At 42.3% G+C, this 72,089-nt stretch overlaps 1 protein-coding gene across 1 annotated transcript; it reads left to right on the top strand.

Annotated features, from left to right (window-relative positions):
- The first annotated feature begins 13,038 nt into the window (after positions 1–13,038).
- On the top strand, positions 13,039–62,430 carry TNFSF15 (TNF superfamily member 15). Its single transcript, XM_030206822.1, has 4 exons — positions 13,039–13,254; positions 42,637–42,700; positions 44,573–44,620; positions 61,822–62,430. The coding sequence occupies exons 1-4, from the start codon at positions 13,039–13,041 to the stop codon at positions 62,253–62,255; spliced, it is 762 nt and encodes a 253-aa protein (XP_030062682.1). The 3' UTR covers positions 62,256–62,430.
- Positions 62,431–72,089: the final 9,659 nt, after the last annotated feature.

The raw sequence follows: 72,089 nt of genomic DNA, 5'->3' as shown, positions 1-72,089 counted from the left end.
ATAAGAGCAAAAAAGGCTTTGTTCAAGAAATACAAAAGAATGCAACGAGAGGATCACGGAAAAGATTATCGGATTAAACTCAAAGAAGCGAAGAGGGAAATAAGGCTAGCTAAAGATGTAAAGAGAGGTGACAAGACCTTTTTCAGATATATTGGAGAAAGGAGAAAAGATAGGAATGGAATTGAGAGACTGAAAGATAATGAGAATGGCTATGTGGAGAGTGAGGAGGATAAAGCGCATGTGCTCAACAATTACTTCTCTTCGGTGTTCACGGAGGAAAATCCTGGTGAAGCACTGAGGTTGGCTGCCAAGGGAATATCTGGGAATGCAGTGGATATTGTGCTGTTTACAGAAGAAAGAGTTTATAAACAGCTGGGTATCTGAACATGGACAAAGCTATGGGGCCGGATGGGGTACATCCCAGCATACTGAGGGAGCTCAGGGAGGTCCTTGCGGGACCTCTTAAAGATTTATTTATTAGATCTTTAGAGATGGGAGAGGTTCGGCGAGATTGGAGAACAGTGGATGTGGTCCCTCTTCACAAAAGTGGAGACAGGGAAGAAGTGGGAAACTACAGACCGGTAAGTCTCACGTCGATGGTAGAAAAAATAATGGAGTTGCTGCTGAAAGAAAGGATAGTTAACTTTCTTGAAGCCAATGGGTTACAGGACCCAAGGCAACATGACTTTCCCAAAGGAAAATCCTGCCAAACGAATCTTATTGACTTCTTTGACTGGATGACCAAAGAACTGGATGAAGGATGTGCACTAGGTGTAATCTACTTCAATTTCAGCAAAGCCTTTGATTTGGTCCCCCACAGAAGACTTGTGAATAAGCTGAAAGGGCTGAACTTAGGACCGAAAGTGATGAACTGGATAGGAAATTGGTTGATCAACAGGTGGCAGAGGGTGGTGGTGGTAAATGGAATCCGCTCGGAGGAAAGGATGATGAGCAGTGGAGTTCTTCAGGGGTTGGTGCTGGGACCTATTCTGTTTAATATATTTATGAGAGATATTGCTGAAGGGTTGGAATGAAAGGTTTGCCTTTTTGTGGATGATATGAAGATAGCCAAAAGAGTGGATACCCTAGAGGGAGTAGAAACAAAGAGAAGGGATGTCCAAAAGTTAGCAGAATGGTTGAGGGTCTGGCAGTTAAAATATAATAGTAATTCACTTCCTGGGGTACAATTATCCATTCGGTTTTTTATTTTTATTGTTAGATACTACATGAAAAAACCTCTATGTCATATTATACCTAAAAAAAACCCCTTCTGGTGCTAAGCGTACTTTTTTCTTTTTTGTTTGCTATTGTGCTCAGTGATGGGGAAAACCGGCTGAACCTTCTCACAGTAGTTATTCCCGTTGTGACATCATCGCACCCCTACTTCCTCCTTATCTTAATTATTGTCTAGAATTTTTAAAGCTGTTTTCCAAATTACTGCTGTTAATTGGATATACCATATAGCACTTATCTCAATGAGGGGTGATCACGATACCAGCAAATTAATGGAGTGGTGCGCTCAGAGTCCCGACTCCAACTAGTGCTGATTTGACTGCAGTTTACAAATTCTGTGCAAGAGGGAATCAGATAGATGGAGAATTGATTCTTCATGCCAGAGCCGAGAGCCACACACCACGCACGCACCAGTAGATCAGGTGACCATGACCTCATTGGTGCATACGTGTGTGTCTGCTCTGCAGTCATGTGGCTTTCCTTGCCTGGAAAAAGATGAACTCGCAACATAAAAAACCCGGCTGAACGCCAAACAGTGCCCTCGATAGGAGGACATATCCAAGAAAACCCGGTCATATAGTAACCCTATTGCTGATAGAGAGGTTGGTACAAATAGAGTCAGTAACAACCTCAACCATGACAAAATTTGGAAATACTCAAGACAGTGAGAGGGCATAGTAGTTAGAGACAGCTGGAAGATAAGGACATGCCTGGGAACATTAAGGAGGGTCGTGGTGGGCATAGGGTTGAGGGATCATATGCATTTATGTTCATTTGTAATCCAGTTTCAACTTCAGAATGAAAATCAGAAAAGTAAAGTAAGCAAGGTATGGGATGGGGGAAGCAGATGTTGATTTGGAGAATGGCAAAGTAACATACTGGGAGATAAAGGGATGCACTCAATGGCACATGGATAGTTCAGATTAGCACTAAGTTTTAACATGAATAGTGTCACAAATTCTGCCGATTACTATTCTAAGCATTAGCTCTTAGAAATGGAAGTTTGTGTGCAAATCTGCCCAACATAACAGCTAGCCAGGGAGAAGGAGGCTGAGAACTAAAACGTGGCCAAATACCTGAATGTAAATGTAGGCACAGATACCCTTATTCTCTAACTACATGTGTAACTTAAATTAACGTCCCTGATACACCCATGACCTGCCCCTGACCCTCCCATTTCCAATCTCCTGTTGACTTGCACCTAAATTTATGCACGTATAATTCAATTAAATACTACTACTACTATTTAGCATTTTTATAGCGCTACAAGGCGTACGCAGCGCTGCACAAACATAGAAGAAAGACAGTCCCTGCTCAAAGAGCTTACAATCTAATAGACAAAAAAATAAAGAAAGTAAGCAAATCAAATCAATTAATGTGAACGGGAAGGAAGAGAGGAGGGTAGGTGGAGGCGAGTGGTTACAAGTGGTTACGAGTCAAAAGCAATGTTAAAGAGGTGGGCTTTCAGTCTAGATTTAAAGGTGGCCAAGGATGGGGCAAGACGTAGGGGCTCAGGAAGTTTATCCAGGCGTAGGGCGCAGCGAGACAGAAGGCGCGAAGTCTGGAGTTGGCAGTAGTGGAGAAGGGAACAGACAAGAAGGATTATCCATGGAGCGGAGTGCACGGGAATGGGTGTAGGGAAGGACGAGTGTGGAGAGATACTGGGGAGCAGCAGAGTGAATACATTTAAGGTTAGGTAGAAGAAGTTTGAACAGGATGTGAAAACGGATAGGAGCCAGTGAAGCGACTTGAGGAGAGGGGTAGTAGGAGTAAAGCGACCCTGGCGGAAGACGAGACAGGCAGCAGAGGTTTGAAACCGACTGGAGGGGGGAGAGGTGACTAAGTGGGAGGCCAGCAAGAAGCAGATTGCAGTAGTCTAAACGAGAGGTGACAAGGGTGTGGATGAGGGTTTTGGTAGAGTGCTCGGAAGAAAGGGGCGGATTTTATGGATGTTGTAAAGAAAGAAACGACAGGTCTTGGCAATCTGCTGGATATGAGCAGAGAAGGAGAGAGAAGAGTCAAAGATGACCCCAAGGTTCGAGCTGAGGAGACAGGGAGAATGAGAGAGCCATCAACAGAAATAGAAAACGGGGGAGCGGGGAGGTGGGTTTGGGGGGGAAAATGAGAAGCTCGGTTTTGGTCATATTTAATTTCAGGTGGCGTTGAGACATCCAGACAGCAATGTCAGACAAGCACGCTGAATATAATTAGTGCCAATAATTGCTTATTAAAAGCCAAATATTGGCATTAATTAGCTCATTATTCAATTAAGTTGCACATGCCCAAATTTGCATGTAAAATTTTTTTGCAATTTTTATAGAATTCGGGGGGGGGGGGAATGCTTCTGTATTTACGAGCTACATGTGGCTAGGGCAACTACTGTAGCAATTGGTTTCTGTTTTGCATTAGTTCTTCTTTGGATGAAGCAATGTGTCTTCTGTGTGAGGTTTTTGTATAAATTACCGTACCTTGCTGGCTACTTTATAACAAACTTGCATTGAATGTACTGAAAACAGAAATATTGCTTGTAAGTCATGACTCTTTCCCACTGGAGCCCAATTCAGGACTAGTCTATTACTGTTTCCCATCAGTTTGATGCCTTAGCATTGTGCTGGATTCTGCACTTTCTCTGAAGCCTCATATCCAGACAGTAGCAAAGAATTGGGGTTTTCTAGATTATATTTGTTAAGAAAATTGAAGATGATTGTTATCAAAAACAGATTTTAGATCTGTGTTACAAAGTCTTGTGCTAACAAAGCTTGATTAAGATGATCAAAAAAAGAAAAAAATGGTAATTATACATAAATTTAATAAATCAAATCCCAGATACTACTCAAATACTAACTCAAAATTAGACCTGGTGTACAAAAATCAATATAAAGATTTACATAATTTCATATACAACTAATAAATAATGATGAAAAATAATGGTGGAAAATGAGATATGCTCAGAAAAATATAACTAGTGCCTTATAGAATCAATGCTGTCCCACAGCAACCATTTTCTATCATCGCACACCTGAGCGGTATATTGCAGTTCAATATTTAAACAGTCTTTATTTAGTCCATTCAAATATAATTTTAATCCATCAAAAAGTTCCAGAATTAACAATATTCAAGAAAAAGGATCACTTATCTGTATTCCATGTGATCGTCCTCTTTGCACATCAAAATAAGTAAATACTAATCAAACTGCTTCAATATATTCCTCACTTGCTTATGGAAAAACGGTAATGGTTTCGCCTATATCGGCTTCATCAGGGGAAGTCAGTCTATATATTACACCAATATAGTATGGACAACTCCACATCCATAATGATCTAACCCCCTAAAAATCAAATACAGTTTCCCACCGGGGAAAGTATTAGGTTCTAGCTACTTCCCTTCCCTGGCACCTTCTTCAGGTTGTGTAGCCTCAGATGCCACTCCCTTGGAAACCTCTTGCCTCAGGGCTTCCACCTTGGAGACTTCTTGACTTGGGGCCTTCCTGATCTGTTTTACCTTAGGGCATTTAACCATCTCCTGCCTGAACCCCGCCCCATCTGAATCAGCAGGTGCAACTCCACTCACCCTAAGGTAGCTTGCTCTCTCAGTAAGGGATGGTCCTATGGGAACTTGGCCATGTACCACTCAGTCCCTCACAGAAGCCTACACATCTAAATGCTCCCAATTAAGTACTCACGTTGCAATCAGTCAGTACTATTGCTTTTTTGTTGTCGATGGGGGAAGGAAACACTGGGTATTAAGGGGTGACATCATTAATCCCACCTGTGGAGTACTGCTTAAAATCAGCACATTTATAAAACCTATATTCCTTGGAATAGTTATACATCATAATGCTGATGTTGGAAATCATAAATGTGCATTCCCCTTCTGAAATAAGGAATATACATGTATTTTTTTATCCCATCCAAAACACATGTCCTCTGGAGTTGTGTTCCTGTGCATGTAGTTTCTGATTTATATGGGGAATGATTTCTAAAATTGGGTTTTCCATGTTTATTTGGGGTATACGTTTAAATGCCAACATTTACACTTCTAAAATAAGTGCCATAGAGGGGCATTTTCAATATGATGCTCACAACGTCCCAAATTTGAGTGCAAATATGGCGATTTTCAAATTGGAAAAACGTTTATCCTTTTGTTTTGAAAATGGTCATTTGCTTAATGCTTTTGTGCTCAATGCATCTATCGTTTTGGACAATTATCGAAAAAAAATGTTCAATTGAAAGACGCACAAAATCAAGCCATTGGGGTGTAGGAGGAGCTAGCATTCTTAGTAAACTGGCTATACAGACATCCCAGCAGAGCAATGGGGCACCCTAGGGGGCACTGCACTTCACATAAAAGGTCACAAGTAAACATCTCACTATTATCCCCTTATCTTGTATGGTGAGGCCTCCAAACCCCACCAAAAACCCAGTGTATCCAACTGTACATCACTAGAATAGCCCTTATGCCTGCAGATGTCACCTATATGTGAGTACAGTGGGGTTTTGGTGAGTTTTAGAGGGTTCACTACTTTCCACCACAAGTGTACAGTTAGAGTGGGATCTGGGCCTTGGTCCCCTTCTTCTACAGTGCACTCCACCGAGCACTAGGCTATTCCAGGACCTGCATGCTGCTCTAATAGGACTATCTATAACATCTGAAACTGTCATAGAGGCTGTATGTACTGTTTCAGTTCACACCTTTGGGGGTGGAAGAGGGTCAGTGACCACTGAGGGAGTAAGGGAGGTCATGCTTTAATCTCTCCAGTGGTCATCTGGTCATTTAGTGCACCTTTTTCTGACTTAGTTTTGATAAAAATAGACTCAAATGTTTAAATTGTAGCCCCACACATTTTTATTTTGTTCCATTATGGCAGAAACAGTCCAAGTGTTAGGCACACCCAAAACACGACTCCCGACACCCCCCCCCCCCCTTTGTGATTTGAACACACTATGGAGGAGCAGCATAGAAAAATGTTTAGAAAATGGGTTTCAAAAATAGTTATTTGAACGTTTTGGCGAGCAAAACGTCTCCAAATGCTGCTTTAATGACACTTAACGTTTTTTTCATTTAAAAAATGGAGCCCCATAGCATCATCACCATAAATAATAATGAATACAATTCAGGAAACATTCATTCAAGAAAAGATAACAATGAAACAATTCAACCATCTATCTTCTGCAAGACAATAATCTTCTGCAAGGACAATATTTAATACATAGAGCTACCTGAAGACCTACCTACAAGAAACAGTATATACTAACACAGAAAATATAGCAAAATTAAGGCAGATAAAGAGACCAGTCTGCTCATCTATGCCATCTACTCTCCCTACCAGGGATCCTATGCACTCACCAGGGATCCCTATGTACTCATCCCAAGATTTCTTATATTCAATACAGTTGTCCGTCTCACCAGGGAGGTCATCTACGAATTTACCCTTCCTTGAAGGAAGTATTTCCACAGGTTACTTTTGAGCCTGTCCTCTTTCAGCTTCATCCTATGCCCCCTCATTCCAGAGTATCCTTTCAATTGAATAAAAACACAGAAAGCGAATAGAAATATACAGAATAGAAAAAAACAGCAGAAATCTGATATGAAAGTATCTGTGTTTTCCAGACCTAAGCAAAATCTCACAAAATGAGCATGAATTTTGGGGCATGTTTACTAAATCACGTTAAACAGACAGTGCAGGTTTTGGCATACACTAACTATTAGTGTAGGCCTTGCAAAAACAGGCAGCACAGTAAAAATCCTACATGGGGTGGGGTATGGACAGAGTCTGGACATAGACTGGCCGATATTCAGCCCGTGGGAGGCAGGGCAGTTAAGTCCTGTGATCGGTACAGAATCTGGATATTCAATGCTTGACCATTTCCGGTGACTGGCATTGTATATCCAGTTAGGTTTTTTTGTTTTTTTTTGGGGGGGGGCGGTTTAAACTTAAGCACCCAAGTCAATATTCAGCACTGGTTGGTTACGTTTATAGCGGCCAAAGATAGGCCTGCTATTTGGGCAGCCCGATTTGGCCATCAAACTTAGCCGGCGATGCACTGAATAATCACAGCTAGCCAGTTATATCACGCAATATAGCCGGTTAGCCACTATAGGCTAGATTCTATATATGGCGCCTTAAAATCAGTGCTGAAACTATAACTATGCCTAAAGTTAGGCAAGGTTTATAGAATACACCTAGCGTCCATCCACATTACTAAATTTAGTCATGGCCATTTACGCCAAATGCCTACGTCTAACTTAGGTGCAGAGTGGATGTACTCTATAACTGCACATAGTTTTTAGAAACACCATGACCCGCCCATTCCATGCCATGGCCACGCCCCCTTTTCTAATCTGCATCTTAGAACTTATGTGCATCACTTTACAGAATATGCATAGACAGTTGTGCTCGTAAATTCTAATTAATGGCAATTACTGTCTATAACTGCTTAAGTGGCAATTATTGTTTGCAGTCCTGGTCACCGCATCTCAAAAAAGATATGGTGGACTTTGAAAAGGTACATAGAAGGGCGACGAAAATGATAAAGGGGATGAAACAACTTCCCTATAAGGAATGGCTAAAGTGGCTAGGGGTTTTCAGCTTGGAGAAGAGATTACTGAGGGGAGATATGATAGAGGTCTATAAATAATGAGTGAAATGGAACGGGTAGAAGTGAATCGATTGTTTACTTTTTCCAAAAATAATAGGACTAGGGGGCGTGAAATGAAGTAACAAAGTAGTAAATTTAAAACGAATCAGAGAAAATATTTCCTCGCTCAATGTGTAATTAAACTCTGGAATTCATTGCCAGAGAATGTAGTAAAAGCAGTTAGATTACCAGGGTTTAAAAAAGGTTTGGATAGCTTCCTATAAGAAAAGTCCATAAGCCATTTTTATTATTATTATTATTTGTTACATTTGTATCCCACATTTTCCCACCTTTTTGCAGGCTCAATGTGGCTTACATATAACCGTTAATGGTGTTAGCCAATTCCGATCTGAACAAATACATGGACTTGGAGGAAAATCCATTTGGGGGAAAATCCACTGCTTATTTCTAGGATAAGAAGCATAAAATGTATTGTGCTGTTTTGGGATCTTGCCAGGTACTTGTGACCTAGATTGGCCACTGTTGGAAACGGGATGCTGGGCTTGATGGACCTTTGATCTATCCCACTATGGCAATACTTATGTACTTATATAATTAAGTTGCACACACTAATCAGAATACGACCTGATTTGCACATGCGAGGAGTGGCCTAGTGGTTAGGGTGGTGGACTTTGGTCCTGAGGAACTGAGTTCGCTTCCCACTTCAGGCACAGGCAGCTCCTTGTGACTCTGGGCAAGTCACTTAACCCTCCATTGCCCCAATTAAGCCGCATTGAGCCTGCCATGAGTGGGAAAGCGCGGGGTACAAATGTAACAAAAAAAATTCAAGCCGCACTATATAGAATCTGGGGGTATGCACTAAGCACTAATATTCAGTGGAGATAACTGGTTATCTCACACTGAATATTAGCACTTTGCCGGTAAAATGCTATTTAACCTGCCAGGAGCCGTTCCTGGCCTGTTTAAATAGATCTGATTATTGGCCAGAGAGTGCCCTGGCCAGTTAGTGCATAGTAATCATCGAGCACTGTCAGTGAGTAATGTGCTTGACATGTCTGTGTGCTGAATTGCGCAGAGATACTGGACATCCCGCCAACAGCCACCACATTACCATTTCACTTACCACATGTTAATTGGCTGTTAATATGTTGAAAGTGTAAACTCTTTACTACCTTTAGTAAACATGCCCCTCTGTTTATCCACCCAGAGGTGATTGCTCTAGTCACTGATTTCCACCCACTCCCCTTTGAGAAATGTTTACTTAAATTTGAAAATGCCAGATGCTTTTTCCTTGACTCCAGTCTGGACCTAAGATGAGAGTGCTGCCTACATTTGAGGTCTATTCATCCATCTCCTTCTCTTTTTCTCACTTTATCTTCACAATGTTTATTCTGAAACTAACAGCTGTTCTGCCTCCTTGAGTTATGCCTTTTTGCCCATTTTTTCTTATATAAACCATTTTGGAAGATCCAATATTCAGCTTTGTGACTGATCCCTGCTTTCACATTATAATATTATCCCCCATTCATTCCAAACAATTATTTTCCTTGTCTGTTCAACTGTCTACCTTCATCAAACTATAAACTCTGCAGAGAATGAACTTTCTGTTACATTTGCAGGAGAAAGGCAATTTACACAGCTTTTCTCCCCATGTAAATCATGGAAAAGGGCTCTTATAAAGTTGCATAATCAAATATTGTTTTTAGCACTGTCATTAATTTATTAATTTCAATTAATTGATCATTTCTATTTCTTGACCTGATACAGTGCACAACTTAAAAAAAACAAACAAAAAAATCCATAAAAAGAACTGTCTCCCCTACCTATCAACCAAAATTTGAGACGCAACTAGTGCTGACCAGACTTCTAGAGTCTATGCCCTGACAGATTTGGATGGGATGGAGTCGAGCTTCTATGACAATTTCAGAAGTTGGCGTACAAGGCAGTTCCAGGCATACTTCTATGGTGTGTGCCCTGAAAATGGCAAGGATAAATCAAGATCAAGTATACCTATGTACTATCTCATGATACCTTATACTATGAGTTTATCTTGGGCCAACTGGATGGACCATGCAGGTCTTTATCTGCCATCATCTACTGTTACTATGTTATTTTATTTTCTATTTGGCAACATGTACAAATTTTGTTATGCTAAATAAACTCTCAGAATTTGGAACTGAGAAAAATATCAGCAGAAGAGGAAAGAATAATATCAGTGGAGGAAGGAGAGAAGAAAGAAGGAGAAATGCGCCAGTGGTGCCATAGTATATCTTCCCCATGCACTTCTATGGAGTGCAGTAGCCTAAGCTTAGTATGGTAGACTAAGAAATAAGCACTGAAATCCTAAATTGGCTCCTTTTGATTAGTCACATTGGGGCCCTTTTACAAAGCAGCACTAAAACGTGGCCTTAATGCATCATTACATGGGTCTTTCCTGTGCACTAAAGCTATTTTTTAGTGCAGAACTGCGATGGCCAAATTTCAGATTTTAGTATTAATGGCCATGCGCTGTTTGCCATTAGCGCGTGAGCCTTTTCCACCACCTGCTTTGTAGGCGGTAAGGGCTCACCAGAGGCATAGCCAGACTCGGTATTTTGGATGGGAACAGAGGTAAATTGGATAGGACCTTTCACACGCACATGCCCCCCCCCCCCCCCCCTCACACTCAACCACACATCACAAATATCTTTCTTTAAGAATCTAAGAGTTTCTTTTCAACAACCCCACATCTTCTCCCTCTCCTCTGCAGTGTCCTGGCATCTGCGCGTCCTGTCTCTGAACTCCGTCCCTCCCCAATGTTGGTACAGGCGTCTTCGGCGCCTGCAGCAATTCATTCTCACTGCTTGCACCAGCCCCACAGGCTTCCATCTGCCATGCCCTGCCCTCGCTGACATCATTGCCTGTTTCCTGTCTGGTGGAATGCAGCACTTGAAAGCCTACGGGGCTGGCGCAAGCAGCAAAAATGAATCGCTGCATGTGCCGAGGACGCCTGTACCGACACCAAGGAGGGAAGGGGTTCAGAGACCGGAGTGCAGATAGCAGGTGGCCGTGGAGGAGAGGGGGGAAGAGAGCAGTGTGGTGCTGCAGCTGGGTGGGCCTGAGCCAAGATTGGGTGGACCTGTGCCCATCCAGGCCCACCCGTAGCTACACCACTGGGGCTCACATAGTAACATAGTAGATGACAGCAGAAAAAGACCTGCACGGTCCATCCAGTCTGCCCAACAAGATAACTCATATTTGCTGCTTTTTGTGTATACCCTACTTTGATTTGTACCTGTGCTCTTCAGGGCACAGACCATATAAGTCTGCCCAGCACTATCCCCGCCTCCCAACCACCAGCCCCTCCTCCCAACCACCGGCTCTGGCAGACCGTACAAGTCTGTCCAGCACTATCCCTGCCTCCCAACCACCAGTCCCGCCTCCCGATCTTGACTAAGCTCCTGAGGATCCATTCCTTCGGCACAGGATTCCTTTATGCTTATCCCATGCATGTTTAAATTCCGTTACCGTTTTCATTTCCACCACCTCCCACGGGAGGGCATTCCAAGCATCCACTACTCTCTCCGTGAAAAAATACTTCCTGACATTTTTCTTGAGTCTGCCCCCCTTCAATCTCACATGTTAATCATGTGCTAATGAGTTAGCTCATGGCAAACTAGCTGCGCTGATTACCACAGAAACGGCCCCTCTCCGTACCTCAGATATGCCCCCTCTAGGGTAAAAATTAAAATAACTTTTAGGAGTCCTTTTACAAAGGCGCGCGCAAACCATTTTTCAGTGTGCCTGTAAAAATGGCCTTTTTGTTGAAAATGGATGTGCGGCAAAATCAAAATTGCTGCACATCCATTTTGGGTCTGAGACCTTACTGCCAGCCATTGACCTGGTAGTAAAGAATCAGGGCGGTAATGACCAATGCGCGTCAAATGCTACTCGGCACGTGTCCGTTATACGTGTCCGAAAATAAAAATATTTTTTGGGATGCACGCCAAAAATGAAATTACCGCAAGAGCCATGTGGTATTCGATTGGTAACTCCATTTTAATGCATGTTGGGCATGTGTAGACGCTTACGCGGCTTAGTAAAAGGGGTCCTTAGTGCGTAGTGTACATGCGCCAACCTGGAACTTACCGCAAGACACCTGAGCATGCTCCATGGTAAACCTTTTTAAGTTCCAGTAAGCACCTGCTAGTGCTTCCATAACTCGGTAAAAGGACCCCACTGTGTCAGGTAAAAAAAACTAGATCGTAAACCCTCTGGGAATAGGAAATTACCTACGGTAAATCACTTTGAGGTGCAACTGAAAAATGCACAACCTGAATCCAGAAATCCCCTTCTCTCCTGTGGTAGCATTCTCCTGCCTCCTCGCAGGCACAACAAGGGAGCATGGGAATGAGCAGAATTATTGAGCACTATAGTAGGTGGGGTGCAGAATACGAGATATTCCCTCCCCATATCCAAAGGCCATCTTAGTACCATCAACCTTCTTTCTAGAAAAGAATTAGTGACTCTGTTGTCTCACAGTGCGAAGCTCAAACAATAGATGGAACATACACACGAGAGAGGACGAGGTAGCAACAGATCATTCCACCCCCTCCCCCCGTTTCACGTTCCGCTTCTTTCCTCTCACACTGTAAGTGGAATCAAACAACGTTATGTAATAGCATAATTGCGGTTTACTCATGCCTCATTGTAATCTATGCAACTCTTTGGCTTGCTTTCTTATCGCCCTTCCTTTTCCTGCGCCTCGGTGAAAACAACCACCCACACATCTGCAAGCCGTTCTTATTCCCTAGATGCAACTTACTTTCACCTTCAGACTTCTACGCTTTCTTTCCTGCCTCACCCTGAGCACACAGAGCAGGAATAAGATGCTCTTAGCCTCTTAACTGCCGCCTGACTAAACTAACCCGGTTACACTCAATTCCACCTTCCGGTGCTTTCCAAAGTCCAAACAGAAAACCAACATAACTGCACATAACAAGATTCTGCTCAACTTGGTTTCTACTGTAGGCGGTAGGTACACTCCTCCGGAGGGTGTGTATGTTTATGGGGGGGAAGAGAGCCGGGGGGAAAGGATGTATCCCAGTCTCTGTGATCACCCTTATATAATAGATGGTCTCGGTGCAATGTAGCTACCAGAGCAGGTGCTCTCTGACGAGGAGACAGTAAAGTTAAAGGCACACGTGCGAAGCTGCAGGTCAGAAATATGGACTCCACTACTGAAGTACTGCAGGTGGAAGAAGAGGAAGTCAGCAGGACAAAACAAAGGATCGAGAAGAAACCAAGCAAAGATGTGAATCTTAGGAAAGCGCAGCTGGCTCTGGCTTGCTGCCTCATTTGTGTCATTGTTCAGGGAATATCTATGGTCTACTTATTTAGTGGACAGCGCAGGCCTGCAAAGGAAGCCGACTCCGCCGTTCAGGTAGGAAATGATTTGATTCTCTCATACAGAACTTTTCAGAATGGAAGGTTTTGTGCAAGAGCGATACATTTATGCTAGAGCTCACAGAGTGAAACACACTTCATAAAATAAAGAACCAAAGGGGGGGGGGGGGGGGGGGAGACAGCCACAGTGGCTGATATATTGGAAAAAAAAATCTGATGCCTGTGATTTCTTTTTAGTTTATTGTAACTTTTTAGTGTATCTGTTGAGCCTGCAATTTGAATAATCTAGTTTTAATTTAATTTAAATTTTAAAGTTATCAAATACTGTTTGAACCAAAATATTGTGTAAGATGATGCACAGTGGTTAAATAATGAAACCATATAAACACATAAACATGGGACCCCCTATCTGAGGATTTTCAGTGTCAGTATTCAGATATTGCCAGTGAAAATCCTTTTAACCACCATGGAGCTGTCCAGATAGTGCCGTGGTAAAATGTGAGCAAAACGTCTAACTATACATATGGCAGTGATATTCATCCATTATCGGTATAGCTATGCAGTTTAATTTAAGCCTACAGGAAACAGTTATATATTAAACCACTTACCTGTACCTATATCCCCAAAACTTACAAAAATTGCTAACAATTGTGAGCGCAAATTTGGCCGTGCTCCTAATTTGAGTGTGCAATTTAATTGAATACAAGCTAATTAGCACCAACAAGTGGCTTGTTAGCAACCAATTATTGGCACTAATTAGAATTAATTGAAATATACGCATGTAAATTTAGGCACAAGATCCACACCTAAATTTTACGCGAGAGCTCATAAAGGAGGCACAGACATGGTCATGAGTGGAATGGGGGCATTCCTAACATTTACCAGCGTTGTTATAGAATGAGGGGGATGGCATTTGCACCACATTTCAGTTGGTGCAAATGGCCGTGCATAGAGTTAGCTGCTATTCCCGGGCGTAAGCTGTATTCTATAAACCATGTCTAACTTTAAGCATGGTTTATAGCACTTTTTTCAGGGCCAATTTTTTTTTAGCGCCATATGTAGAATTCATCACATATTTTCTGAATATCGTAGCTGCAAATGTAGCCAGAGGTGGTGACCACATTGAAGTCGATGGACATAGACCGTATGCCAGAATTTGTATGAGAAGAGACTGGAAGACCTGAATATGTATACCCTAGAGGAGAGGGGGGACAGAGGAGATATGATACAGATGTTTAAATACTTGAAAGGCATTAATATAGAAACAAATATTTTTCCAGAGAAGGGGAAATGGTAAAACTACAGAACATAAATTGAGGTTGTGGGGTGGTAGACTTAGGAGTAATGTCAGCAAATTATTTTTTATGGAGAGGGTGGTTGATGCCTGGTATGCATTCCTGAGGGAGATGGTGTAGAAAAAAACTGCGGAATTTAAATCGGCATGGGATGAACACAGAGCATCTCTAATTAGAAAATGAATGGTTTAATAAAAGTTAAATGTTTGCATATGTGTTTGCATGTCAAGTGGTGCTTAGATGGTAACTCTGGCTGTATCAACTAAGGCTGGTGCTGGCCTGGCTTCTATGGTCTGAGTCCCACATATAGCAATTTAGGATGGGCTGGAGACAGCTTTGACGAAAACTCCAGTAATGTGGAATGTGAGGACAGTGCTGGGTAGACTTTTACGATCTTTGTCCCGCAAATGGCAAGACAGATTCAGATAGGCTGAAGTGAGCTTGACGGCAACTCCAGTAGTTGGAACGTAAGAACAGAGCTGGGAGGACTTCTACAGTCTATGTCCCAGTAACAGCAAAGAAAGACCATTACCAGGTATATAATACCACGTTTATTGTTGATTTAATCTTGATTGGTAATGAATGTGACTGTTGAGCAGACTGGATGGACCATTCAGGTCTTTATCTGCCATCTCTTATTATGTTACTATGTTACAGTTCAATATCTGGATGTCTCCATTTAAGTCCCCTGAGGCTAGTATTCTGTAAAGGATAATAGTGCTTTAGGGCATCTGAATATATATATTTAAACATATTGACTAGTGTTTCAAAATATGTGATCGCTGCTGAAAATTTACCTGATGGTGTTCATTGCCCATCCCTCATGAATATTACACATGTGCATGTGTTTAGAGGGGAAGAAAGGATACAGGTTTGATTTAGACATAAGTAAAGGATAACACATCTTAAACCCAGTGGGATTTACTGAAGGATATTATTTTTAGTGCATATTCAATGGCTCATCTTTGCAGTAAGTAGAGGTGTGTGGCCTGTGCTGTCATGCCAATGTTTACAAGGTATTCTGATGTACACAACATAAGTACAGCATTCCAGATTATGGAAAAAACAGCCTGGCTATGGTGTCTTCTGCAATATCATGTAGCAGGTGACTCTAATCAACCTTCAGCACCTGTGAGAGTTCTGGGGAATCGTGAAGGCAGGGGAAGGTGGCTTACACTATTCTGTCGGTATCCCATAACCACTTGGACCGTAGGACCGAAAGTCTGTGGACGTTGATGATATATCCTCAGAGAATGAAGGCTTGGTAATAATAGTAATTTGCAGTTGTAATAGTACATTTATATGTCAGAAAGACCTTTGAGATGGATGGTTTGGAGGCAGTTTTTCACTATAGTACACACAGCTTCCAAATGGGAAGGAAAAGAATATTATTTCCCAATTACAGTCGGGCCAAGTAGAATACTGGGATAAATCAATTAGATAGTCCAGACTAGCACTGGGGTTTAAAATGAATGTTGTCATGAATTCCATTGATTTGTTCTCTCATGCTGTATGCTTAAACAGTGTGTCTTCAGCGGAATGTGCTATCACTTGTAAAAAAATTATTTGCAGCTTGTGTCTAAGATATAAGCAGGCTTGTCAGTAAGAACACAGATGAAGAGAGATGTGTTATGGGTGAACAATTCAAGGAGGAATTCTAGACCGGGGGTTAATTTCAGCCTTGATCGAGATCATCAGAATAGCAATGTGCATATGTTAGCACATATTTGGTTTGTTAGTACACCTTAATAGTATTTAGGGGCCCCTTTTGAAAAAAAAAGCATTAAATATTGGGTTTAACAGGCTACAACGTGAGATTTTAACGTTTGTCAAGCTCCGAACCCACCTTCCATCAAGAAGGGTCATTACCACAAATTTTTGTTGCAGGTTGTGCATTAACATTGTAGTGCATGGTACCTGCACTTGGTTAATGCAGAAGCATGTAGTACCTCCTTTTTAGGAAGTGGTAAGTGATCGTGCATTAAATCTGCATTGTCCAGTTAGCATGCAGTACGTGTAACATACTAGCTGGCTAATGCTTCCATGCCCACTTTCTGCCCATGCCACACCCCTGACAGAAAAATGTGGTAATATGCGGAAACAGACAAACCACCAAAAAAAACCCCTTAACTGTAGCCTGTTTCAGCATGTTGACTCACAGTAATCCCATGATTCTATAAATATCGCCAAAAATTGCATGTGCAAATTTAGGCGCGTTCCATATTTGCACACACAATGTAATTGAATAATAAGCCAATTAGTGCCAATTATTTATTTATTTATTTATTTATTTATTTATTTATTGCATTTGTATCCCACATTTTCCCACCTATTTGCAGGCTCAATGTGGCTTGCATAGTACCATGATGGTGATCGCCAATTCCGGTAAGATGATTGAGTATATAAGTATTCAGGAGAGAGAGTTAAGTTTTGTCCAATTCTGGTAGTAGTTTCGATTGTGTTGAAGGGTTCAGGTGTTTAGGTTGGATCATTCTGGTATGCCTTTGTGAACAGGTTGGTTTTTAGCAATTTCCGGAAGTTTGTTAGGTCGTGCATTGTTTTCATGACGTTTGGAAGTACATTCCTTATTTGCGTGCTTATATAAGAGAAGCTGGATGCATATGTTGTTTTATATTTTAGTCCTTTGCAGCTGGGGTAGTGGAGATTCAGATATGTGTGTGCTGACCTTTTTGTGTTTTGGCTTTTTAACAAGCAGTTATTGGCAGTAATTAGATTTAATTGGGACCGTGTGTAAATTTAGTACGGGATCTGTGCCTGAAATTTATGTGCAGTCCAAAAAAGGGGGCATGGAAATGGGAGGGTCATGGGCATTGCGAAGTGAAACGGGGACATGGCTTCGAGTTACATGCTTAATTACAGAATAATGGTGCACATATGTTACCTCTGCCAGTCCTTTATAAGCATAGTTTATTTAACAGAGAACTACGACCCAATTGTGTCAATGTGTTAATAAAATCCTCTCAAATGAGCAAGAACCTCTGTGTGCATTTATGAAATGATGAAGCATCCTGAGCTTCCCACAGGGCCAGGGCATGCACCTAATTCCTCCAACTCCAGACCGATGGGGCTTCTGCAGATACCCAAGCCTGCAATATGCTTTTAATTGCCACTAACCTCAATTTTCAAAATAGAAGTTTCCCTTTCCCTCCCAGAGTCTCAATATTCACTTCCCCCAACAGATTAAATCTGAGGGACTCATATTTATTTATTTATTTATTTTATTTATTAGGATTTATTTACCACCTGTTTGAAGGAATTCACTCAAGGCAGTGTACAGCAAGAATAAGTCAATCATAAGCAACAATTACAGCAGTAAAAATATTCAAACAACTGTTCAAAGTATGGCATAGTATACTTACAGTGTCAACACAATACATAATAAAACATTTTAATAGACAGCATAGGGTGTAAACAAAGATGGAATATATAGGGGTCCTTTTATTAAGGTGTGCTGAAAAATGGCTTGCGGTAGTGTAGGCGCGGGTTTTGGGCGTGCGCCAATCCATTTTCCAGCACGCCTGTAAAAAAGCCCTTTTTAAATTTTTTGCCGAAAATGGACGTGCGGCAAAATCGAAATTGCCGTGCGTCCATTTTGGGTCTGAGACCTTACCACCAGCCATTGACCTAGCGGTAAAGTCTCATGCAGTAACCGGGCGGTAATGACCTATGTACGCCAAATGCCACTTGGCGCGCGTAGCTGACATCCGCCAGAAAATAAAATTACCACAAGGGCCACACAGTAGCTGTGTGGTAACTCCATTTTGGCGCATGTTGGGTGCGCGTAGACACTTATGCAGCTTAGTAAAAGGGCCCCATAGATAGATAAATGTGAGAGAGTAGATGGTATATGGGTACTCCCTCACTGTTGATACAGTTCAGCCACCTTGCAGTAGGTGGCACAAGTCTGCTGAGGCTGAACCTGAGACAGAGGAGGTGGGGCTCAGGCCAGGAGGGTGTTAAATTCCCTGAGCCAGAATTCAGGGAGGCCCCGATACAGAAGTTTCCAGGAGGGAGCTCAAGAAGTTGAGAGGACTCCACTTTAAGCTAGGCTGCAGTACAATAGGAGAGGATCAGGGAAGTAGTGTGTGATACTGGTTGAGTTCACTCCAGAAAAGCTGAACCTCCGCATGTAAATATTATGCACAGCTCCAAAAAGGGAGCGCAGCAATGGGAGGGTCATGGGGCGTTCCCGCAATTTATGCGTGCCGTTATAGAATAAGAGGGATATGTGCCTATTTTAGGCTCAAGGATCTACACCAAGGTCTAGTTGGTGTAAATTCTTACATCTAAAGTTAGGTGCAGTTCCCACCACTACACACTACTCTAAAAATGGCACCTAACTTTGAGCGTAGTTTATAGAATAGCACTTAGCGCAGATTTTTCCAGCACTGATTTTTCAGTGTCATTTATAGAATTTAGTCCCTTCTGTGCAAATGCATCTATCAGAGAGCCATTTTCATAAGGAAATTCAGTTATTGAATAGATTACAGCTGTTACAGAACACTGCAGCCACATTGATATTTGGCTGTAATAAATACGATCACGTGTCACCTATTTTGAGAGAACTTCATTGGTTGCCAGTGAAAGCGCGGGTGGACTTTAAAGTGGCCTGTTTTGTTTATAAGATCTTCACAGGTGATTGTCCAATTTCTTACAATCGGCTAATAATTTACCCTCTTAGTAGAACGACAGTTCACTCTACCTCTGTTTTTAAGATTAGGTTTTCCTTCTGTCAAAAATGTGTGTTATAAAAGTATACATGATAGTTCTTTGGCTTATCAGTCTTGTAAGATTTGGAATATTATTCCTGTCTTTATTCGAGCAATTATTTAAAGTTTAGGAAGGCTTTGAAGTCCTATATGTTCTGTAAACTGCTTTGATTCCTTAGTTGATTTAAACGGTATATATGCAACCGAATAGAACGGAATGGAATGGCTCTAAGATGCAAATCCTAACTCTGACTTGGATGTTTTTTTCAAAAATGCCCCTCCACATGTTTATCCCACATATATTTAAATTCTATCACCATTTTAATCTCTACCACCTCTCCTGGGAGGGCATTCCAGGCATCCACCACCCTCTCTGTGAAAAAGTACTTCCTGACTCTATCTGCTGTCATATAACTGAAAAGGTTATAATGCACATTGAAATATTTTTAGTAAAACAAATGTATAAAGTGAACCTTAAGTGTGAAAACCAGGGGGGAAAAGCCAGACAAACTGAAAATATGTGCCCTATTCACATTCCTAGGATAACAGGATGCTTCCTGACTTTTCTGAGAACAAAGTCCCAGTGGGTCTGAGTAAACTCTTAAGGGGTCCTTTTATTAAAGTGTGCTGAAAAATGGCCTGTGGTAGTGTAGATCCGTGTTTTGAGCGGTGCAGAATCATTTTTTAGCACACCTGTAAAAAGGCCTTTTTAAAATTTTTGCCGAAAATGGACGTGCGTCAAAATGAAAATTGCCACGCATCCATTTTCGGTCTGAGACCTTACTGCCAGCCATTGACCTAGCGGTAAAATCTCACATCGTAACCGGGCAGTAATGACCTACACGCATCACATGCCACTTGACACGCATAGCTGACGCGTGCCAGAAAATAATAAATATTTTTCGGACGTGTGTAGTGGACCCGCACCAAAAATGAAATTACCGCAAGAGCCACACGGTAGCCGGACAGTAACTCGGAATTGGTGCGCGTTGGGCACACATAGGCGCTTACGTGGATTAGTAAAAGGGCCCCTAAGTGTTTCAGTATACAAATTTCCATGATGTAATACCGAAATATGTTTTTTTAAAAACCTCAAGCTCACCAGCAAGTTTAAAATCTGTTTAAACTTGCATAGGCAATTTGAAAATACAAAAAACTTTGGAACATGTATATAACACAGATTCATTCATGTTTATACCTCTGACATCTTAATATATGGTGCTAGAGCACCAGTTTACAAACCTGTTTCTCCAGAACTCTTCATAGATCTGGTTATCTGGATGTCCACAGCAGGGGCGTAGCTACGGGTGGGCCTGGGTGGGCCCAGGCCCACCCAATTTCAGTCCAGGCCCGCCCAGCGCCAGCGCCAGCTCCCATTGCCGGCCACTGCTGCTTTTCCTGATGAGCAGCAGTGGCCGGCGCTACAAAAAGAAGAAGCGCTCAGCTGACTGAGCCGAGCGCCAACGCATCGCTAAGGAAGAGAAAAAAATGTTTTTAAAAAAATGGGGCACCGCAGGCAGCCTCGAACCATTGGCTGCTGGCTCTGTGCAGGCTCCTCCCGTCTCTTACATCACTGCCCTGTAGCGAAGCAGGGGCAGTGACGTAAGAGACGGAAGGAGCCTGCAGAGCCAGCAGCCAATGCTTCGAGGCTGCGTGCAGTGCCGCGTTTTTTTTAAAACATTTTTTTCTCTTCCTTAGCGACCCGTTGGCGCTCAGCTCAGTCAGCTGAGCGCTTCTTCTTTTTGTAGCGCCGGCCACTGCTGCTCATCAGGAAAAGCAGCAGTGGCCGGCAATGGGAGCTGGGGCTGGTGGGCCTGAATGGGAGAGGGAAAATGGATGGCAGGATGGGGGGAGAAAGAGGGAAAATGGAAGGATGAGGAGAGAAAGAGGGAAAACAGATGGGAGGATGGCAGAGAAAGAGGGAAAACAGATGGCAGGATGGGGAGAAAGAGGGAAAATGGAAGGATGGCGAGAGAAAGAGGGAAAACGGAAGGATGGGGAGAGAAAGAGGGAAAACAGATGGGAGGATGGCAGAGAAAGAGGGGAAACGGATGGATGGGGAGAGAGAGGGAAAACAGATGGCAGGATGGGGAGAAAGAGGGAAAATGGAAGGATGGCGAGAGAAAGAGGGAAAACAGATGGGAGGATGGCAGAGAAAGAGGGAAAACGGAAGGATGGGGAGAGAAAGAGGGAAAACAGATGGGAGGATGGCAGAGAAAGAGGGAAAATGGAAGGATGTGGAGAGAAAGAGGGAAGACGCTGGATGGAAGGGTAGGGAGAAAGAGGTGACACTGGATGGAAGGATGCAGAAAGAAAGAGGGGAGACTATTGGAAGGATGGGGAGAGAGAGGGGAGACACTGGAAGGATGGGGAGAGAAAGAGGAGAGGCTGCATGGAAAGGGGGAGTAGTGAAAGATTGGAGAATAAGAGGAAGGGGCATGGGGAGAACAAGGGTGAGAAAAAGATGAAAAGCCATAAGTAGATGAAGGAAATTAAAGAATGGATAGTAAGAATGAATTAAATCTGGACACAGAGAGAGGGAGAAAAATATTGAAGAAAGCAAAGAAAAAGGAGAGAAAAATGACAAATGGCCAGGAAACCCTGGCAGAAGAGTTAAGCGAAAACGAAGGAAAGCAGAATCTAGAGACTGGAGCAACACAATGAGAAAAAGTAAATGGCCATACAACAAAGGTAAAGAAAATAATTTTATTTTAAATTTAGGATAAAGTAATATAGTGTTAATAAAGTTTCAGAGACCAATACTTCCTTCCTTAGGTCAGGAGAGGATACCGTAACAGCATTGTACTGACCTGAGGCAGGAGGTTTTGGCCTCTGAAAGCTCACTGAAAAGGATTAGGCTATTAAATAAATTGTCTGAAATCTGATGCACTGAAAAGCAGCACTTTACCCTGTGTGACAAATGCATCTGAGTGTGACTACATTTTGCTGGAGGGGGGGGGGGGGGGTAGAGAGAAAATTTTGTGCCCACCCACTTTGGGTTCAGGCCCACCCAAAATTGGCAGTCTGGCTACGCCACTGGTCCACAGTGATTTTTCATGAGATATGTGTCCTTGTAGGTTGTCCGAGTAGCAGCTTCATGCGTGCATTCTGTTTATTGAAAGTTTTAAACAAAACATTACAAACCAGTAATGCTTTAAGCAATATTCAACCATCACAATTACAGTGGCAAGATAAAATATTTGAGTAGAAATATATTCCCATTCTCCCAAACTATCCCCAATATCCCATATTCCAAAAACTTTTTTAATCGTAAGATCAAAGACCTTGGCTCATAGTCCCAGATCTAAGCTACTAACCCACCCTTTTCTCAGTTCCGTTCCTGAAACCTTTCTCCCCACCCCCAAACTGTCAATATTTTAAAATGCTCTTCTAATAGGCAAGCAGACTGCAGTTTTCCCCACTCAGTGGCCAATGCAGAAAGCCGTGCGCATGTGCCGATGGCTGAAGCACACGGCTGCTAACTCGAAGGTAATGAGAAAGTTTTGCCCACCAATGCAGTAAGCTGATCATTTGCAATTTGAAGCCCATAGAACTTATGTGATAATCAGGTTAAGTCTAACGGATGTACACAAGGTTTAATGCTAAGGCCATCTTGTATTGTGCACATGTCCGAGGAAAATGAAAGTGTTGGTACACATCTGCACATGTACTGGAATATTCTTGTGTAGATAAATATCAGCCTCACTAAAAATTCTGTAAAAATGTTTGCGATATCGATATTTATGCACAGAACAACATTTCTGTACATACACGGATACAGTTTTTGTTCTTAGACCTGTGCACAGAACCATCACCTCCTGTTCTGTCTTTAAAAGCTGCAGGTATTGTTACGCTTGCAGCAAAAAGAAAAAAAATGCCATTAAATCCTCTCAACTGACCTTTCTATTCCTCCTCAGACCCAGCGTTCAAGTCTATCATTATGCTTATCTTAAAGTCTTTCATGTACTTCTCTGCATTACAGCCAACTAGCTAATAGCCTCACTACCATTCATTTTAATATGCAGTGCACCAGTGTCCTGTGTCTGGATTTGTGCAGTGTTATCTTCTGTAAGAAACACTTCCCTGCATGATGCAGCCATAAAAATGTACTCAGATGTCTTGATAACCATTCACTTCTCTCCACACCTGCATCCGCTTCTAAATTAATTAAGGAAAGACTCCAAACACTTTGTTAAGACAGCACAGTACAACACCTACAGAAAATGTCTTGGCAATTGATTTTAATGAATGACTAACTTAGCATGGAATTCACTAGCAGAGGAAGGGATCAAGTATCTCAGGCCACAATGTTTTGCATACTGTGGGATAAATCGATGTGGGCTGATTCTAATCTCTGTTTGGTTAGGCTGCTTCAGGAGAAGCATGGTGTAGAGTAGATTTATCAGTACTCTGGTACCCTCTGCTTTAGAAACTCGAGAAAAACCAAAAGGAATTATGTAGCCATTGTAAAAAGATGACTAAAGTGTCCAGAAGCAAAAAATGATGTTTTAAAGAATTCGGTTAGAGAAAACAATTTGTAATGTAGCAGTCCAAACGCCATCCTTTTATGTGAAAAAAATTAAAAAGTTGCAGAAATTCATACGTAACTTTGTCACTCTGCTTATGGACCCATGACATGAAAAATCAGCTACTCTCAATATTTTGGATCTGAAACTTTATTCACCTTTTCCCAAAGACAGTCACATATATTCAAGCTGGGATAAATATTAGGACACTCTCCAGCTGATTTTTGAAAGAGATTGCCGCCCATCTTCTGACACAAATCGGGAGATGGCCGGCGATCTCCTGAAGTCGGTCAAATCGGTATAATCGAAAGCCGATTTTGGCCGGCTCCAACTGCTTTCCGTAAGAGCAGGGTTTGTTTGTGCACTGTTCTCTGAGTATTGGGAGTGAATAGCAAATGAACTCATTTACATCCATTTGACTACATTTAAATACAATTTGTGTTAATCTTTGGCATGGCCATTGCTTCCAGCCCTCTGAACATTCTACGCAGATTAACGTCGGTGCTAGTCCAGCATTAATCAGCTCTAGCGCCAGCATTAGGTTCTGAGCATCGGCCCAAGTGATTTCAGAGGGGCATGGTAGGGGTGTGCCCTGGGTATGCCTTGGGCAGGACAAAAATCTACACATGTATTCTGTCAGGTTTTACTTCAACTCAAAGGGGTTTTATGAGGGATTTGAGGAGTAACCAGAAGGAAACAGGAGGTGATAGTGACTCTGTTTAAGTCTCTGGTGATACCTCATTTAGAGTACTGTGTACAATTCTGGAGACTGCAACTTAAAAAAGATATAAACAGGATAGAGACAGTCCAGGTGGTGGCTACTAAAATGGTCAGTGGTCTTTGGCATAAAGTGTTTTGGGACAGATTTAAAAATCTCAATATATGTATACTTTGAAAAATGGCAGAAGAAGAGAAACATGATAGAGATGTTCAAATACCTCCATGGCATAAATGCACAGGAGGTGAGTCACTTTCAATTGAGAGGAAGCACTGGAACGAGGGGGTGTAGGATGAAGGTGAAAGGGTTAGACTCAGAAGTACTTCATCATAGAAAGAATGCTGAATTCGTGGAATTACATCCTGATGTAGATGAAGACTGTATCTGAATTAAAAAAAATTTAGGGCACATTCATAGGATCTCTAAGGAAGCAGAAAGGATAGTAGATGGCTTGGATGGGCAGAGTGGATAGGTTTAGCTGCTTTCATTTTTCTCTGTTTCTGTGTTTCTAAGAAAATAATTCTGCTTAATCCTCCATGTTTATTTCTGCATCCAAAATAAAGCTAAATTGAAATTGCAGGATTACTACCTCACTGGCAGCACATAGACATGTAGGTTTGTAAAGTGCAGGGCCGGTCTTGGGCAGAGGCGACCAAGGCGGCTGCATAGGGCCCCGTGCTTAGAGGGGGCCCCGCGCAGCGCGCCTCAACTCTGCCTCACTCCGACCGACCCCTGCTCGGACGACTGCATAATGATCCCGCTCGGCCGCCACCGCTCCGCTCCTGCCACGTTGTGGCATGATGCCCACCCTCCGCTGAGCCCGCCGTCAGCAGCCTCCTGCCTCCCTGGACCCCGACAGTTGCACCGACGGCCCCAACAGACAGTTGCAGCGCCAGCACGATGGTCCCGGCTCCCGACAGAGAGTTGCAGCGACGGCTCACCCCAGCATTTCACTTCCCGCTCAATGTCCCGCCTTCTGATGAGGTATTTCCTGTTTGGCGGGCAGGAGTCACTGAGCGGGAAAGCTGCCTGGAGCCTGGTCGGAGGTGAGCCGGTGTGCGAGTGAGTGTGACTTAAAAATAAATAAAGACAGTCAAGTGGAGCTCGAGCTGGAGCAAGTTTGTGCCACTGCCATTCAAAGGCAAGCCAGGTATGATGATAACTTTTCTTATAAGGAAGAAGAAAGTTTCAAACCCCTTTTGTGCCATTTTAAAGGTAAATACTATTGCAGTAGTCTATTATTCTCCCATCAGTGATTAAGTCAAAATTCAGTGTTTTATGAAGGGCAGTGACAGGAAAAGATCAAGAGGTTAGCTAAAGTGGTGCGTGAATGTGAGGGGTGGGGACAGGGGCAAGTGGAGAGGGCTAGTAGTGTCAGACTTAATTTGCCCAAAGTTATTGAAAACCTTAAGAATCCCAAGTGGGCAGACTAAAAATTGTCCATCTAAAGGTACTTATCTTGCTAAGCTGGCCAGATCATGTGTATTTAGGAGAATTTGAGTTTCCAAAGCAAATAGCATTGTAACCTCAAGAAAGAGGGGCATTTCTCTAAGCATGTTCAGCTTAGGAGAGGAAAAGAGCACATATAAAATCCATTTCCAAGGAACCTTTTTAAATTGAAAAATAGGGGAATTTGAAAGTACTGGATCTTTTCTTAGTATTTTTCCTTTATTCTCCTTTGTTATTGTCGCATTCTCGAGGGCCTTGGCATTCTGTCAGGTCCTCGAGGCAGGACTGGAGTTCGTGAGCCCTTGGGCCACTGCCGAGCAGCGGCAGTGGCAGGCAAGACCACCTGGGAACTGGATACACCGAAGAGCAGTACTGGAACTCTGGACTGGAGTAGTACAAGGCAGGCAACTAGAACAGACGAAACAGGAACAGCTTCACCTGCACTTAGCCACCATTCCTCCGGAGTTGAACTCCGAAGTGCAGGTGGCCGGCAGGACTTGCAGGATAAGGCAGGAACTGAATATCCAGAGGACCCACCCTGGGTCGAGGAAACATGAGGGAGACTAGACTAGGAACTACACTCAGACAGTGTGCTGCTGCACAGCCACTAGCAAGACCCAGAAGACAGACCAAGGAACACAAGGCATAGAGAAGCTAGCGGAACAAGGACTAGGGCAGCAAACACACTAGGTAGAACGGGGATCCGGGAATACCCACAGGATAAACCCTCTAGCTAGGTGGAGACAGGATACAGGAATAATCACCCAGGAAATACACACTAGCTAGACAGATACAGGATTCAGGCTATACACACAGGATATACAAGCAGGGTAGGCACACAGGCTAGGCAAGGCAGGACTCAGGGTAAAGAGAGCAAACCAGGAATAACATGCCAAGGGTCTTGGGCAGGCAGCAGAGCAAACAGAGTAACCAGGAATAACAGGCCAAGGGTTTGAAGCCACAGCCGTTCCACACACTGACTGGGGAACTCACAAAGGCTGAGACTTCACATACAGACAGAGAACAAACCCAGACAAGGGCTTCACCCCAACCCAGGGTAAGCCAGGAAGGACCCGCAGTCCACAGATACACAGTGGCAGGGAGGAACCCCCCACAGGAAGACAACAAACACAGAGTGAAGCTGGGCTGGAACCCAGAGAAAGGCTAAGCAGTAGTGCAGCAGACACTTAGTAACCTGACCTGGCCTAAGAGCATAACACTTATGCAAAGGCCCTGACTGCAAGCACAGCACTTCCTTATGAAGGCTCTCACTGATGAGTCACCAGCAGCAGGACAGAAGCAGGAAGTACACTGACCCCAAAGAGAGGCTTTACACACATAGGAAGTGAGCCCACAGGAAAGACAAGCAGGAGCCATCTTGGAAGCTGGCACAGAGCTGGTGGCAGCCATCTTAGATGCTGGCTCCCTAGAGAGACATAGCCCACACAGGTGAGGTCTAGTGAAGCAATCAGGTTCATGCTGGAAGCAGCCAGCACACCAGAACAGAGACAAGACTAACACAAAAACAGACAGAAGCCAGCAGAGCTGCTGACCCCCAGAAAGAAGGTAAGGCTGAGGGTGGTCACGGCCACAGACGTGACAGTTATGAGAATTGGAACTACTAATTGTAGTGCACTTGAACTGAATTTCTGGGGAGGGGGGGGTTCATGATAGCATTGGGCTTATTATTTCAATCAGTTTTTTTTGTACAAGTTGTACAAGTTTAGCTTCATTTGTCTTTATTTGAAATTGCATAAATAAAAAATTTTCTAAAAATGGAATAATCTTATCAATGGGGTGGAGCTAGGGGGCGGAGCTGTGGTGGGGTGGGGCTAGGGTGGGGAGGGGCTAGGATGGGGCCCCACCAAATTGGTCTGCACAGGGCCCCACACTTGCTAAGACTGGCCCTGGTAAAGTGGGACAGCTATATATAGAAACGGAATCATGTGCACATGGAAGTTGTAAAATCAGCACTTCCACATGGAAACTACCAGATTCGTGATGTTCTTTTTCTCAATATTTATTTGTAAACTGGCTCCTCCCACTGTCCTAATTCTATGAAAAATGGCCTGTGCTAGTGTAGGCACGTGTTTGGACGTGCACAGATTCATTTTTCAGCGCACCAGTGAAAAATGCATTTTTTTAAATTTTTGGCTGAAAATGGACATGCGGCGAAATGAAAATTTGACGTGCATCCATTTTGGGTCTGAGACCTTACCATCACCCATTCACTTAGCAGTAAGGTCTCACGCGTTAACTGGGTGGTAATGGTCAATGCGCGTACGATGACTTTTACCATCTGGTTAGCGCCGCGTGCCGGAAAATAAAAATTATTTTCCGGCGCGCATAGGGGATGCACATAAAAAATGAAATTACCGCCCAGGCCATGTTGTAGCCGGGCAGTAATTTGAAATTGATGCACGTTTGGCATGCGTCGGCACCTATGCGGCTTAGTAAAAGGGCCCCTAAAAGCCGCCAAAAATTGTGCACACAAATTTGGGTGTGTGCCCATACAATTTAATTAAATAATGAATCAATTAGTGCCAATAATTGGCTTTTTAAGAAGCAATTATTAGTGCTAATTGAAATCAATTAACATGTACGCACATAAATTTCGGTGCGTGATCCATGACTAAATTTTACACACATCCCGGAAAAGGGGTGCAGAAATGGGAGGGTCATGGGTGTTTTAGGGCGGAGCATGGACGTGGATTCGAGTTACGTGTGCAATAGAATAAGGGTGTTCTGTGCATAAATTTAGGCAGGGGCAATTTGCACCACATTTTCATTGGTGCAAATGGACACGCTTAAATTTATGTGTGATCTCTGTGCTTAAGCACTGTTCTATAAACCATACCTAACTTTAGTCACAGCTTATAGAATAGTGCTTAAGCATTTTTTGGTGCCAATTTTTTAGGTGTGATTTATAGAATTCACCCCTGTACATGCAGGCAAATATATGTGCTCTCCTACACATCGTTTGTAAAATACAGCCTATTTAATTTAGCCTGGAAGAACCCTGGTTGTGGAGTCTGGATAAAGCTCTCATATTGTTTTATGTGATACTAGTAAAAAAGGCCCGTTTCAGAGACAAATGAAACGGGCGCTAGCAAGGTTTTCCTCGGAGTGTGTATGTTTGGGAGAGTGTATGTGAGAGTGACTGTTTGAGAGTCAGAGTGAAAGTGTGAGTGTGTGAGAGAGAGTGAGTCTGGGTGTGAGTGTGAGAATGAGAGTGTGTGCAAGTGTGTATGTGAGACACAGTGTGATAGAGAGTGTGTGTGTGTGGCCATCCATGCTCCTCTGTCCCCTGCCCCCTCCATTCATCCCTTTCCAGCATTTCCCCTTTCCCTGAGCCCTGCCGTCCCAATCCATGGCCATCCATGTTACTTTGAGGCTTATTTTCAAAGCACTTAGCCTCCCAAAGTTCCATAGAAACATATGGAACTTAGCCTCCCAAAGTGCTTTGAAAATATGCCTCTCTGTCACCTGCCCCCTCCATTCATCCCTATCCAGCATTTGCCCTCTCTGCCTGAGGCCTGCCCTGCAATCCATGCTCCTCTGTCCCCTGCCCCCTGCATTCATCCCTTTCCAGCATTTCCCCTCTCTGCCTGAGGCCTGAGCCCTGCAATCCATATCCATCCATGGCCATCTGTCCCCTTCATTCATCCCTATCCAGCAATTCCCCTTTCCCTGAGCCCTGCCCTCCCAATCCATGGCCATCCATGTTACTCTGTCACCTGCCCCCTCCATTCATCCCTATCCAGCATTTGCCCTCTCTGCCTGAGGCCTGCCCTGCAATCCATGTTACTCTGTCCCCTGCCCCCTCCATTCATCCCTTTCCAGCATTTCCCCTCTGTGCCTGAGGCCTGCCCTGCAATCCATATCCATCCATGCCCATCTGTCCCCTCCATTCATCCCTATCCAGCAATTCCCCTTTCCCTGAGCCCTGCCGTCCCAATCCATGGCCATCCATGTTACTCTGTCACCTGCCCCCTCCATTCATCCCTATCCAGCATTTGCCCTCTCTGCCTGAGGCCTGCCCTGCAATCCATGCTCCTCTGTCCCCTGCCCCCTGCATTCATCCCTTTCCAGCATTTCCCCTCTCTGCCTGAGGCCTGTCCTGCAATCCATATCCATCCATGGCCATCTGTCCCCTTCATTCATCCCTATCCAGCAATTCCCCTTTCCCTGAGCCCTGCCCTCCCAATCCATGGCCATCCATGTTACTCTGTCCCCTGCCCCCTCCATTCATCCCTTTCCAGCATTTCCCCTCTGTGCCTGAGGCCTGCCCTGCAATCCATATCCATCCATGCCCATCTGTCCCCTCCATTCATCCCTATCCAGCAATTCCCCTTTCCCTGAGCCCTGCCGTCCCAATCCATGGCCATCCATGTTACTCTGTCACCTGCCCCCCTCCATTCATCCCTATCCAGCATTTCCCCTCTCTGCCTGAGGCCTGCCCTGCAATCCATGCTCCTCTGTCCCCTGCCGCCTCCATTCATCCTTTTCCAGCAAGTCCCCTCTCTCCCTTCCTTGACCCCCCCCCCCCCTCGCATCCATGCTCCTCTCTCTCCCATGTCCCAGCCTGGCCCGCCCTCTTCTTCTCCCCCCCTTCGCATCCATGCATCCGTTTTTTTTTTCTTCTTTTAAAATGTACCTCCGTGGCGGTTCCGGCAGCGAAGCGTCAGGGAAGGAGGCGGCGCTCCCGACGTCTAGGTTTCCCTTTGCTGTGTTCCGCCTTCTTTTGACGTCATCCTTGACGTCAGAAGAAGGCGGAACACAGCAAAGGGAAGGCTAGACGTCGAGAGCGCCGCCTCCTTCCCTGACGCTTCGCTGCCGAGCGATGCGATTGGTTGAGTGTCATTGCTCCGCCCTCGACGTCATCACATTTGACGCGTGGGCGGGGCAGACACAATGCAATCTCACCCCCTTCACTTTTGGCTAAAAGAGGCTTCATAGAACGTTGGAGGTGCGTTTTATATAGAGAGATATTATTTTGTTATTCTTAGAATATACATTTTTTAAAAATCTATATAATAAAACTGACCCTCAACGTTCTGAAGACACTGACGTCACTGAAGCCAAGCCACTGACGTCACTTCCTTCATGAAGGGTTCGTGGTGGTGAAGCCACCGAAATCACCCTCTGGGCCCCGCCCTCGCGTCAAACGTGATGACGTCGAGGGCGGAGCAATGGCGTCACACATCGAGGGCGGAGCAATGGCGTCAGTGGCTTCAGAACGAAGAAGGTGATGAAGGTGCATTGACAAGGTGCGGAACAATGGCGTCAGTGGCTTCACAACGACGAAGAGGTGGGGGGGATTGGGGAGGAAAACCTTGCTAGCGCCCATTTCATTTGCTCCAGAAACGGGCCTTTTTTACTAGTAAATAAATATTAAACACTCTACATTCAGCAGAGCCTTTGTAAGATACCTCTGAAATTGAGTACACCCTGACCGGACATCTCATTTCTGATCTGAAATCTCTATGTAAAATGGACCTTTACATCTAGAAATAGGACCTTTGGGGCCTCAAATGCTCACATACCACAGCATCTTTCTTTGCAGACCGAATAAGAATTGTCAAGACCTCTAAGCTGTACCAGTTAATAATGATATAATTTTAATAGTACATTCACTTTGGGACCCTAAATGTGAAATGCAAGGTGGCATAAGGGCCAAATCATTAACATTAACAATGTAACAGATCCCACTACAAGAAGCTGGACATATCCAGGAATTTACAATGTAAAAATTAACACAGAGTATAAACCAAAGCTAATTATTAGATTTCAGAACAAATTCATTAAAAAGATAAGTTTTTATATTTTTCCAAAATTGAAAATAATTTGAAATGGTAAATAGAAAGGATTGAACTTTGATACTAAGACGGGCCACTTGAAAAGAGCATCCAATAATCTATATCTTTTAACAGTCTTTAATGACGGGAAAGAAAATAAAGTTTTGAGACAAATCAAAATGACTCAACTGATATAAAGGAGTTAATCCATAGATCACTTTGAGGGGCATAATCGAAAGGGGCTGCCAATCTCTAAGGGCGCCCATCTCTGGGAACAGCTACAAGAAGGGGCGATCCCAATCGTATTATCGAAAAAGATGGGCGGCCATCTTTTCTTTCAATAATACAGTTGGGGCCGGCCAGAACAGAGACAAGACTAACACAAACACAGACAGAAGCCAGCAGAGCTGCTGACCCCCAGAAAGAAGGTAAGGCTGAGGGTGGTCACGGCCACAGACGTGACAGTTATGAGAATTGGAACTACTAATTGTAGTGCACTTGAACTGAATTTCTGGGGAGGGGGGGGGTTCATGATAGCATTGGGCTTATTATTTCAATCAGTTTTTTTTGTACAAGTTGTACAAGTTTAGCTTCATTTGTCTTTATTTGAAATTGCATAAATAAAAAATTTTCTAAAAATGGAATAATCTTATCAATGGGGTGGAGCTAGGGGGCGGAGCTGGGGTGGGGCTAGGGTGGGCGATCCCAATCGTATTATCGAAAAAGATGGGCGGCCATCTTTTCTTTCGATAATACGGTTGGGGCCGGCCAAATGCCTAGGATTTGGGCAGATTTGAGATGGCCGGCCTCGGTTTTCGCCGATAATGGAAATCGAAGGTGGCCATCTCAAAAACGAACACATCCAAGGCATTCGGTCGTGGGAGGGGCCAGGATTCGTATAGCACTGGTCCCCCTCACATGCCAGGACACCAACCGGGCACCCTAGGGGGCACTTTTAAAAATAAAAACAAAACATTAAAATACCTCCCAGGTGCATAGCTCCCTTACCTTGGGTGCTAAGCCCCCCCCCCAATCCTCCTCAAAACCCACTCCCCACAACTCTACACCATTACCATAGTACTTATGGGTGAAAGGGGGCAGATAGATGTGGGTACAGTGGGTTGGGGGGGGGGTTGGAGGGCTCCCATTTACCACCCATTTACAGGTGGGGGGGGGGGCCTGGGTCCACCTGCCTGAAGTGCACTGCACCCACTAAAAACTGCTCCAGGGACCTGCATACTGCTGTGATGGAGCTGGGTATGACATTTGAGGCTGGCATACAGGCTGGCAAAAAAGTTTTTAAAGTTGTTTTTTTTTTTGTGGGAGGGGGTTAGTGACCACTGGGGGAGTCAGGGGAGGTCATCCCCGATTCCCTCCGGTGGTCATCTGGACAGTTCGGGCACTTTTTTGGGACTTGGTCATAAAAAAAAAGGGTCCAAAAAAAGCGGACCAAATTTTCGCTACGGCCGCCCTTCTTTTTTCGATTATTGGCTGAGGGCGGCCATCTCTTAAGCACGCCCGGCATGCTCCAGTCCCGCCTTCGCTACCGTTCCGACACGCCCCCGGGAATTTTGTTAGTCTCCGCGACGGACTACAGTTAGGGGCGCCCAAAATCGGCTTTCGATTATACTGATTTGGGTGCCCACGGGAGAAGGGCGGCCATCTCCCGATTTGGGTCAGAATATGGCCACCCTTCTCTTTCGAAAATCAGCTGGTTTATAATTCAAACAGTAAAAATGAAATATTCTAGCATGTACCGGTAACCAATGACTCTTTATGAAAAACTGAGATATACTATCCGACTTTTTCAAAAAATAAATGAAGTGCAGTGTTCTGGATGGTCTGCAATCGCTTAAGTAATTTTTTTGAAACACCCAAATAAATGATGTTACAATAATCCAGCATACTCAGAATCAAAGATTGTATTATCAAACAAAAAAAATCTTGATGAAAATATTTACATAACCTTCAAAGGTTACGCATTGTTAGAAAAGCTGTATGTATTAAGGTATTAATGTGTAAATCAAAAGATAGTTTGGAATCTAATAAAATACCCAATACTTTTATTGAAGAAGAAAACTGATACAAAGCTTGATTGATTCTGACACTATTTTCAGACTTTTTGACTGATGTATACATCCCCTCTGTTGACGGTGTTTGAATATTAGAAAAATTGAATTAGACCACCTTGCAGAATTCTTCACAGTAGAGGAGATGTGGTAAGCACACGAATTGGAATCCAACATTTGTTTATGAGAACAAACTTAGTTGTGTAATGATTGTGCTTCTTCCAAGTGGCTCGGAGAACCTGCATTTTATTGCAGATTGTTAGTCACGTACAAGAGACTCTCCCAGGGATGCACTCAGGCCAAGGAAGGAGACTTCCGTTTTCAAATTTACCTGTGCTGTGTTCACTGGGGGGAAAAGTAAAAGCAGGTACAAATTACAGTGGCAAGTTCAAGAGCAAGAATACTTAAATGCTTTCTCTTTGGAAACTAGCACAAAGCCCAATACTTAATATTACTGGAGAATTCTGCCTCAAAATTCTACATTTAGGGCTCGATTTACCGACTTTTCTCCTGTGAAAAAAAAACTTAGTACATCAGACCTGAGCAGAGCTGGTGCAAGTTAGTGGGTGCACTAGTACTTTTACTTCTACTACTAATCATTTGTATAGTTGTACTAGACGTGTGCAGCACTGTACATATTGGGGTAAATTCTATATGTGGCACCTACAAATCGGTGCCAACAATTTTACGCACTGAGTGCTATTCTATATATAGAATAGCGCATAGGGCATAAACTGCACCTAACGTTAGGCACCAGCAATTATGCCTGCTAAAAGGTGGTATAAATGCCATACTTAAACTAGGCATGGTTCTGCTGAATTCTGTTTTTACGTGCATAAAGTTTTGGAACCCCCCCCAGAAAATGCCCCAAGCCATGCCCCCCCCCCCCAATTATACATGTTAGGATTCACATACACTGTTCATTATAGAATATGATCTGCGTATAAATCCTAATTATGGCCAATTAGCACCACTAATTTGATATTTGCAGCCAATTGGTGCTGATTGGCTTGTTAAGCAATTAAGTTCTGTGTGTAAATCGGCTACACACACTGATTTGTGCACACAACTTTAGTCACTGTTTATAGAATCTGGGGGATTATATGGAGGTACATAAGTACGTAACTATTGCCATACTGGGACAGACTGAAGGTCCATCAAGCCCAGCATCATGTTTCCAGCAGTGGCCAATCCAGGTCACAAGTACCTGATAAGTTCCCAAAAACATATAATACATTTTATGCTGCTTATCCTAGAAATAAGCAGTTGTTTTCCCCCAAGTCCATTTTAATAATGTTCTATGGACTTTTTCTTTAGGAAGGCATCCAAACCTTTTTTTAAACCCCGCTAAGCTAACTGCTTTTACTACATTCTCTGGCATGAATTCCAGAGTTTAATTACACAAGTGAAGAAATATTTTCTCTGATTCATTTTAAATGTACTACTTTGTAGCTTCATTGCATCCCTCATAGTCCTAGTATTTTTGGGAAGTGTAAACAAGCGATTCACGTATACCCATTCCACGCCACTCATTATTTCTCTGTTCGTAGTGGGCTCACATTGTACCAGGGGCAATGGAGGGTTATTGACTGCCCAGGGTCACAGGGAACTGCAGTAAGGCTTAAACACAGTTCCCCAGGATCTCAGGCCACTGCACTAGGCAACCTTTCAGCATTACATCCCCCTCAGTTGACTTTGAAGGCCCTAGTCTGGTGCCCCCTCTCCTCAATACTGTGATAAAAACTCAACAATCATGATCACACATACATCCTATAAAAATGCAGTTTCAGGTATGTAATGATACTTTCTTTAGTTTGTGTGGCTGTCAGGATCTATTATCATTGCCAATGTGTTGTTTATACACCGCCATATAACCATACAGGTTCACCACAGTTTACAATTGAAGAAAAATCAACAACAGAGACAACTTAAAATATACAAACTAATAAAAGAAATTAACTTCATATCAGTTGTCAAATAAAAAAGTTTTCAACTTCTTTCAAAAGACCAGATAAGAAGTTTCTAACCTCAAAGAAGATGGAAAGGAATTCCACAAAGAAACTACTGCATAAGAAAACAAAGCATTACAAATATTTTTTAAATGAATTCCTCTTAAATAAAGAAAAAGAAAGGCCTGTAGCCAAGACGAACAACTAAAATCTCTGAAAACATTGATCAACAACTCCAAGGAAATCCTATAAATTACCTGGAAGAGCTAAGGAATAAATGCAATTTAGTTAAAAATGATGATAAACTATGGGGGCCTTTTACTAAGGCGCACTCATGTTTTTAGCATGCGCTACAAATAGGCGTGCACTAAATGTTAGAGACGCCAATGCATTCCTATGGGCGACTCTAAAGTTTAGCATGCGCTAAAAACATGAGTGCGGAGGCGTCAGACGATCCAAGATGGCGATCTGAGCTGTGTGGGCGTTTTCTCGTCTCCGAGGGGTTGCGGTGGCGAAACGTCAGAATTTCCCCATTGTTAGTTTGAAGAATGGGGAAAAGGGGAAAGCAAAGGCTCAAGCCTCCCCGAACCTTGCTACAGGTCCCGCTGTTCGTCAGACCACATTAGATGCCTTCGGGATGAGGCCGCTCGAAGTGCAAGTTCCTGCTTCGATGAGACCCGTGGAAACGGGTCAGAGCATAGAGGAGGTGACGTTGAGCCCCTCCGCAGGAACAGCCCCCCCGCCACCAGGAGGTGTTCAGACGCCGACGGAGAGGAACCGGATAGAGGAAGCTAATATGCAGCCCCTACCTGTTCAGTTGGGAGGACCTGTCGGCTTCTCTACCCCGATCGGAACAACAGAGGGAGAGCTGAGGGAATCGCTCTCAGATCGAGGAGGCACCCCAGACGGTAGCGGGATAGCGGTAAGACCGGCTATTGTCACATTAGAAGTGCTCTGGGACTCAATTCAAGAACTAAACACTTCCCTTAAAATGGTAACAAACTCTCTTAAAGAAGAGATTGTGGAGGTTAAACAAATTTCCCAAACTTTGATTGTTAAAATTCAAGAACAATCGGATAAAACAGCATTGTTGGAAGGAGAAGTCGCTAAACTCAAGAACATTACGACTAACTTAATTAAAGACAAGGAAATTCAGGCACGTAAAATTGAATTCCTTGATAATCAATTCCGAAGGAATAATTTGCGGTTTATAAATTTCCCCAAGTCTCCATTGATTCCAGCAGTGAAGATGTTAAGGAAATATTTTGGTGACGTGCTGGGTCTACCAGTGGATGGCTTTCCACCCATTGTTAAGGCTCAGTACATAACAGGAGTTACAAACAACTTAAATGAACAACAACCGCAAAACCCGCAGTTAAACTTAACTGAATTTTTAGAGAGTTCCTTGGATGTAATGACGGAACGGACCACTCTGCTGGCTACTTTTGCCTTTGAAATGGACAGGAACAATATCTTTAAGATTTATTTCCAACATGTTAATGCAGTCTTTCTGGGTTTGAGAGTTCAAATTTTCCCTGACTTGGCGAGGGACACGCAGAGGAGGAGGAGAGAATTCTTGCAATATAGGGTAATACTTCTCAACCTGGGTGCAGTTTTTAAACTGAAATTTCCTTGTAGATGCTTAGTATCCCTTCAATCGAACAACTATATATTCTTTGACCCCTTAAAACTGCAACAATTTATAATAGCAAAGTGTTAATACTCCTTAGTTGAACCCCAAAGAAAGTAATATGCTGTAAAGTTGGCTTGCAGGATAAAACTTGCTCTTCACGCTTATGGATAATTAATTTCCTTCTGTTTACCTAGTATCTGGATCTTTATTTGTGGACAAAGTAATTGTGTAATTTCCATTCTAATTTTTTTTTATTTTTTAAAACAATTTCTTGTATTTCCATTACATTTATGTTGTTCAATAAATGTAAAATTATAAATAAAATAAGAAATAAAAAACATGAGTGCGCCTTAGTAAAAAAAAACCTCTATAAAAGTTATTTAACCTGTAAATTAACCAAGCAGAAGTGTTTGGGATAAGTTGAAGCTTTTTAAACAGCTTAGAAGATAGTCTGGGTGAAAAAGAATTAACATCTGGACCAATAACGCAAAAGTAGTTTGATCAAAATAAGCCCTTATTAAGCTCAACTGCCTCAATCTAAAAAACGTTTTCTACCATAAATGACTATTTTGAAATTCAAAGGTCAAAGAAAAATCAAGAATAACACCCAAAACCCTAGATTTATCCTCAATGGGAAAGGAAATCTCTGAAGGCTGCATTATGGAACTAAGAACCTGAACATTAGGGCACCAAACCACAGTAATTTATTGGTGTTGAATTTTAACATATTACCCAGGAAGTCTCATTGTTTTATTGTTTTGCTTTGACTACAGCTGCTCTTTCTTGACCCCAAGAAATTACTACCCTAGCCCTAGTCTTGTCTAATTGTTGGGCGAACCCAAGTGGAAAAAAAGCATTGCTACCCACTAATCTTCTTTACTATGTTAGGAGATTTGGAGGGCCATTTTTGAAAGAAATGTCTAAGTTGGAATTTGGATGTCTTTGTAGAATGTCCAAATTCGGAGGTGGGAAAAAGGTAATTTTCAAAAAAAGATGGACGTCCATCTTTGTGTTCAAAAATACCTTAAACATCCTTGGATTTGGAAGTTCTTTGATTTGGGCGTCTTTGATTTTCAGCCATTTTCGAAGCCAAAGACGTCCAAGTCTAAAACGTTCAAATTCAAGCCATTTGGACATGGGAGGAGCCAGTATTTTTAGTATACTGGTCCCCCTGACATGCCAGGACAGCAGTCGGGCACTCTAGGAGGCACTGCAGTGGACTTCATAAACTAATCCCAGGTACACAGCTCCCTTACCTTGTCTGTTGAGCCCCCCCAAAACCCACTACCCCAACTGTACACCACTACCATAGCCCTTACGGGTGAAGGGGGCACCTATATGTGGGTACAGAGTGTTTCTGGTTCGTTTTGGAGGGCTCGCTGTTTCCACCACAAATGTAACAGGTGGGGGGGGGGGGGTTGTGGGCCTGGGTCCACCTGTCTGAAGTGCACTGCACCTACTACTAAACTACTCCAGGGACCTGCATGCGCTGTCATGGACCTGAGTATGACATCTGAGGCTGGCAAGTAATATTTTTAATCATGTTTTTTGAGGATGGAAGGGGGTTAGTGACCACTAGGGGAGTAACGGGAGGTCATCCCCAGTTCTCTTCAGTGGTCATCTGGTCGTTTCAGGCACCTTTATTTGCCTTATTCATAATAAAAACAGGTCTGGGTGAAAACATCCAAGTTTTAGTCCTAAACGTCTTTGCTTTTTTCCATTATGGCTCAAAGACGTCCAAGTCTTAGGAACGCTCAAGTCCTGCCTCGATCATGCCTCCGATACGCCCCTTTGAGATTTGGACATCCTTGCGACGGACTTCTGAGCCCGTCGCAAGGATGTCCAAATCTCAAAGGGGCGTATCGGAGGCATGATCGAGGCAGGACTTGAGCGTTCCTAAGACTTGGACGTCTTTGAGCCATAATGGAAAAAAGCAAAGACGTTTAGGACTAAAACTTGGATGTTTTCACCCAGACCTGTTTTTATTATGAATAAGGCAAATAAAGGTGCCTGAAATGACCAGATGACCACTGAAGAGAACTGGGGATGACCTCCCGTTACTCCCCTAGTGGTCACTAACCCCCTTCCATCCTCAAAAAACATGATTAAAGACGTCCAAAATCGGGTTTCTATTATACCAATTTGGACGACTCTATGAGATGAACGTCCAAATGTCGATTTATGTAACTTTTTGGACATCCATCTCTTTCAAAAATGAGTCTGTTGGTGTTCTGGAATCCATTGATAGAAATAGAGTTTCCAAAATCTTCCCAGTAGGAGGGCTGAGAACTTAGCCACAATAAATGTTGGGACAGGACTCAGGGAAGTAATTTTATAAGGTGTTGCCTGGTTTTAGGCAAGAACAGTGTGCATAAATGTCAGTATTTTAGTCATTTAAATTCATAGGTGACAGTGTAAAAAGTATGTGCTTCTTTTGCATGGCACATACTTTCCCCATGGGTGTGCAAATGACTGGAGCATGGATGATGCAAGCAAGTACACAAGTGGAGAAGTAGCCTAGTGGTTAGTGCAGAGGGATAACAACCTGGAGAAGTGGATTTGATTTCCAGTGCAGTTCCTTGTGACCCTGGGAAAGTCACTTAACCCTCCAATGCCCCATGTACAGTACTTGGATTGTGAGCCCAGTAGGGACAGAAAGTACCTGCATATAATAATTGTAAACCACTTTGATTGTACCACAGAAAGGCAGTATATCATAATCCTCCTTACCCTAATTTACATATGTGTACATAGGCATGGACATTTACCCCAGTTCTTGACTAGCTGTTAAGAGATCACACCTTAAATGCATTTTTGGCCATATTTTATAAAGAAAAGCAGGTATCTTTTTTTCTTTATAGAATACATTTGAAATAGGCATGGTTTTGCTACTTAAACTAGGGATCCAGGTATAAAGTTGCCCTCTTATTACTTAGCTGGTGTGCAGAACATTAACATAAATGATGTCAATGTTGCACCTTCCTCTATCTTCTGACACTGCTGCATGAGTCCAAAGTAAATAATCCTGAGCCTTGATGTTAGTACCATTTATGGGAAGATGTGGGGCAACTTAGGGCTCTACAGGCATGTAAGTCTTCTCTTACCTAAGCTTTCCCAGTTGAGGGGGCTAGTTACTTAATTTACCCCATACAAGATCCATGAAAACCCTGCCCCCTTCTGGACCCCCTCCCAACCTACAGTCAAGACCCCCAAACCCCAGACAATTCCCTCATCCTCCCTAAGTCCCCTGACCCTCAATGAAGACCCTTTACTCTCCTGACCACAAGTGAAGGCTCTTTATTTTGCACCTTGGCCCCTATTTATTAGTACCATGAGCTATTTTGAACCCAATACCACCTGGGTTTTGGAAGGTGGGAGATCTTCAGGGACTTTGGGAGGATGAGAGACTTGTCTTGGGGGAAGGTGGGTGGGGCTTGTATTGGGTCCAGAGCTGGGGAGCCTTGACTGTGTGGCACCAGTCCCTTGAAGAAGGCTCTTCAGGAGCATTGAGTCTTGCATTAGTGGCCTGGTTCTACCAAGGAGCAAAACAACACAGTTGTGAAGGTGATTGGCAGTTGCATTATTCATATACCGCCTTCACTAACTGACAGATCAAGGTGGTTCACAATCTAAAAATTAAAAGCAGAATCACAAGAAAAGAACTACAGCAATTTGATAGGAATGAAAAATTCCACACATATGAGAATACCACACAGGCAAGAAGACAGAGGAGAAAATGGGGCAGGAAAAACATGCTAAATAGGGGAGGGACTTAAGGTTACTGAGGACAGAAGGAGAAGGACGGTAAGGGAGCTATGACTCAACGATTTAGCAACACGTTTCAAGAATATAAAAACCAGATTTACACACTGCAGAAATCTGAGGCCAGAAAGTGAGTTGAGAATCAAGTGAAACACCTAATTAATGAAAGGAATCAATGGGCTAGACGACAGTCCCAAAATAGTTTAGAGTAAGATTTTGGGCTTATCAGTCCCCTTGTGACCAAACACGGTACTGTTTTTTGTTTATTTAGAAAATGTTTATGGGAAGACAGCCAATGGGAAACAGCGGCTAGACAGTCTTGGAGAGGACCAATATTAAGGGAGAACAGATTGGTAGGAAAGATCAGCAAAATGTCATCTGCATAGAACAGATAGGAAATACCGGAGGATTGAATGATCGCAGCAAGAGGGCGCAGGAATAGGTTGAACAGAAGAGGAGAGAGAATAGATCCTTGGGGAACTCCACAGGCTGGAAGATGGAAAGAATGCACTGAGGAGAGAGTTTGGACTTTATAAGAATGCCCGCTAAGAAATGAAGAAAACCAGGCTAATACTGTACCAGATATCCCGAGAAAAGAGAGCTGAGAAATTAAAAAGTGACTAGTTAACCAGGTCAAAGGCAATAGAAATGTCCAGTGAGACAGGTAGTACAATGTTATGTTTGTCTGGGAGGGAGTAAATTTTACCTGTCAGAGCTGTTAAAACTGTTTCTGTACTATAGTGGGTTCTGAAACCAGATTGTTTTGGATGGAGAGCCAAGGAGTTTTCCACAAAGTCAGACAGTTAGAAGAAGAAGACAGTCTTCTCAAGGACCTTTGATAGGAAACACTGGAAATTGGATGGAACTAACGGGTCTAGGGAAGTTTCTTTAGGATTGGATGAACACTAGCAATTTTCCAAAGGGTGAGAACTAGACCAGAAGACAGACTTGCACTGATAAGAGACAGAATATTAAGCTACAATAAAATGCAATATTCTATCTCAGTTTAGTAACTAGCCTGTCAGCTGGGAAAGCTTAGGTGAGAGAAGACTAACATGCCTGTGGATCCCATAGTTGCTCCACAACTTCCCATAAATGATACCCGACATGCCAGGCTCAGGATTATTGATGCTGGGCTCATGCAGCAGTAGCAGAAGACCTAGATCAGGGGTGTCCAACCTCAGCCCTCGCCAGGTCGGGTTTTCAGGATGCCCCCAATGGACATGCATGATCTATTTACATAAAATGGAGGCAATGCATGCAGATAGATTTCATGCATATTCATTGGGGAAATCCTGAAAACCTGACTGGATTGTGGCCCTTGAGGAACGAGGTTGAATAACCCTGGTCTAGATAGTCTTTCACAATTTCTGTACCGCCAATCAGATGAGTAGAAAATAATCTATGAACCAGGTCAAAGCTTTTCTGGCTGTATTATGAAGAATTTGCTTTTGTCTGAGGAACATGATTTTTTTCTCTCATTTGTACAGGTTCAAAATGGAAGTCTGTCTCAGTCAATCTCATCTCAAACTACAATCTCATCTCAAACTACAGGTCAGTTTCAGTTTCCTATAACATCTTCCATTCATCCTCATACCAGCTGCTAGTGGTTTTGGTCCACCAAAATTAACTATCTCCTATTTTCCTATTATAATCCATCCCATTACCTTTTCATATAACCTTATTTTTCCTATTAAGAGCAAATCTCTAATTATAAAGAACATGTAATCATTCAGAGCTCTCTTTAGGCTGGTGGGAACAGGCCTGTTGACAGCAGCCTAAAGACTGCCATAGCCAGGTTCATAGCAAGAAAGAGGCAGCAGTGGCGGTGAGCCACAAAAAGCCAGCACCTGCAAGGGTTCTCAAGCCATATATTTTACACTGCTGGCTTTAGAGTTATCACTGTTAGTGCAAACATCTGCAGTAATGGAGCACTTCTTGTAGACAGTCAGGCACTGATTTCTTGAACACTCGTCAATCCTTGTCCTCCTGGCTCCAATTCAAGCATAACTACTCCCCTAACAAGGCTCATATATGGTTTTAACCTCCACCTTAACCATATATCATATAGAAATCATTCATATGTTTTTTATGTTTTTTATCGCCTCAGCAGTGCACATGACCAACTTCACTCTTTTATTGGACATTCAACAGCACCCAAATCCTCACTGGCGATAATATTTTATTAAACTGTTTCTTCATTTACTTATTTAACTGTTCATTTTACTTTTTAATCTCTAAGTTACTTATAAGCAATACTTAACTTGCACTGAACGGTCAGACCAGGGGTTCAACAATGCCCGACATGCATGTTTTGCCCTAAAAGGCTGTGTCAAGGGCTCCCCTAAAAAATACATAAATATAAGTGCATTAAAACATTGTCTTTAAGGAGGCAGCACAGGTCCCGTATTTTACAAATGCCCAGCTGTCTCCCCATACTATACCCCATATTTTATTCTAAACCATACTTCCAACCTACCCTTAGCCGTTCTTAGTACCAGCCTCGCAAAGTTTTCTTTCTGGATTTCCTCCTGCTAAGATGGCGACGGCTTCCTACTCTGTCCTTTTAGCTTCTCCTTCTCCTATTGATGTCTCCACCCCCTGAGTCTGATGGATCAATCACAATTCCCCACTACATTAAGGTAGCTCCTTATATTAAGGTAGCCCATTCTAACTCAGCATTAAGTCCCTGTGGTGTCACTGTTTTCAAGAAATATATATACCATTGCTCTCTGTAATTCAAAAGTTTTTTCACCGATCCTCCCTCCATGCCCACATGCACATGTTCCAATACTCGCCATTGCATATCTTCTATTCTATGTCCTTTCTCAAGCCAATGTTCTACAATCGGGGCTTGGCAGTTTCTTGTCGTAATCTTAGATTTGTGCTCAGTTAACCTCACTTTTATAGGTCTACTCGATCTCCCAATATACATAAGTTGACACGGGCATATTATCACATAAATATAGTTTCTATATGATATATGGTTAAGGTGGAGGTTAAAACCATATATGAGCCTTGTTAGGGGAGTAGTTACAGTTGAAGGGCTCTTAAAGAGAGAGTTAGTAGTGCCAAGTACGTGCGGTTCCAATTCAAGCATGCCATATAAGCCAAACAAGTACTAGATGAATTGGTAATGAAAATGATGTTTCAGAGTTAATGATAAACCATACAGTGTATTCTCATCACAGCTTAACCCCGCGCTTGGTTGTGTTCTAGTCATGGTGCTGATCTTATGCAGAAATTATAAGCAGTTAATTCACTCCGGTTTAGCAAAGTGTAGAAAGAAGTAGGTAATAAACCTACATTAAATAAGAATCTGAATTAGAATCTCCCCCTTCCCATACCACCACTAGCCAATAAGATCTGCCTGTTTTGCTGATTATAATACGAATCATTTAATATTTTTAAAATTAATTATTACAGGCCGGAGCACTGAAGACAATGAGAAAAAGCCCAGAGCACACCTTACAGGTATTGATTGCACTGCTCGGAAGAAATTCAGCTGTTCATTAGAAACATGTTACTGTGGTGGTTTTAATCTCACTCTGAAATACTGCAGGTATCTACCGGGCAGGTCAGAATCAGCTCTCACAGTTCAGATTTCTTTTCATTTGGATTTTCAACAACCTCCTTTGAAATTATTTCAGATTGAGAACTTCCATCCTTTCCTGCATAGTTTCCTCTTCCATTGGCAAGCAGTCAAAGATGATTCTCTGTGCAGATACACAAAGAAAACTGAAAGCAAAGGATTGCCAGGGTTTTTTTTTTTAACTTCCCCTTCTGCACTATGAAAGCACAGTTTTATTCAGCTAAACTGATTGGGGAAAACCCTTATAGTAGTTAAAGAAAGAGAGAGAGTAAAGAAACATCCATGGTTTGATGTGGTGAGAGAGGGTGAAAATGAAAAACAGTAGCAGAATTTCAGACAGAGCATGGGACAGGCATAGATGATTCTTAGGAAGGGTAGATAAAAGAGTATGGATGGGGTTCTGCAGTATTACAACAGGCTGTTCTAGATTGAGTTTGAGGGTTATTATCTGCTGGGGAAAAAAAACCTGAAAGAGTTCAAAAAGAAGTAACTTAATTTTTAAATGTCTTTTAATAGTTCCAACAACAAATGACGGTGCATAATATAGTAACCCAACTACACTTGATAGTGAAAAACTGGTGAGATTTGACACGGCCGTGTTTCAGCAAAGATGCCACAGTCAGGAGTTGTGTCATCGAATGATTATCAGGCTCATTTTCGAAAGAGATGGACGACCATCTTTCGACATAAATCAATACATGGACGTCCATCTCCCAGGGACATCCAAATCTGCATAATCAAAACCCGATTTTGGACGTCTCCAACTGCAGTCTGTCAGAAGGACGTCCAAATCTCAAGGGGGCGTGCCAAGGGTGTGTTCAAGGCGGGACTTGGGCGTTCCTAAGACATGGACGTCTTTCAGCAATAATGGACCAAAACAAAGACGTCCAAGACTAAAATTTAGATGTTTTGAGCTAGACCTGTTTTTATAATGAATAGCTGCAGTGGGAATTGAGCCCACTTCCCAGGATCAAGGTCTGCTGCATTAACCACTAGGTTACTCCTCTACTCTACACAAGAGGTGCCCCAATTGACCAGATGACCACTGGAGGGACTCAGGGATCACATCCTCTTACTCCCCCAAATCACAAAACATTTTTCCAAACAGCATTTTCAAAAGGAAAAGATAGACTTTTTTGGTAGAAAATGACCTTTCCTGTTATGATTTTGTTTTTTTTACAAAAAATTTCCAAATTCAGACTTAGATGTTATATCCAAAATGCCCTTTTTGTATTTGACTTGCCCAAAGTTTCAAGGAGCAGCAGTGGGATTTGAACCCATATTGCCAGGATCAAAGCCCACTTTACTAACCATTAAGCCATGCCTCCTTTATTTTGGACATCTTGCATTTGGACGTTTTTTGTTCGAAAATGGACCAAAAACAAGGCCGTCCAAATCACAAGGACGTCCAAATCACAGGACGTCCTTGGTATTTTTGAAACAAAAGATGGACGTCCATCTTTTTTCAAAAATGACCTTCTCCCTGCCTCCAAATTTGGATGCCTTTGTAAAACATCCAAATTCCGACTTAGACATTTCTTTCAAAAATGCCCCTCTATCGTCACTCAGGTTTGATAGTGAGCTTCTAAAAATAGTGATGCAAATGATACAGACATTAAGGAGTGCTCCAGCATGTGAACTGTTAAAAGATATTTTAAAATTAACTTCTTTCTTTTTGTACTCTCTTTGGTTTTTCCCTCACTATTCTGCCCTCCCTGGAAGTTCCTTCTTTTTTTCTTGTGGACTTTTTCTGCTGTTGTGTTGTATGTTTCTATAAATGATCTATGCACCTCCTGTACTGGCCAGCTTTGTAATATACTTTAACATTCAATACATCAGAATGAAACAGGGGCCACACATACCCACCGTACATTATCTTTGGAGATCTTTTAGCAGGGGCTTTTTCAGGGAACTTGGAACTTCCTAAAATAGGCTTCACCATCTATCTAAGGTGGGCTCTGCGCAGGGGTGTGCTGGTAAATTTTTAACAACAGGCTCTTTCTTCGGACGTAGCCGGCTCTGCAGTTGGAAGGGCCAGGGGTGGCTGGGGGAGGGGGGTGAAGAGCAAAACTTGCCTCTTTCTCCTCCCTCCCTTCGTGCGGGCACACTAGGCATACCTTTCCTGGCAGCCAATAAATGGACTGCCACCACTCCCAACATCTTGCTCTGAGCAGCATGCTGGAACTTCTTTCACATGCTTGAGAAGTCCCAGCCTGCTGCTCAGAGCTGGAAACAAAGAGCGGGGAGCAGCAGCAGTCTATTTACTTGGCTGGCAGGGCTCAGCATCCCCACCAGTAAAGTAAAAGAGAATTCAGCAGAGGGCCAAGCCCACATTTTGGGAACCAGTTGTTAAAGTTGCCATGGAGGGCCCTACTTTAAGAACCAGCTCCCAAAATTCTTTAAAACTTAACAACCGGCTCTTGCGAGCCTGTGAGAGCCTGCTCCAGCACACCACTGGCTCTGCAGTATCACAGCAGGGTGTTTGTTCTAGCTTGGGCCTGAGAGGAATTCTTTCTGTTTTCTCTCCCTTTCTCTACTTTGCTAATTTATTCTGTTTTGCAATAGAGCAAATATAATAAACAAGCATATTCTATAAGAGTTCTTAGCCTGGTAGTCAGGTACAGCCAGGAAGCAGTATTGTGGGCAAATGGTAGCCTCAGTGCAATATCTGGACCAATCTTCGGTAAACATCCAAAATATTTCTTATTTATTCATGATGTGTCAGGTACAGAAAATTGTGGAGGCAAACTGGCTTAGTTCCATGGCTCGAATGATGCAGAATACATAGGATTTTTGTTCTTTCATCTTCAGTAAAAATGTGTAGGCTTGAAATTCAGCTGGCAACAATCAGTATTTTACTGATTGCTACTGGCATTAAACTCAGAAATACAATGCCAGGCTACATCTGGGCTTTGGCATTGAATTTCCAGGTATAGGGAGTCAACTAAATTATAGCCAGTGCGATATTCTGCATTTAACCGGCTATGAAGAACTGCATAACGATAGAACTGTGTTTTTATTTATGCGGTCATCTTAGGATCTCTGTTAAGATATCCACTAGTTTGTTACACTCAATATACCGCTAATAAAAGGATATTTTACTTTCCCTTTCCCTTAAGATAAAGACCTGCACGGTCCATCCAGTCTGCCCAACAAGATAAACTCATTTTACATGGTATGTGATGCTTTATACCCGAGTTTGATTTGTCCTTGCCATTCTCAGGGCACAGACCGTAGAGGTCTGCCCAGCACTGTTCTTGTACTAAGTTCTGAAGCTAACGTCAAAACCTCTTAAAATTTACACTCCAGCCCATCCATATCTATTCAGTCACAATCAGGGCGTTAACCATAGAAGTCTGCCCAGCACCGGTTTTGCTTCCTAATTACTGGCGTCGCCACCTAATCTCCTCTAAGATTCTGTGGATCCATTCCTTCTAAACAGGATTCCTTTGTGTTTAGAAGGAATGGATCCACGGAATCTTAGTGGAGATTAGGTGGCGACGCCGGTAATTGGGAAGCAAAACTTACTTCAGGCATTTCTTTTGCCCCCACTTCAAAAGGGAACAAAGTCCTACTGTTTATATATCCAATATAGAGAGCTGGCCCTTCTGGCACTGTTAGCAGTAGCAGTATTGGAAAGATAATCAGGAAACCATTATCAATTAACTGTTACCCGTGGATTGAAATCAGGTTATCCAGGGTCTCTACTCTGTAAGATTATCCTTGAATTAGGCCTATAACCAAACACTAAATCAGGTGAGGAGAAAAAAAAAATCCTGTACCCTGAAACGGAAAACTAAATCAATGAATATCTCATTAATAGGTAAGGATGTACATTGAATTTCACCCACAGAGTAAATCAGAACAAGTTCTTAGATCTTACACTAAACTACCTGCTTTCTATATCCCACAGAACAGAAGTGGGAAAAATAGGGTTGGAACTTTGATAGGCCATTTTTCATATCCTTTATCCACAAGTAAGAACAGCTCCTACACTTGAAGTATGGCAAAGAAACAACAAGCCAATAACATTGCAGCTGTTATTACATCTTCTGCCTCTGTCTAGGCAGAATGCTTGGATAAAAGGCAAGATTCTGGTTTCATGTGATAAATGTATTCACATTGAATCCCTCATGAAAAAGTACAAGAACTAAGAGAGGAGGTGGCAAGACTAAGAAGCATCTGTGACAACCAGAAATTCATCACAGAAATGCATGTTGAAACATTGAGGACTTCCAACAAAGGGAGAGAAGATCTTGAGAAGACAGAGGACAGCTCCAACTCCATCTCCTATTGAACTGAAGAATCGGTTTGCAGCCCTAGAAGCAGAAGAGCTAGAAACATCTCAAAACAGGAGGAAACAACAATCAAAACTCCCAACATCACTGGAAAAGTGACCAATAAGAAGCAAAAGGTAGTGGTGGTTGGAGATTCACTTCTGAGGGATACTGAGACACCTATATGCCGACCAGACATGTTTTCTAGGGAGGTGTGTTGTCTACCTGGTGCCAAGATTCGTGATGTTGCGGAAAGATTGTCTAGACTCATTTAGCCACTCTTCTATGCTGCTCATCCATGTTGACACAAATGATACTGCTAGGTATCCTACTGAACATATCAAACAGGACTTCATGGCCTTGGGTCTCATTGATCCTCCCTGTTGAAGGTAAAGGTAAAATGAGAGAAGCTCGCATCCTGGAGCTAAATATATGGCTGAGTGGTTGGTGCCAATGTGAACGCTTTGGTTTCATAGACCATGGGATGACTTTCCAAGAGCTACTGAGCAGTGATGGTGTCCATCTATCAAGGAAGGGACAGAGTGTCTTCAGCAATGGACTAGCTAAAGTAATAAAGATGGCTTTAAACTAAACTTGCTGGGGATGAGTAAAAAAGGCCCCAAAGCCATAAATAACCCTCAGGAAGGTAGGACATCGAATGCCCCTATTGAAGGAAAAATAAGAGTAACATCTGGAGATCCTTGTATACCAGTGCCCACAGTATGGGAAACAAACTTCTAGCTCTAGAGGCTACAATGATAGAAGCAGATGGATTTAGTGGCAATCACAGAGACGTGGTTCATGGAGAACCATGACTGGGATATAGCTATATCTGGATATAATCTTTTCAGGAAGGACAGGGTAGGAAGAAAAGGTGGAGGAGTGGCATTTTACGCTAAGAATAATATTAAAGTGACAACTGCAGGACACATGGGGTACGGAAGAAGCACTGTGGGTTAAACTGGAAAGAGGGAAAGAAAAATGTATTTACATCAGAGTAATATACAGGTCACCTTCACAGGCACAAGAAGTGGACAGAGACTTAATTGAAGACATCCACAAGATAGCTAGGAAAGGGGAAGTACTATTGATAGGGGATTTTAATATGCTGGATATCGATTGTGGCGTGCCTGCTGCAGGTTCATCTAGAAGCAAAGGGATCTTGGATTCCCTACAGGAAGCAGTGGGTAACGGAACCGATGTGGGATGGAGCTATTCTGGACCTGGTGCTTACAAACGGAGAGAATGTTTCTGATGTCATGGTGGGAGACCATTTGGTACCTGGTGATCACCGAATGGTGTGCTTATTCAAGATTGAAGATCCTGGATTTCAAAGAACTAACTTTGCTGAGATGGGGGAATTTCTCAGTAGCATGGGAACAGCTGAAGGAAGTAGAACAGCAGTGGACAAGACTGAAATGAGCTATTTAAAAGGCAACTAACCTTTGTTAATAAATTACATAAAGGAAAGAGGAAAAGAAGGCTGCTCTGGCTCTTGAATATAGTAGCCGAAAAGGTAAGGGAAAGGAGGTTAGCCTTCATAAGTTATAAGACGACTCAAAAAAGTGGACGGGTGAGAATACCTGGATAAGCTAAGAGAAGCTGGAAAAGCTGTCAGGAAAGCGAAGAGGCAAATGGAAGAAAAGATAGCTAATATGGTAAAATTGGGTGATCAGATGTTTTTCAGAGATGTAAGCAACAGGAGGAAGTACCATAATAGTATTGTGAGGCTCAAAGCTCAGTGGGAGGAATATGTGGAAGCTGATAAGGATAAAGCTGAACTGCTTAACAACTATTTCTGTTCTGTGTTCATGGATGAAAGGCCGGGAGTAGGACTGCAGAAAACAAATGCAAATGGGAATGGCTGTATGGTAGACCGACCTGTTCTCAGAGGACTGTGTTCATGAGGAGCTAGCTAAAATAACAGTAGACAAAGCGATGGGGGTGCTCCGAGGGTGCTCAAGGAACTCGGAGAAGTTCTGGCAGCTCTGCTTATGGACCTCTTCAATGCTTCTTTAGAGTCCGGAGTGGTCCTGGAGGACTGGAGAAGGGTGGATGCGGTCCCTTTGCACAAGAGTGGAAGCAAGGAGGAGGTTGGGAATTACAGACCGGTCAGTCTGACTAATGGAAACGCTTTTAAAACGGAGGATTGTGAGATTTCTCAAATTGAATGGAATGCAGGACCCAAGGCAGCATGACTTCACTAGAGGCAGGTCATGTCAGATGAATCTGATTGACTTCTTTGACTGAATGACCAAACAGTTGAACATGGGAGGGGCACTAGATGTGGTGTACTTAGATTTCACCAAAGCCTTCAACACGGCTCCACATAGGTGACTCATAAATAAACTGAGTACCCTTGGTAGGGGACCTAGAGTAACTGACTGAGATAAAAATTGGTTGAACAGAAGGAAACAGAGGCTAGTGGTAAATTGAGCTTGCTCTGAAAATAGGGATGATATCAGTGGAGTACCTCAGGGATCAGTCCTAGGGCCAGCTCTTTTTAACATCTTTGTTAGTGATCTTGCAGAAGGGCTGTCTGGTAAGGTTTGTCTCTTTGCAGATGATACCAAACTCTGCAACAGGGTGGACACCCTGGAAGGTGTAGATGACATGAGGAAGGACCTAGCAAAGCTTGAAGAATGGTCCAATATTTGGCACCTAAGATTTAATGCTAAAAAAAATGCAGGGTCATGCACTTGGGTCACAAGAATCCGAGGATATGGTACAGTATAGGGGGTGAAGCGCTTCTGTGAACAAAGGAAGATCAGGACTTGGGGGTGACTGTGTGTGATAACCTTAAAGTTTAGAAAAAGTGACGGTCATAGCTAGAAGAATGTTTGGGTGCATAAGGAGAGGGATGACCAGCCTGAACAAAGAGATGATAGTGCTCTTGTATAAGTCTCTTGTGAGGCCCCATTTAGAGCACTGTGTGTGATTCTGGAGACCACATCTACAGAAGGATATAAACAGGATGCAGTCAGTCCAAAGGGCGGCTACAAAATTGGTAAGCAGTCTTGGACATAAAACATATAGGAGCAGGCTTATGAACTTCAACATGTATACACTGGGAAAGAGGAGGGAGAGAGAAGAAATGATAGAGACGTTTAAATATCTCAGGGGCATTAATGTACAAGAAGTGAGCCTTTTTCAAATGATGGAAAACTCTGCAATGAGGAGGCATAGGATGAAGTTAAGAGGAAATAGGCTTAGGAGGAATTCAAGAAAGTATTCGTTCATGGAAAGGTTGGTGTAAGCATGGAATGGCCTCCTGGTGGAGGTTGAGGAGATGAGGACTTTGTCAGAATTTAAGAAAGCGTGGGACAAGCACATGGGATCCCTTAGGAAAAGGAAAAGTTAATGGTTATGGAAGATGGGCAGACTGGATGGGCCATTTGGCCTTTATCTGCCGTCATGTTTCTAGTTAAGTGCTGAATATCAGCATTTAAATTACTAAGGGCCCTTTAACCAAGTTGTGGTAGGGCTACCATGGGCTTGGCATATGGTGATTCAACCCTACCTCCAGGCTACCATAGGAGCCCAACAGTAGTGCTGACTCCCATTGCGTGCCATTTCCGGCTCCAAAAAATGTTTTAGAATTTGTTAGCACCAGGAGCTTACCACCACGCACTTTAGTATCCCTGGAGAGCGTTGTGTATGGTGGAAACTATTGAATACACCATTTAGTTATTTTGGTGATGAAGATCACAGTATAATCCCTGACACAGCCCCTTTGGGCGAAAAACAGCTTGTGTTGGGCATTCTATTAGATTGAAATTTTTCAATAAAGATTTCTTCAGATTTACCACTGATCTGCGTTGTTTGTTTCCAAATTGCCAGGCATAAACTGCTCATAAATTGGATGTCTAAATATTGTTCATTAGTATGCATATTGTTTTTCTTTTTTTTTATATTTCATTTAGGGGGGGTCATTGTTTTCATGTCTAATAAAATGAGGAAACACAAACAAGAAATGAAGTAAGCAAATAAAAAACAGTGAAAAATAAAGCAAAACAAAAGTGTTTCTGCGCATAACCTTAGCGTTGGTTGTATTTTGAAGCTATGGACAGTTGGAAAATAATTCCCAGGGTTATCATCACACAGGATATTCCACTAGAGAATTTTTCTGCTGGGTGTTTTCACAAGTTCATGGGTGGAGCAAAGGAGAACGGCACAAGGAGGGGCTAGGCTACAGATTTTTATTTTCCCTTTCAACAATAATACTTCTGATGATGGACAAAGATAAATTAAATGACCCAGACTCCTAAACTGGATGAATTAATGTATCAAGACAGCTTCTCAAAGGTTCAAGTTCTGCATTTGATCACGATGATTCTCTGTGCAGACACGAAATAATAACTGAAAGGACAAGATTACTATTTTTTACTTCCCCTTCTGTACAATGAAAGCACAGTTTTATTCAGAATAAAATTGCTGGGGAAATCCCTTTTGTTTAAAAAGAGAGAGGGAGATAAAGAAACACCCTTGGTAGCATTTTATCACGTGTGACTTAGTGAGAGAGAGTAGAAAGAAAAACAGTAGCAAAATCCCAGAACACATGGGAATAGGCATGGATGATTCTTACATAAGAAGGGTATGTAGTGTAAAAACATGGATGGGCTCTGCAATAGCAGGGTGTTCGAGACGAGTCACCCAATTTGGGTATCTACATCCCATTTATCCTCAATGAATGAACTCTGCCCCTCCTTTAATGTGGCACACTTTTAACATTCAATTCATTGGAAAGAAACAGGAGCCACACATACCCACTGTTCATTATGGACTAGATTCAGTAAATGTCACTCAAACATTGGCGCCTAAATTTGGGTGCCAGAACTTATACCTGCTGAAACTAGGTGTAATTCCTGGTGCCCAATTTGTGTTCACATCCCTGGCATTCTATAACACTGTGCACAAATTTTTAGGACCCTCCCCCCTCCCCGACCTGTCCTTGCACCACCCATGGCCATGCCCCCTTTTGGGTTGCGCACTATAGGGTCCTTTTACTAAGGTGTTCCGAAAAATGGGCTGCGCTAGTGTAAGTGCGTGTTTTTGGTGCATGCAGATCCATTTTTAGCGCACCTGTGAAAAAGGCCTTTATTTTTGCCGAAAATGGACATACGGCAAAATAAAAATTGGTGTGAGTCCATTTTGGGTTTGAGACCTTACTGCCAGCCATTGACTTAGCGATAAGGTTTCACACGGTAACCATGCAGTAAACGTCTACATGTGTAGAATAACGATTACTGCCCGGTTTCTGCCATGTGCAGGAAAATAAAAATAATTTTACGGCGTGCATGGCACACACATGTCAAAAATGAAATTACTGCCCAGGCCTTGTGGTAGCCAGCCGGTAACTCCAATTTATGAACGTTGGGCATGCGTAGGTGCCTATCAGGCTTATTTTCAAAAGAGAAGGGCGCCCATCTTTCAACACAAATCAGGAGACGGCCGTCCTTCTCTCAGGGTCACCCAAATCAGCATAATCAAAAGCTGATTTTGGGCGTCCCCAACTGCTTCCCGTCGCGGAAATGACCAAATTTTCCGGGGGCGTGTCAGAGGCCTAGTGAAGGCGGGACTGGGGTGTGCCTAACAGATGGGTGTCCTCGAGTGATAATGGAAAAAAGAATGGCGTCCCTGATGAGCATTTGGCTGACTTTACTTGGTCCATTTTTTGTTACGACCAAGCCTCAAAAAGGTGCCAAAACTGACCAGATGACCACCGGAGGGAATTGGGGATGACCTCCCCTGCCTCCCCCAGTGGTGACTAACCCCCTCTCACCCTGAAAAAAACAACTTTAAAAACTTTTTTTGCCAGCCTCAAATATCATACTCAGGTCCATCACAGCAGTATGCAGGTCCCTGGGGGGGGGGGGGGGGGAGGTGTGTGTGTGTGTCAACGGAGGCATAGTGAAGGTGTGGAAGTCCTTCTTTCAAACATTTTGGGCGTCCTGAACTGCCCCCCCCCCCCCCACAGGGATGGCCAAATTTCAAGGGAGTGGGCTAGAGTGGAGGAGTGGCCTAGTGGTTAGAGCACTAGTCTTACAATCCAGAAGTGGCTGGTTCAAATCCCACTGCTGCTACTTGTGATCCAAAATACAAATAAAAAAATAAAGGGGGTGTCAGAGACCTAGCAAAGGTATGGACATCCTTCTCACAGAAATATCTACATTTTGGACATCCTCAACTGCCCGCCGCAGGGACGGAGGCATAGCAAAGGCACCTAACACTTGGATGTCCTTCACCCATACTCAAAAAAAAAAGGACGTCCCTGATGAGCACTTGGGGTTTTTTTAAGGTTGTAGATGGCTATTATACACGCAGCTTGTCTGCATGTATGAATCCATCTTTGGCATGCGCAGAGCAGCCACGCATAACGCCTGGCTGCTCTGCACTGGCTTCCCCTCCTTAGGAAGGAAATCGTGTGCAAATGAGCTAACAGCGAGCAGCTCATTTGCATGTGATTTCCTTCATGTATGCCTGTTCCTTTCCGAATCGCAAAGGGATCGGTAAGGGAGGGGATTTTTTCGTTCATGTAGTGCATCAGTTAGTCCACTGCAGTGCCCTCTAGGGTGCCCGGTTGGTGTCCTGGCATGTCAGGGGGACCAGTGCACTACGAATGCTGGCTCTTTCCATGACCAAATGAGTTGGATTTGGTCGTTTTTGAGATGGGCGTCCTCAGTTTCCATTATCGCCGAAAACCGGGGACAACCATCTCTAAGGTCGACCATCTGAACATGTAAGTCGACCATCTCTAAGGTCGACCTAAATGTTGAGATTTAGGCGTCCCCGACTGTATTATCGAAACGAAAGATGGACGCCCATCTTGTTTCGATAATATGGGTTTCCCTGCCCCTTCGTGGGGACGTCCTGCGAGGACGCCCTCAGGAAAACTTGGGCGCCCCATTCGATTATGCCCCTTCACATGGCTTAGTAAAAGGGATTTGGGCTCACATTGTTATAGAATATTGCATAGCAAGATGAATGCCCATATTCAAATTGATGCCCAATTTGGAGTTCCATATATATAAGCCACTGGTATCAGTGGAGATCTGTTTGCAGAAACCTGCTCAAGCAACTTAGAGCTTCCTGTACGTAGGCTGATCATCTGTCTAGGGGAGATTTAAATGGTATGCAACCGTAAACTCTTAATTTGTGTGAAGGAGAAAAAAAATACTATTTTATGTTTGTTTTCCATTTTTTCATTTTTTTTAATTTCTTTAGTTCCTTATGTTAGTGTACATTTATAGCAGTTTATAGTTTATTAAAATTTGCTATTCTGCCATGACTAACTGGCAGCTCTTGGTGGTTTACAATAATCTAAACAAATTTAGAATAGGAAAGGAACTACAAAATTTGCAGGAAAGTGGCTAGAACAGAGATGTAGAGAAGTGAGAACAGTAAGGAGGAAAGGGGGCAGAAGGACAAAAGCAGCCCACCATAACAGTTCAGTCTAGGGTGAAAGCTTTATTGAAGAGCCAGGTCTTTAGTCTTGATTTGAAAGTTTTAAATGAGGTTTCGGTGTGGATGTCTAGTGGAAGTGACTTCCATTAGGAAGGGGCAGCAAAGCAAAAAAGCACAATGACAAGTAGACTCTAACTGGGCAAATTTGGGGCCGGGTAAGACTAGAGGATGATTGTTTATCAAGCGGAGAAGATAAGCTGGTGAGTAGGGAATAGAGAAGGAGGAGGAGATATATTGGGGTACACCATGCCTATGGGACTTGAATGTGAGGACTAATAATTTAAAAAGTATGCTTTGATGGATCAGTAACTAAATGAAACAAAGACATTCCCACCCTATCCCCTCAACTGTTAAAGAAATCTTCTCTCAAGGTTTGCCTCACTCTTCCCCCACTCCGTCAGATTCCTTTCTACCCTCTTTCATCCATTCAAAACGAAGCAGGAGCAATCTACATCCCCTCCTGTTTCAATGGTGCAAAAGCTCAGCCTGTGCCATTGAGGATAAATGGGATGAAGGTACTGATGACAGAGACAATAGCGTATCCCACATTTTCCCACCTATTTGCAGGCTCAATGTGACTTACATAGTCCTGTCAAGGCGTTCGCCAAGTCCGGTAGACTAAAATATAACACTGTAGAGGATCAGGGAGCCTTGTTCTCTTAACCTCTAAAGGAGAAAGTAGTCAGGGAAAGAGTGTGGATCCAGGGAAGACAGAATGCAGCTAGGACCAGGTGCTTCTGCTAATGTACAGTGGGGGAAATAAGTATTTGATCCCTTGCTGATTTTGTAAGTTTGCCCACTGACAAAGACATGAGCAGCCCATAATTGAAGGGTAGGTTATTGGTAACAGTGAGAGATAGCACATCACAAATTAAATCCGGAAAATCACATTGTGGAAAGTATATGAATTTATTTGCATTCTGCAGAGGGAAATAAGTATTTGATCCCCCACCAACCAGTAAGAGATCTGGCCCCTACAGACCAGGTAGATGCTCCAAATCAACTCGTTACCTGCATGACAGACAGCTGTCGGCAATGGTCACCTGTATGAAAGACACCTGTCCACAGACTCAGTGAATCAGTCAGACTCTAACCTCTACAAAATGGCCAAGAGCAAGGAGCTGTCTAAGGATGTCAGGGACAAGATCATACACCTGCACAAGGCTGGAATGGGCTACAAAACCATCAGTAAGACGCTGGGCGAGAAGGAGACAACTGTTGGTGCCATAGTAAGAAAATGGAAGAAGTACAAAATGACTGTCAATCGACAAAGATCTGGGGCTCCACGCAAAATCTCACCTCGTGGGGTATCCTTGATCATGAGGAAGGTTAGAAATCAGCCTACAACTACAAGGGGGGAACTTGTCAATGATCTCAAGGCAGCTGGGACCACTGTCACCACGAAAACCATTGGTAACACATTACGACATAACGGATTGCAATCCTGCAGTGCCCGCAAGGTCCCCCTGCTCCGGAAGGCACATGTGACGGCCCGTCTGAAGTTTGCCAGTGAACACCTGGATGATGCCGAGAGTGATTGGGAGAAGGTGCTGTGGTCAGATGAGACAAAAATTGAGCTCTTTGGCATGAACTCAACTCGCCGTGTTTGGAGGAAGAGAAATGCTGCCTATGACCCAAAGAACACCGTCCCCACTGTCAAGCATGGAGGTGGAAATGTTATGTTTTGGGGGTGTTTCTCTGCTAAGGGCACAGGACTACTTCACCGCATCAATGGGAGAATGGATGGGGCCATGTACCGTACAATTCTGAGTGACAACCTCCTTCCCTCCGCCAGGGCCTTAAAATGGGTCGTGGCTGGGTCTTCCAGCACGACAATGACCCAAAACATACAGCCAAGGCAACAAAGGAGTGGCTCAGGAAGAAGCACATTAGGGTCATGGAGTGGCCTAGCCAGTCACCAGACCTTAATCCCATTGAAAACTTATGGAGGGAGCTGAAGCTGCGAGTTGCCAAGCGACAGCCCAGAACTCTTAATGATTTAGAGATGATCTGCAAAGAGGAGTGGACCAAAATTCCTCCTGACATGTGTGCAAACCTCATCATCAACTACAGAAGACGTCTGACCGCTGTGCTTGCCAACAAGGGTTTTGCCACCAAGTATTAGGCCTTGTTTGCCAGAGGGATTAAATACTTATTTCCCTCTGCAGAATGCAAATAAATTCATATACTTTCCACAATGTGATTTTCCGGATTTAATTTGTGATGTGCTATCTCTCACTGTTACCAATAACCTACCCTTCAATTATGGGCTGCTCATGTCTTTGTCAGTGGGCAAACTTACAAAATCAGCAAGGGATCAAATACTTATTTCCCCCACTGTAGCTGATGTATGTGCAAATATGACTCCTGTAGATAGAGGAGGTCATTTTAGATGACCTAGGTGGCATCTACACATGCGAAAATCTAGTTTATATGTGTAAATGGGCACACAAGTGTCAGTAGAAATTTTAGGAAAGCCACTGTTTATACAAGTATATGTGCAGTACCCATACCGGTAAATATTCAGCTGGGGCGGTCAGTGATTTTTTTAAACACTGACCATTGCCAGCTAAGTTAGACCTGAATATTCAGTGCCGGGCAAATGTCTGGCATTGAATATCCAGGTCTGATTGAGTTGCTGCTGGCTGCCTGAAGTCTGCGGTTATCCAGGACCCCCATATGATACTTACGCATGTTGCAGCTGATTATCAGCTGGGACCCAAGTAATTGCCTCCTTCAGTTTTTATCCCAGCTGAGTCCAAACCTCCTCCTGAACCCTCCCTGGACCATGTTGGGATTAAAGTGGGAGGGAGGGGAGCACATCTGACAACTTTGGTGCTACTCAAAAGCTATGCAGGTGCAAACCCATAGCTAAGCAACCAAAGTTAAGGCTGCTATCTATGTGGTCCTATTTAACCACGCAGCACTGGCATTGAATATTACCGACACCTGCATAGCTGGCAGCTTCTCCCTGACTCCATTGTCGGAATACATCTCTCCAGCCTACTTTCTAAATGGCCCGTTAAGTGCCACTGAATATTGGTGGCCAACCCACAAAGCATATTTAGGGCAAGCAGGAGCCTCTCCTGTCCCCTTAAATCACTTTGAATATCGACCTGAAAGATTTCAAGGGAGCGTGTTCTGGGCTTTTTGTGGAAAGACCTTTTAAATATTTGAGTACTTCCCATTTCACAAGGGGATTGCACTTATATTTCAAAAGATTTCCCCATAGGAATTTACACCATCTCTGAATCATACCTAAGGATAAGGTAACTGCTCATTTGTAGCCGGGGTTTTGAGGAGTGAGTGAGAGGACAATTGTGCCTATCGCTCCAACCTTAAAACTCACTTTAGAAAGTTAAAAATGAGAAGTTTAGGGTTCAGCTTCTGAATTAGCTTCCATTGTGTGTATAGTTTTGCAGAAATCACCACTTAAAGCATACAAGTACCACCACTTACACATGTAACACCCTGTGTAAAGCCGATCTTTTGTGAAATGGCTGCTCCTACTATATGTGCTGGCAAAGGAATGTGCATTCCTGCATGTTATTGTAAGATTTTACAAAAAGCTTCATGGTCAGTGAGCCATTTGTAAAATACTCAGGAAATTGTGACATTCCAACTTGGACATTTCTTTTCTGACCTAGGCATTTCAAAATAGGGCTTCTATATTAGTCAACATGTGTGGCCAGAAAAAGTGGTGTTCTTTTTATATATCAGAGTCTTTAGCAGCATATTTTAGCAAATCTGTAATAGGAAATGTTATCTAGCCGGTATTTTCTAGCACCAGAAATGGTGCGTGGGAAAACCAGAACTACCGCCAGGCTCATAGGCGAGCCTGGCAGTAGGGCCGATTTGCTATGTGCCAAGTCATCAGTAGCCCTAATGCCCTTTGGTAAAAGGGCCCCTTAATATGTCTATATCAGGGAAATTTTATACATTTCTTTCATACCTATAAGAGCTTTTGTAAAATTACCCCAGGGGTTATACATGTAAAAGTATGCTTAGTGATAAAATAGCACATACTTTCACATGGAGCTAGATTCTCTATATGGTGCCTGAAAAATCTGCATGGACAAAAAATACATCTAGGTGTATTCGTTATAGCACACCTAAATTTTATAGAATAGGGTTAAATTTCCACACGGTATATAGAATTACGCTGAGATCCTATCCACGCAACCAAATTTGGTCACATTCATTTAGGACATAGTTTTTGTTGGTGTAAATCCCGACACCTAAATTAGGCACAGAGTGGATGTATTCTATAATAATGCGCATAGATTTTAGAAATGCCCACGCCCTGCCCACGGCCACACTCCTTTTCAACTATGCGAGTTAGAGTTTACGTGCACTGCGTTACAGAATACACTGGGGCCCTGTTTACAAAGCCGCATTAGAGGTACAATAGCATTTATAGCGCACGCTAAACAGCGCACGCTAACCTTGTAGGCACATATAGTATTCCTGTGGGTGCCTACATGGTTAGTGTGCGTTAATTTTGTGTGCACTAAAAATGCTAGTGAATCTTAGTAAACAGGGCCCTTAGTGAGTTGTGCGTGTAAATCTTAATGCCAGTTAGTTCTGATAATTGCTAGTTAACATTCAGTTAATAGCACTGATTAGCTAGTTAACCAATTACATTATTCACATTGTTATAGAATATGCTTCAATTTCAGTGCAGAAATTAAAGCTCTATATATAGAATTTGGGGGACGGTTCACATGTAGGTATGCTTCAGGGCAGAGTATGGGTGGAAGTCTAGTAGAGTTGCAAGATATGCACCTCCTTTACAAAATACACACAGTTGTGCAAATTGTATGCTGTTTCACTCTAGCTGCAATTTCTGCTGGTTTACTATTTTATTACTTTGAAAAAGACACATTGGTGCCCATGCATGTTTTAGAAATAGGCTCAAAACAGTTGCCCACTTTGCCTTCATTCATATGCAGCCAGTTATAAAATAACCCCTTTTTTTGTATTTTGTAATTTGTTTTGGGTGCAGTTAGGAAGGAATATATTTTTAAAGAAAATTGAAGAATGGTTTATTATGAACAAGTTATTGATTATTTAATAATTTTTGTTGCAACTTACAACAGAACATCAAATCACCCTCCAATCTTTTTACAATAACAGGAAATATATGCTGTCTTCTTTCCAAGACCAGTTCGCTATTTTATCCACTCTGTCCATGAAAGATAAAATCATTAAGCAAAATATTGTCTAATAAATAAGTTAATTTGAAAAAGACGGCTTTCTTCCTTCTTTGACTTTTGGTTCTTAAGTCACTGTTTCTCCCATCATTATGCTTGTAATTTGAATCCTATTCTCTCCCTTTTGAGGTAAAAGAAAGGAAGATCATTTGGATGCAACTGGTGACTCTCAAGCACTTTCATGGGAGCACCATGACGGGCTGGCTTTTCTCAAGAATGGGATGAAATATATGAACAACTGTCTGGAGATCCCACAGTCTGGTGATTACTTTGTGTATGCACAGGTCACCTTTCGAAAGAACAAAATTCAAAACCTGAACACCTGTGATCACATTACCCAGGTCATCATCTCCAAACTTCCAGCCAGCTACCCTGAACCTTACAATTTGTTGAGTGGCTACAAATATCTCTGTGAAATGAAGATTAATTGGTACACACACATTTATATGGGAGCTATATTTTTTATGGAGGAGGGTGACAGACTGATGGTGAATGTAAGTAATATCACACTAGTGGATGCCACTTCGGAGCATAGGACATTCTTTGGTGCTTTTTTACTCTAACAAAGCAGTGACACTCTTTGTGTTCCCATTTCACTTCCTCTTTCATTGAAGGGTGGGCAACTCCAATCTTTGTGGGCCCTAAACAAGTTAGATTTTCAGGCTATCCCTAAGGAACACACATGTGATAGATTTGCCTGCTCATGGCCTCAATAGTACACAAAGTAATTTCATGCGTACAAATTAGGGATAGCCTGAAAACTTGAACAGCAGCGGTCAGTCATGCCAGCTTGCCAACCTGGAATCTTTTTGAACTTGCTTCATTATCCCCATTGTAGCTGGAGTGGAAGGTGACGCACCCCACTAGCTTTGACCTGATACCTTGTCTGATAGGAAATTACCACTGCTGACCAGTTTGGGGATGTGGAAAACCCAAGTTGCTCTCCTCCTCCCCTTTAGACGTTGGTACTGCAATTCGTGTCATGTTCTCATGTACCGAAATCCTTTATAGTGACACTAAAGGCCGAGTCATTGTGAATCAGATTCAAGGACAATTTTTCAGTGCAACAGCAGTTTGAGATGTGGTCAGTAGCAGTGATACTCAGCTAAGGAAATAGCATTTTATGTTTTTCAACAGTAGAGATTATTTTTTCCTTTATAGCTCAGGTGAGGGTGATGCTTTTTATAAGCTGTTTTAGTAGATGCTTCAGAATATAACAAGAAAATTATATAGATATAATCCTCCCAATATTCAGCAATATTTAACTGGCCAGGAACATCTCCTAGCTGGTTAAATAGCCTTAAGCCAGCTAAGCGCTAATATTTGGCACGAGATGGCTTGCTACCTTGGCTGAATACTAATGTTTACTCCTAAATTCTACATATGGTGGCTTAAGTTGTGTGTGCTAATTTGGCCGCATGGCCAAATTGCACACACAAGTTAATTGATTAACAAGCCAGTCAGCACCCGTAATTGCTACTTAACCAATTAGAGGCACTATTTGGCTTTAATTAGAATTTACGTGCATACGTTTCTAGGCGTATTCTACAGTGCGGTGCACATAAGCTCTAATGCATGCTGTTGAAAAGCGGGCATGGCAATGGGTGTGGAATGGGCAGGTTGTGGGACATTTCAGAAAAATTTGTGCACTGTTATGGAACACACGCAATCTGCGCCTAACTTGGGCACAGATATTTAAGCATGGTTTTAGGTGGCCTAAATGGGTGCGCCTAAATTTTATTCTATAAACTACATGTAACTTTAGTTTTTCAGCACCAATTTTTAAGACACCATTTATAGAATTTGACCCTTAGCTGATAGCCCAGTCACCAGCTAAGTTGCACAAAGCTGATTAGTGCCAGTATTCATCGGCTGACCAGCTAAATTTAGCAGCCAAATAGACCTAGTTAAATAGCAGGTTTATCTTTGGTCGATATAACTTAGCCAATCAGCCAATAAATATCGGCTTAACTATGTTCATAACAGCAAAAAAAAAACCTGGAATTTCAATGCCGGTTGCCAGATACAGCCCGGCACTGAATTTCTGGGTTCTCCACCGACCGCAGGAGTCAGCCAAGCTGCCTCCTGTGTTCGGAATATCGGCCCCAATGTTACCAGATACAGACTGCATGTACTATGTTCTGCTTATAATGTATTCACCAAACATGTTGGACTCAATCTCTGAAATGGAGGCGGGAAAAACATCTTAACATTGAATTTAGCTAGTAAAATGTTGTTAGTAATATTGTTGAATTGTTGGTTTAATCATGAATTGATTACTAATGTGAGTGTTGGGCAGATTTGCTGGACCGTCAGGTCTTTATCTACCATCATCTCTATGTTATTATGTTGGAAGTAATCTTTTAGCTGTGTCAAATGTTCCAAAAGAGCACGTTTACAAAAAAAGGAGTAGCCTAATGGCCAGTGCAGTGGGCTTTGAGTCGGGCAACCTGAGTTTGTTTTCCACTGCATCTCTTTGTGACCTTGGGCAAGTCACTTAACCCTCAATTGCCTCAGGTACAAAAACTTAGATTGTGAGCCCTCTAAGGACAGAAAAAGTATAACGTGTACATCTAGAAGTGCTATAGAAACGATTAGTAGTAGAATCAGCCCCAGTAACACACAAATGCTCAAGAACAAATTACATTTGCTCTAAAAAAAAGGGTGTAAATGTATGAATATACTGCAAGCACATACCTATGTATTTTATAAGATACAAATTTCAGTGATGTCACCTCTACTGTGCTGAAACTATGCCCTCATGAATTCCTGCAAGTAGATTGTGCAAAATTAGGCACACAGTTTCAATGTGCATATGTTTTACACATGTTCACAATTGTGCAATTTCATAAAATCTTTTCTTCATATAAAGCAGTTTTTACACCTGTTAGCCCAATAAGCAACATTACATAACCGGGTAGGAGAAGATCCTACCTAGTTAAGTAAAACTAACCAGGTTATATCCGGATTTTTCAGTGTCTCGTAACTGGGTAGCACTGCTTAAATCTGCAAAGATTACCATGGCACTATCCAGTTAGTGCCAGGGCGTCTGGGGGCATAGTCCAAGCAGAGTTGAGTTTCCCAGTTATCAGCAATATTCAGTCCTCTAGCCAGGTAACTACTTGGTTAAAGTTAGGAGATCAAAAAGACTGTACCAACTTCATCCGGGTAGTTATCTGGCTACCAGTCTGAATATCAACTGGCAACTGGATAACTTCCGGTGGCCAACCATGCTATGGATATTCAATGCTATTGCCCAAATTAGACTCAGCATTGAATACCCAAGTCAAATTTACCCCGTGGTGGTCAGTACCTTAAAATCAGTGACAGCTGCTGGCTGAATATCAGGCCCTATATAATTACCCCGAAAATATGACTTATAATAAAGACACTATGCCCGATATTCAGACTGCGGGAGTCGCTGAGCCTGGATATTCAATGTTGGGCCATTTCTGGTAACTGGCATTGAATATCCGGTCTATTTTTAGCTCGTTCAAACTTAACCAGTCAAGCCAATATTCAGCGCCTGCCAGTTAAGTTTGAACCGGCCAAAGATATTCCAGGTATTAAGGTGGCCAAATATCACGTTGAAAATTGGAGCATAACTGGTTGTATCGCACGATATAACTGGTTAGCCTCTAACTGCAAATTTTCAGCAGGTCATGCCCGGCCATGTCCCACTGAAAATTCACAGATAGCCGGTTATGGGGCATTTAACCGGCCAGGTACCGATCCTGGCTGCTTAAATGCTTTTCAATATTGAGGGGGGGAGGGGGAACTATGAAGAGGAGACAATCTATTATTGCATTATAAGCCTATTTGCAGAGAAAATCCAGTCTGATTTAATTGGAGGCATTCATTTTCAGTGTGTTGGAAATTTGTTAGTGTATATCTGAAAAATGCAGTATGACATACCAAATAACCAGCACTAGAATGTAAATGTTTGCAAGACAACAACCATAACCCAGAAGTACCCATGCGACTAATATTAATATCCGGGTCAGTGTCTGCCCACAGCAGTCTACGTTGCTGATCACCAAGAAAATATTTGAATAATTCCTTTCTCAATTCCTAAGCATACCTATGCTTTATGAAATCTTTTTTGTTGTTGTTTACTAACTCAGGGCACTTTAAATACTACGGAGTCCCTCATTCAAACAGCATTCACCGAGCAAACACTAGGAAACCTGGCAAAGGTGAGGCATCTGTTTGTTGCTCTACCACCTTTAATATCAATCACTTCTGTGAAGTGCTATACAAAACACATTCTTGGAAATAATTTCTCCAAGTTGGAGCTGTATTGGGGTATACAGAGTGACCATTTCTTTATGAAGAAAGGGGGGGGGGGGGTTCTGAACTTTCTTTTCTTCTAATTTATTTCCATTATTTTAGGAGCCTGTTTACTATGGGGCCCTTTTAAAAAGCCGCGTAGGCGCGTACGCACATCAATTTTGAACTACCACGTGGCCCGGGCAGTAATTTTATTTTTGATGCGTGTCCACTACGTTCGCAGGAAAATATTTCTTTATTTTCCGGCGTGCGGCACTAACCGGGTGGTAATCGGCATTGTACGCATCCTGACGATTACCGCCCGGTTAACGCATGAGACCTTAGTACTAAGTCCATGGGTAGCGATAAGATCTCAGGCCCAAAATGGACATGTGCCAGTTTTCATTTTGCTGCACGTCCATTTTCTGCCCCCCAAAAAATGGCCCTTTTTTGCAGGCTTGCTGAAAAATGGACCTGCGCTCACCCAATAAACACATCTACACCAGCAGAGGCCATTTTTTGGTGCACTTTAGTAAAAGGGCCCCCCTAAGTTCAGTCAGGTTAATTCTAATAGGACACCTAGAGTTATGTGACATTTGTGCAAATAAGTGAACAGAAAACAAGTATAGACATGAAAACAAGTATACACATCAGTAGCAGCAAAAACAAAAGTAGAGCCAGATGCACAAAGGTCCCATTAAGGATCCGTGTGCGTTTCCAAATCGGTACTTTTAATTTTAGCGCACAACCATTTAATGCCCCAATTAAAAAATGCCTTTTTTCCCAGCCACGGTAAAAAATGCCCCAGTGCACGCCAAAAACACACACCCACACTAACACAGGCCACTTTTTACCACAGCTTAGTAAAACGACCCCCTCAGTGTGGTAAAAGTTAGGGCCTTAACTTTCTAATTAGATTTCTATTCCTACTGAGATATTTTCACAAGTATAGGGCTCCTTTTACAAAGCTGGCGATTCATGATGCACCAAATGTGACAAAGCCCATTCAATTCCTTTGGGCTTTGTTGCATTCAGCGTGCAGTAATCACCACCACGACTTTGTAAAAGGAGCCCATAATGTGCACCCAGACCTTGTTCTTGTGCTTCCCTGTGGCTCCAGTCCAGATTGAAACTAGTAGGAAAGAATAAAATATTTGTATTCATTAAAAGCATGAGACTCTGTATCAATTATATAGCTTTTTGCTATGACCATATATATTTTCACAACAATGCTACATTGTTTTATATTGCCTCTGAGGATTAGAGGTAATAGTATCCCTTTAAAAGCCAAGTTTAAATGATACATTTATTGAGAATTATTTATCTGTTTGTTCTGTGTATCAGAACACCACTTCTTGGTGGAGAAGTCATGGATCTTTACAAGGAAGCTGTGGAAGATCTTGCAGACATTTTAATTACAGCTTTTGACTTTAGGTGTTTATTACATGTAAATTTAAGTGTTTATTTTAGGTGGAGTTTTTTTTATTTTTGTTTTGTTTTGTTTTGTTGTGGGTATATTGAATCAGTGGGATTTTTTTGTTGTAGTTTTTCATTCCAGGCACTGTAAGGAGACAGCTTTTTCTGTTCATTTTATGTAAAGAATCGTACTTATTTTGTTATGTTTTACTTGGATATGTGGGAATAGTGGTCAGCCATCAAGTAATAGGTGAAACCTTTTAATTGGACTAATTTAATATATCTGTGACAAGCTTTTGAAATCACCCATCCATTTCTCCTTGTTTTTCACTCCTCCCCCCTACCCCACCCATAACTTTCTTCATGAGACTGTCATTGGAATTCTTTTATATTTCACTTATATATTCTGATATTTTGTCATCTTTTACTGATTTCTGACCTGAAGCTCTGCCTTTGAAAGCTAGTCAAAAAATGTATTAAGTTAATCCAATAAAAAAGGTATAAATTTATCCTCATTTTTTTCTTTTATTTCTGTTTATTAAGCTTTTGAGAGTTAACCTCTCTTCATCAGCTTGATTCCAAACCCCCCATTACTTTCGCCACTCCCTTCACCCCCACCCTTTCAACAGCTTATTACAATCTCATCCCCCTTCAAGATAGACAAGTACTCGTGCACCTTCTCCCTCCAGATTGCCACTAGCACTCACCCCCACATAGATCACCTCTAGCACTCTCTTACCGAGGAGGCCAGTTTCAACAATTGGGTGGTTTTGCTGTGGTCGAAAATGAAACTTTTAGAATTCTTCTCGAGAGATGGGCTTATCATATGATTTCAGCTTCAAAGTTTAGGTTAATAGAAAAAAATTGTAAACACGTTCAGATTAGTGTTCAGTGTGAACTGTCACAGCATGACCAAGATAATGGGACATCTTTGCTTTGCAATAAAATCAACATCGTAACCGAAAAAGAGCTGTACAATGAAATACACACCTAAAGTCTGTTGAATTGAATTAATTTAAGTTGTTATATTTGAGAACCTATTGACTGCTTCTGACACAATGTAAATTCAAAATGTTAATATAAAATCTTTACAAAGTGTTAATACTAAAAACCTATTGTGCAACTGGGGGGGGGGGGGGGTCTTTTACTAAAGCTTAGTTCAAGTTATCTGCAGCAGTGCCCATTTTATTCCTGTGGGCCCTGCTGCAGATAACTTGAGCTAAGCTTTAGTAAATGACCCCCTGAATTGCCAATGTATTTGCATTTGTCCTATTGCAAATAGAGACTTGTGTGAACAATTTGTAGGTGAACTTGAGCTGTGTAGATTTCAGCTTGATTCTAGAGGGTTTTTCAGATGACCCACAAATTCATTGAGAAATTGGTCAGACTTTTGCTAATGAATTTAAAGAACACCCCAAATGTTCCAAAGAAATGTTTTACAAATGTTAGCTTGGGATTTTTCATAGTAGCCCGCTTTGAAGTCGTTCATGTTGTGATGTGCAACTACCATATCCAAGTCTTTGCTGCCGACAAAATTTCAGGTGCTTTAATTCATTTTCATGTTATAAAAGTTTTATATTAAAACATATATGAATTCAAAGTGCACATTGTATACTTACTAATATGTACCAATCAGGTATTAATGCTGTTCTGTATTTGAAATAAATAATATATGTAAATATGGATATAAATATAGAGAAATATGTGTGTATATAATAGAAGGAAATTGTGAGAAACTGGCATTTAATCTTACTTCCTTTTAATAAAATATTACTTTACAATCAACAGTGTCAAGATGCACTCTGTTTTTTTGATTCTCCCAAAAAGATCTAATTTGCAGTGGGACAAATTCTATAAATGGCACCTTAAAAATTGGCACTGAAAAACCACACTGTTAGCATGGTTCTATAAACTACGCCTAAAGATAGGTATAATTTATAGAATGTGCCTATGCACTATTCTTGCTACTACAATTTAGGCCACCTAAAACCAGGCCTAAATATATGCACCTATGTTAGGCACAGATCGGGTATATGCTATAATAGTGCGCATAGTTTTTTGGAATGCCCACAACCCACCCATTCTGCGCCCATGACCATGCCCCCTTTTTTGATTGCACACATTAGAATTTGCACGCACTGCATTAGAAAATTGAGTATGAATTCTAATTAAAGTCAATTAGTGCCACTAATTGGTTGTTCAGTACTAATTATAGATGCTGATTGACTTGTTAATTAAGTTGTGCTCACAATTTGGCCATGTGGCCAAATTAGCACACACAATTTAAGGCGCCATATATAGAATTTGGGGGCACGTGATTAAGAAATTCCTAGAGGTTCCTGGATGTTAGAAACTTTATGGGTCCAGCTATATAAGTATCTTCCATGTACTTTTCTTTTCTTTTTTTTTTTTAATTTCAAATATAAATTGCAAAAAAGAAAATTATAGGAGTCAAAGTCCACATTACAATTAATAGATCAAAAAGAAAATAAGAATTTAAAGTTAACATATCCAAATCTACTATAACCCTTCCTATATGATTATAGCGACTCCTGACTATTCTTCCAAAGATACTTCCTTATCAATTAGAAATCTTTATGCTGACCTAGGATCAAAGAATGCATATGATTCACCCTTATCAAATATTTACAGGGAAACTGCAAAAAGAAAGAACCTCCAATTGCAGTTATCCTGTTTTACAATTTCAGAAATTTTTTCCAGGGCAACTGAGTTGTCCATGCCACATCTGGAAAAATAAGGAAGGTTTTACCACAAAACTGTGCATGTTTCCTATAAAAATACACTTTAAAAAATTTTCTGCTGTTCATATGCAAGAGTCATTGAAAGAGTGGCGCTAGAAGAAATGATGTCCTGTGACATCTCCAAAAAAGTAGTTAAATCCAGGGAATCTGATTTATTAATGACTGCCTCTTGGACTTCTGCACCCTGAGTTTTGAAATGTAGAAAGGTAATAGCAATTAGTAATAAAAAATAGCATTCACATTTTCACACATCAATGTTTCCTTTAGATAACTGCATAACAAAATTTCTGGTGACAGAAGATGGAATGTAGGAAAATTTTAAAAACATAACGTGTTTGCTCACATTCTCTTCTCAAGATATTCTGTCTATGCATAACTAGACTGTCCTTAATAAATGATCCTGAAGTAGTTTGCAAGTTCATAATTCCACAGATTGAGCCAGTCTAGAGTCCAAGGCTGAAATTGTATTATCTATTTCAGAAAACTTGTCCACTGTCTTCTGTGAAAACTGACATAGTTGTGGTATAGTAGACTTTAACCACCCTTCAGTCATTCAACCACCTTCTGTATATCACAATGAAATCTCGAATAGTTTGACGCTGTAAGTCCATAAAATTGAAACATACAACCGCTGTTGGCATCAAACCCCTTGCCATATAGAAGCCGTGCCATTACAGGTGTAGATATTCCACACAGGGAGGAAGCACCATCTTGGAAAGATCCTCCCACTATGGATGAGGAGGAGATGAGGTAACAAAAAGACAGATGTAGAGTCAGTAACTCCAGTAGCTGGGAACTAAGGCCAGTGCCGGACAGACTTCTATGGTATGTGTCCCAAAAATGACAAAAGACAGTTGAAGATCAAGCCTGTGTATTGTATATCACTTTAATATCATACACCATAAGTAAGGGTGCTGTGCATCTCAATTGCACATTAAATAATATTAGCAATGCTTTTGGTTTAAATATATAGGGGCCCTTTTACTAAGGTGTGCCGAAAAATGGCTTGTGTAGGCGCATGTTTTGGACTCCTGCAGGTCCATTTTTCAGCACGCCTGGGTGTGAAAATGGACATGTGGCAAAATTAAAACCAGCACGCGTCCATTTTCAGCCTGAGACCTTACTGCCACCTATTGACAGCGATAAGGTCTCATGTTAACTGGGTGGTAATTAGCGCATGTATACTGCCGATTACCGCCAGGAAAGCGCTACGCAGTAGACATTTTCTACTGCATGTTTTAGACGTGCATCAAAAATGGAATTACCGCTGAGGGCATGCAGTAGCCGAGAGGTAGTTCCAATTTGACGTGCATAGTTGCCGATGCATCTTAGTAAAAGAGCCCCATAGAGTGGCATTTTAGAATGGACGTCCAACTCAGAATATGGGCGTCCACCTCAAATGTATTTTAGAACAGGAGCCTGCTCTAAAATAAATGTGATACGGACATCCATATGTTGGAAACATCCAGCACGAGCATCCATTTTATAAATTGAAATGTCCAAATTATGAATAGGGAAAACAAGGGACATGCATGTCTCTGTTGTAGCATAGGAATATCCATCTTATAAAACAGCCACATAGACATTCCTGCAGAGTAGAGGGGTAGATTAATAGAGCAATAGTCTGAGACTCAGGGGGCTCAGGTTCAAATTCCACTTGAGCCATTTCTGATTTTTTTTTAAATTGTGAGCTCTTCATGAACAGAAAAATACCTACTGTATTTGAATGCACACTAGTTCAATAGCCTTCAGGTGTCTCATATATTCAGGTACAGTAAATATTTTTCTGTCCCTTGAGGGCTCACATTAAAAAAAAAAGCTGAAGTAGGATATGAACCTATATTCCTTGGTTCTAAGTCCACTGCATTAATCACTAGAAAACACTTCAGATCTGTATGCTGTTCAGTCAAGAATGAGAACAAAAGAAGGCCACACAAAGGTGGAGATGCA

The sequence above is a fragment of the Microcaecilia unicolor genome, chromosome 6, assembly GCF_901765095.1.
Source record: "Microcaecilia unicolor chromosome 6, aMicUni1.1, whole genome shotgun sequence".
Classification (NCBI taxonomy): Eukaryota; Metazoa; Chordata; class Amphibia; order Gymnophiona; family Siphonopidae; genus Microcaecilia; species Microcaecilia unicolor.
Note: the sequence above shows the minus strand (reverse complement) of the source record. Positions and strands in the feature narration are given on the sequence as shown.

Excerpts from the sequence above, each read along its gene's own strand:
- TNFSF15 (XM_030206822.1), top strand. The coding sequence starts at position 13,039 with ATGGACTCCACTACTGAAGTACTGCAGGTGGAAGAAGAGGAAGTCAGC. Across the intron at positions 13,255-42,636 it reads AAGCCGACTCCGCCGTTCAG|GTTCAAAATGGAAGTCTGTC; the intron begins GTAGGAAATGAT and ends TCATTTGTACAG. Across the intron at positions 42,701-44,572 it reads AATCTCATCTCAAACTACAG|GCCGGAGCACTGAAGACAAT; the intron begins GTCAGTTTCAGT and ends TAATTATTACAG.